This window comes from Oryctolagus cuniculus, chromosome 7, assembly GCF_964237555.1.
Source record: "Oryctolagus cuniculus chromosome 7, mOryCun1.1, whole genome shotgun sequence".
Classification (NCBI taxonomy): Eukaryota; Metazoa; Chordata; class Mammalia; order Lagomorpha; family Leporidae; genus Oryctolagus; species Oryctolagus cuniculus.
Genome location: NC_091438.1, coordinates 31,963,564 through 32,035,652, shown reverse-complemented (window position 1 = coordinate 32,035,652; position 72,089 = coordinate 31,963,564). Strand labels below are relative to the sequence as shown.

General features: G+C 40.4%; 1 protein-coding gene across 1 annotated transcript; it reads left to right on the top strand.

Annotated features, from left to right (window-relative positions):
• Window positions 1-16,544: 16,544 nt before the first annotated feature.
• On the top strand, window positions 16,545-32,485 carry LOC100352776 (flavin-containing monooxygenase 5-like). Its single transcript, XM_002715228.1, has 8 exons — window positions 16,545-16,679; window positions 18,136-18,324; window positions 18,794-18,956; window positions 20,456-20,598; window positions 22,044-22,243; window positions 25,719-26,068; window positions 29,837-29,909; window positions 32,122-32,485. Exons 1-8 carry the CDS (start codon window positions 16,545-16,547, stop codon window positions 32,483-32,485), a joined length of 1,617 nt encoding a protein of 538 aa, XP_002715274.1.
• The last annotated feature ends 39,604 nt before the right edge of the window (window positions 32,486-72,089 follow it).

Here is a 72,089-nt window from a genome sequence, read left to right as displayed (position 1 = left end):
ATGAGCCTGCTAAGTGAGACTTTCCCACACCCACCCTTCTGCTAAGTGTTTTTTACATTTTTTAATTGACACAGGGTAATCACACAGATTTATGGAAGCCACGTGATATTTCAAATCCTGCATACGTTGTGCAATGTCCACTCAGAGCAAGTAAAACTCTCTCTACATTTAATATTTCTTATGGCAAAAGCTTTCAAAACCCTTTTTTCTAGTTTTCATTTCTTTAAGGAGAAGTGTGCAGTACAGTATCTAATGTCACCCTACTGTGCAAGAGGATTCCGGAACTTCTTACTCCTATCTAAAGTAACTTAGTACCTACTAATCAAAGCTTGCTCCCAAACCCTGCCTTGTCTTCTCTGCCCAGCCTTTAGTACTCCATGATTTCATCCAGTACTCCATCCACAGCTGATCCCACTCAGGCTCAACCTTCAGCTGACTTCCAAATCTTCATCTTCCAGTGCCAATCTCTCTCCTGAGGTAGAATCTCAAGTGTGTACTTTCCTTCTAGGCAACTCCAAAGGCACCTTCACACACTGTAATTTTTCAAACTGAACTCGTTTAATTTCCATAGAACATGCTCTTCTCTCACATCCCTTATCTTAGTGGTGGCCCCAGTAAAATATCTAGAAGTCCTGTTGTCCTCCTCCACCTTCACTTACAGGCTGTACTTTTCAAATGCCTGTCCATTCTGAATATCCCTAACATCTGTCCTATTCTTTCCAAGTGCACTGTCATCATGGTGGATCATGTCAACTAGCAAGATGGCCTCCTTACTCATGCCTTTGCTAACTTTCAGGCTACCTTCCAATCTACCATCTGCAGCAATGCCATGGATAGATCTAAAAGGAAAACATAATCTATCTAATCTTCTCCTTCCCTTGTAACTCTGCAACCCTGAGGGACAACCCTTCTAGAATTGCCCTTTGCTTCCTCTTCCAGACTCCCCTCAGATCTTCCTTTGCAGGATCAGTCTATACTCCAGGCGTGCCAACTGCTTCCAAGTTCCTGAGTACCATGGTGCTCATTTTATCTCCTCTCTTTGTACAGACTGTTCTGATTGAAAAAAAATTCTCTCTCTTTCAACTGCCAAGCTGCTATCCATCCCTCAAAATTGGCCAAAATTCGATCTCCTTTATGAACTGTTTCCCAGCCCTTAATTCCCCTACTCCTAGCAGAATTATGCAATTGGCATTGGTACAAAATTAGGAAGAGGTAAATGGGCAAGAAAGATAGAAAACCAAGGTACGTACTGCAGTCTTTGAGTATGATAGTAGTGGGCTGAAAGCAATGATTCATTGCCCTATCAATGGATAGATCAACTAGACAAAAAAATCAACAAAGAAACAACAGAGCTAATCCACACTATGGATCAAATGGACCTAATTGTTAGCTACAAAACATCTCACCCCGCAGCTTAGTAATACACATTGTTTATATCCTTGCATGGAACTTTCTCTAGGATAGTCCATATACAAGGCTGAAAAGCAATTCTCAAATTTTGTTTTTAAAAATGGGAATCATGCCATATATCTTTTCTGAGGACAAAGGAATAAAGCTGGAAATTAACAACCTAAGGAACTCTAGAAACTATGAAAACACGTGAAGACTGTACAACATGCTCCTCAATGAACAGTGGGTAGTAGAAGAAATCAAAAGGGAAATAAAAAAATTCCTGGAAAGGAATGAAAGTGACGACACAGGCCGGCGCCGCAGCTCACTAGGCTAATCCTCCGCCTTGCAGCGCCGGCACACCGGGTTCTAGCCCCGGTCGGGGCGTCGGATTCTGTCCCGGTTGGCCCTCTTCCAGGCCAGCTCTCTGCTGTGGCCAGGGAGTGCAGTGGAGGATGGCCCAAGTGCTTGGGCCCTGCACCCCATGGGAGACCAGGAGAAGCACCTGGCTCCTGCCATCGGATCAGCGCGGTGAGCCGGCCACAGTGCGCCGGCCACAGTGCGCCAGCCCCAGCGGCCATTGGAGGGTGAACCGATGGCAAAGGAGGACCTTTCTCTCTGTCTCTCTCTCTCTCTGTCCACTCTGCCTGTCAAAAAAAAAAAAAAAAAGAAAGAAAGAAAGAAAGAAAAAAAAGAAAGTGACAACACAACATATCAAAACCTATAGGATTCAGCAAAAGCAGTTAGAGGTAAGTTCATAGTAATTAATGCCTATAATAAGAAATTGGAAAGGCATCAAATAATTGATCTAACAATGCATCTCAAGAACCTAGAAAAACCAAGAGATCAAACCAAAATTAATAAGAGGAAAGAAGTAATTAAAATTACAGAAGAAATAAACAATATTGAAACAAAGAAAACTGCACAGAAGATCAGTGAAATGAAGAGCTGGTGCTCTTCATTTTTGGTTAGTACCCCAAAAGAGGGAGACCCAAATTAACAAAATAAGAGATGAATAAGGAAAACACATTTCCCTGTCCCTGGAAATGTAAATAAATAATTGGTAAATATATGTTTTGAAGTATGTCCAACTGGGTAACACCTGCTCAGTTTTCAACTGAGTGGAGGCTGTAGTTGTGGTACATGGCAAGATAACAGGAAATACTGAAGAAAATGTAAGGACATGCAGTTCTGCTCTACATAGGCATACTCAGGTATCTTATGAATCTTGGAGACCAGTTGAGAATTATCTAATGTATTTCAACCAATTTCCCAGAGCATGGCACCATCACGGAATGATAGAATTATTGCCAAAATTTATTTAAAATCCTCTTCAAGATGCTTTCAGATTCCATTGTTAACATGGATTTTCATAATCAGACTGTGAGTGCCACACAGCTGTCTCCCATAGCCACATTTATCAAAACATATATTTACCAATTATTTACTCTTACATTTCTAGGGACACGGGACATGGGACATGTTTTATTAATTATTAAAATTAATAAAATAAGAGATGGGTAAGGAGATGTTACAATGGATACCACAGAAATTAACAGAATTATCACATTTTACTACAAAGAGCTATATGTCAGCAAATTGGAAAATTTAGAATAAGTGGATAGATTCCTGGACACATACAATCTACCAAAATTAAGTCATGAATACATATAAAATCTAAATAAGCCAATAACCAAGACAGAGATTGAATCAATAATAAAGATCCTTCTGAAAAAAAGAAAAGTCCAGGACTGATGGATTCACTGTTTAATTATACCAAACTTTTAAAGAAGAACTAATTCCAATTCTTCTCAGGCTATTCAAAGCAATTGAAAGGGAGGGAACCCTCCCAAACTCCTCCAGAAAAAGATACAACGAAAAAGAGAACTATAGACCAATATCATTGATGAACATAGATGTAAAAATCCTCAACAAAATACTAGCTAGATGAATCCAACAACACATCAGAAAGATTATTCACTCAGGCCAAGTGGGATTTATCCCTGGGTTGCAGGGATGGTTCAACATATGCAAATCAATAAAAGTATAACATCACAGTAATAAATTAAAGAATAAAGCCATCTTGTTATCTCATATTGTTATATACAGAGAAGGCATTTGATAAAATACAACACCCTTTCATAAAAAAACCTTAACCAAATTGGGTATAGAAGGAACACTCCTCAACATAATCAAGGCAATATATGATGTACCTACAGGTAGCACCAAATTGAAAGGGGGAAAGTTGGAAGCATTTCTACTAAGATTCAGAATCAGACAAGGATGCCCACTTTCACTATTAGACAAGAAAAAGAAATCAAAACTATATGCATTGGAAAGAAGTAAAATTATCTCTGTTTGCAAATGACATGATCCAATATATTGAAAAAACCAAGAATTCAGTAATAGACTATGGAACTCAAAAGTGAGTTTGGTAAAGTTTCAGGATATAAAATCAATACATAAAAATCAGTAACCTTTGAATACACAGACAATGCCATGACTGAGAAAGAACTTATCAGATCAGCCTATTCACAATAGCTACAAAAAACTTTAAATAAAATCTTGGAATTTGATCAAGAAGGTGAAAGCTCTACAGTGAAAATTTTAAAACAAGAAATAGAAGAATTTTTTTCAAATTTGTGGATTGGAAGACTTAATGTCATGAGCATGTCCATACTAGCAAAAGCAATTTACAGATTCAATAAGACCCAAATATCAACAACATTCCTCTCAGATCTTAAATGCTAAAATTAGTATAGCGACACAAGAGATCCCGAGTAACTAAAGCAATCTTAAACAACAGAAACAAAACCAGAGACATCACAATGATGGATTTCAAGACATACAACAAGGCAGCTATAATGAAAACAGCCTGGTACTGGCACAGAAATAGGATGTAGACCAGTGGAATAGAATAGAAACCCCAGAAATCAATCCATGCATCTACAACCAATTTTTGACAAAAGAGCTGAAATCAACCCCTTGTTCAACAAATGGTCCTGGGGAAAATTGGATCTCTGCCTGCAGAAGTATAAACCAAGACCCCTACCTTACACCTTATACAAAAATCAGTTCAAAATGGATCAAGGACCTAAATCTATGACCTGATACTATCAAATTACTAGAGGAGAACATTGGGAAAACTCTGCAAGCTATTGGCATAGGCAAAGACTTTTTATAAAAGACCCCAGAAGCATAGGCAATCAAGGCAAAAATAGACAAATGGGATTACATCAGCCTAAAAAGCTTCTGCACTGTAAAGAAAACACTCAGTGAAGAGGCAATGAACAGAATGAGAGAAAATATTTGCAAACTTTGTAACTGATAAATATTAATATCCAGAATCTATAAAAAGCTCAAGAAACTCAACAACAACAACAAACCCAGTTAAGACATGGGCAAAGGAGTTGAACAGACATTCTTCAAAAGAGAAAATTCCAATGGCCAATAGACACATGAAAAAATCCGCCAGAACGCTAGCCAACAGGGAACTGCAAATTGAAAACACAGTGAGGTTTCACTTCATCCCAGTTAGAACGTCTCTCATATAGAAAGCAAAAAACAATAAATTCTGATGAGAATGTGGAGTAAAGACACCCTAAAGCACTATTGGTAGAAATGTAAACTTGTACAGCCACTGTGGAAAACAGTATGGAGATTCCTCAGAAATCTGAAAATAGATCTACCATATGACCCAGCCATCCTGAGAATTTACCCAAATGAAATGAAATTAGCATATGAAAGAGTTTATCTGTACACTCTTGTTTGTTGCAGTTCAATTCACAATAGTTAAAATATGGAATCAACCCAGATGTCCATCAACTGATGAATGGATAAAGAAAATATGGTAAATATACCCTATGGAATACTACTCAAAGTAAAAAAGAATGAAATCCTATCTTTTGCAACAAAATGGATGCAACTGGAAACCATTATACTTAGTGAAATAAGCCAGTCCCAAAGATCATATGCTTTCTCGTGATCTGTGGTAAAGAGTAGAGTACAAAAAAAGCTACATATATGAGAAAAATTGACATTTTGATATTTAATTATTGTTTATAGCCATTACCTCTACTGTTGAGGAGCAGTGTGTTTTTCTTTTATTTTTTGAATTTTTTACTTAGTGTAGGGTTAAGCTTATGATTTTAAAAATAAACAGAAAGTATGTCATTGTAATAATTAAAGAATAAGAAAGGAAGGAGGAAGGAGGGTAGGAGCATGGATGGGAGGAAGGTAGAGTGGCAAGTATCACTATGATCCTACATCTGTATTTATGAAATACATGAAATTTGTTCACCTGATATAAATAAAAATAGAAAAAAGAATATCCAATGGCATAGAAAAAGTAAATAAAAAGTTCATTCTGCAGTAACAGCATCAGACTATTAAGAATATTAAATATAGCATCTGCCTTCATGATAGCATAGACACAGTTCCACCAAAGTATTTTCAGTAAATGACACAGATGGTCATTCTCCCAGCCTCTGTATCAGTGTCTTTTCCATCTGCTAAATGAATACTACTAAGCCAAAATTGAATATCTTTACATTTTGTTACAATAGCATCCGACATCCAGATACTACTGTCTGTATCAGTCAGCTAGATGAGATTATGCTTCTATAACAAAAAACTCCAAAATCTCAGAAGCTTCAAAAAACATTTGTATCTCATGTAACGCATCCATCTGCTTAGTGTAAACCTCACTCTGAAATCCAGAGGCACAAAGCAGCTACTAACTATAGCAGAGCCACTTGCTAAGCCAGGGGAAGAGAAGCTATCAGCTCTCTGGTCCAAGTGTGTCAACGGCCATGCCCAACCCCAAAGAGGGTACATGTGATTTGTTCTAAGTGTTAATCTGAGTGGGTTAAGAAAGACCTGGAAATTTGGCCAGATAGTACTTCTAGGTGTGTCTGCGAGGATTCTTCCAGAGGAAACTGATGTGTGAGTCAGTGGACTGAGTGGAGAAATCTGCCCTCCTTGTGGGCAGGCTGGAGTTCCAGCTACAACAGAAGAGGCAGAGGGAAGGCAATTTCCTGTTGGTCTCCTGGAACTGGGGCTCTCTTCTTCTCATGCCCTTGGGCATCAGAATTTTCTAGCCTTGGATTCCAGAAATTACCTCATTGCCCCCCACCACACCCCCACGGTTTTCTTCAAGCCTTCAGCCATGGACTGAATACTATGTCATTGTCTTCCCTGGTTCTGAGGCCTTCTGATATGCTCTGAGGCATTCTACTGGCATCTCAAGGTCTCCAGCTTGCAGGTAGCCTGTTGTGTGACTGCTGAGCCATAATCATATGAGCCAGCTCCTGTAGTGGGTCTCCTCTAATCCATCTCTCCATCCGACTGGTTCTGACTCTCAGGAGAATCCCAACACAGACTTTGATATCAGCAGCGGTTCGATGTGAACAGCATTTAAAGGATGTGTTTTTTTGTTTGTTTGTTTGTTTTTGTTTTTGTTTTTGTTTTTGTTTTGACAGGCAGAGTGGACAGTGAGAGAGAGAGACAGAGAGAAAGGTCTTCCTTTGCCGTTGGTTCACCCTCCAATTGCCGCCACGGCCGGCGCACCACGCTGATCTGAAGCCAGGAGCCACGTGATTCTCCTGGTCTCCCATGGGGTGCAGGGCCCAAGCACTTGGGCCATCCTCCACTGCACTCCCGGGCCACAGCAGAGAGCTGGCCTGGAAGAGGGGCAACCGGGACAGAATCTGGCGCCCCATCCGGGACTAGAACCCGGTGTGCCGGCGCCGCAAGGTGGAGGATTAGCCTAGCGAGCCGCGCGCCAGCCAAGGATGTTTTCTAAATTGGTTTTGGGTTTGGAGAATTATCTGTTGAAGCTGCAATAGTCCTAAACATCTAAACTCTAGATGTAAAATGCTAAGGACTCTGCTTCTATAGTGAGCATGTGTAGTGCATAATGGGAACTGTTTATAGACATATGCAAAATAGCTGCATTACATATTGCTAAGGGGTAAGTAATATGGTAACTCTATGTGACATATATTATATCTATATCTACATCTGTACCTATGTCTATATATATCTGTCTATATATATCGGAGTCCCCCTGGCTGTATCACCTCATAAAGAATGGCATTACAATGGTGAGAGCATGTGCCACAGAAGAGATTCTATTGAAGACAGGAAGCCAGAGCATGCAAGAAGGGGTTAGCCTTGCAGAGGGCAGTGCCTCCAACACATAAGGACTTCCCAGCCTCCTGCTTCTTAAAGTCAACTCCCTGAAGGCCAAGATTTGAATACATAGACCCTTGGATAATAAATCACACCCTACCTGTAGCAGATCCACTAAGCAGAAACCTGGGGAGTTGGGAAACAGTTTGATTGTCTGACTCATGGATCAGAAGATAGCCCACTATAAACAACCTGGAGAATCCTCATCTTTAACATAGAGGAATGGATTCAAGGGTTTAAGGGGATTGGAACAGACTTATCACTTGGAATCTACTCATCTGTGCTGATCCAGAAATATACCCTTCATCAATGCTTTGATAAATAGATTTATGAGAAGAGCCCCAGCATGCTTGAAGAGCTATGTAATTGCTTTTCTCGGTGGGCTAAATATTACAGTGGGAATTGCACTCAATTAGAAAACAAAATGCAGTTTGAGTAATTGGATCCCAGGGTGGCAGGGGCCAAGTGGCAGCGTGAAGCCATCAAAGGGAAGTTGGGCATAGTTACCGTAATGGACAGTAGCAGCAAAGGAACAATCAGAATAGTCTGACTCTTGTAGATCTACGGTGTGGGTTGGTTAATCATGGTGTCCCTGCAAAGGAAATAGATAAAAAGCCTACTGCATTCTTACTTGATCTGTATAAGCAGAAAACTTTCAGGTCAAGTTGACATAAGTCTAACTGGAATCATAAAAAGAGAGAATCATGGCCTCTCAATCAATTTCCAGAATTGAGCCAGTTTGTACCAGAACCCTTGGAATGCAGTGAGAATCAGGTCCCCTCCAGAACGGACCCCAGTACATTGCCAGATGTATACCATTACTGTTTCTCCCAGCCTTGCCTGAAGGAAGCGACGGCCTTCTAGCTGGGTGCATTGGAGAAAAGGAAATAAAAAAGAATGTTCAGAGACTTCTAGAATTTATCTCTGAACTGACACTGATTCAAGGAGACCTGGGACATCACTGTGCTTTCCAGTCATGTAGGGGCTTACGGTGGTCAGAGAGGTTTAGCTCAGGTCTGAATCACACGGGGCCCAGTGAGTCTGTGATCCTGTGGCCAATTGTCCAATTCCAGAATGCACACCTGGAATAGCATACTTAATAGCTGGCAGAATCACCACATCGGTTTCCTGGCCTTTGAAGTATGGGTTATTATACTGAGACAAACCAAAAGAGAGACATAAAAACTGCTTCTGCCTAGGCGAAGAATACATCAAAAAACAACACATTCCAGGAGGGGTTGATGAGATTAGTACCAGCAGCAAAGTCTTGAAAGATGTAGGGGTGGCACTCCCCACCACAGCCCTATTGAACTTAACTATTTGACCTGGAAGGAAAACACAAGTGGATTCTGGAGAATGACAGGGAGTTATCATAAGATTACGTAGGCTCACCATTGGTGGTTCCAACTACTGCTGCTGTACTAGCTGTGGTTTTCATTACTTGAGCAAATTAACATATCTCCTGGAGTCTGGTATTGATCTGGGAAACACCTTTCTCCCCCATATCGATCCATGATGCCCACTAGACACAGTTTATTTTCAGCTTGCAAAGCCAGCAAGACACCGTCACTGACACCCTCAGGAGTGTGTCAACTTTCCCCAAACTGTACTGCACAGCTTAGCTGATGAGACTCTTTTTTTTTTTTTAGGTAGTAAAGTTTATTATTTATTTTCTCTTTTTTATATTTTATTTAATGAACATAAATTTCCAAAGTACAGCCTATGGATTACAATAGCTTCCCCCCCCCCATTAACTTCCCTCCCACCCACAACACTCCCCTTTCGCACTCCCTCTCCCCTTCCATTCACATCAAGATTAATTTTCAATTATCTTTATATACAGAAGATCATTTTAGCATATATTAAGTAAAGATTTCCACAGTTTACACCCACACAGAAACACAAAGTGTAAAGTACTGTTTGAGTACTAGTTATAGCATTAATTAAACACCTAAGAGTAATTGCGTATTAATTACAGAGTTCAGCTGATGAGACTCTTAATCAGCTTCCCCTTCCACAAGAGTGATCCATTACATTGATGACTCTATGTTGATAGGACCTAATGAGTGTGAAGTAGCAGCTACTCTGAACTTATTGATAAGACATTTGAGTATCAGACTGGGAAGTAAATTTGGCTAAAATTCTGGGGCCTTCTACTCCAGTGAACTGTCTGAGGGTCCAATGAGGCAGGGCATGCTGAGATATCCTTTCTACAGTGAAAGGTAAGCTGTTGTATCTCACTCCTCCTACAACCAAGACAGAGGCACAAGGAATGGTGAGCCTACCTGAATTTTAGAGGCCACACACTTTTCCTTTGCATGTGGTACTCCAGTGCATCTATTGAGTGATCCCACAATCCGCTCGTTTCAGGAGGGGTTCAGAGTATAGAAGGCTCTGAAACAGGTTGAGGTGGCTCTATGAGTAGAGAAGAAGCCCTTAGGATTTTGGGGCAGGGCTCCACACTTTATTCTACTTTTGAGACAGTTTTTTGCCTACTGATGAGCTCTGTTGGAAACTAAATACTTGGGGGCCAACATTGCAGTATAGCAAGTTAAGCCACCACCTGTGATGCCAGCATCCCATATGCGTACTGATTCAAATCCTGGCTGCCCTACTTCCAATCCAGCTCCCTTCGAATGAGCCTGGGAAGATGGTCCAAGTATCCGGGTCCTTGCCACCCACATGAGAGACTGGAAGGAGTTCCTGGCTCCTGGCTTCCGCCAGTCCCAGCCCTGGATGTTGCAGCCACTTGAGGGGTGAGCCAGTGGATAGAAGATCTTTGTAACTCTATCTCTGTCTCTACCTCTGTCTCTGTCTATCTCTCTTTCTCTTCCTCCATTCCTCTCTCTGTGTAACTCTGCTTTTCCAAAAAAAAAATAAAAAATATTTTGAAAAAAAGAGACTGAACACTTGGGCATGAGCCACAGAGTTATCATGCAACCTGAGATTCCTGTCGTCAAGTTGGGTGTTATCTGACCCACAAAGCCACAAAGCTTGGTATGAACAGTAGCACTCTATCATCAAATAGGAACAGTATATATGTGATTGGACATGAGATTTCTCTGAAGGAACAAATAAGTTACATGAAGATGTTACCCTAATGCGCATGGTTCCTACTCCTGCTACACTGCCTTCTCTCTCCTAGCCTACACTGTAGCCTGACTGAGAGTTCTCTATGACCAATTGACAGAGGAAGAGAAGACTAGGGCCTAGTTTATAGACAACTCTGCACAATATGCAAGCACTACCCAAAAGTAGACAGCTGTAACACTACAACCCCTTTATGGGACATCCCTGAAGGGGAGTAGTGAAAGGAAATCTCAGTGGATAGAACTTTGGGTGGTACACCTAGCTGTGCACTTTGCTTAGAGGAAGAAATGGCAAGATTGTGATTATATACCAATTAGTTTAGCAGGTCCTTGGAAGGATTATGATTGCAAAATTGGTGACAAAGAAATTTGGGGAAGAGGCATGTGGATAGACCTCTATGAATGGTCAAAAAAATGTGAAGACATTTGTGTCCCAAGTGAACACTGTTCATGTGATGATTTCAGCAAAGGCAGACTTTTTTAAGCAAGTGGATAGGATGACCCATTCTGTGGTTATCAGTCAGCTTATTCCCCAGCCACCTATGTCATCATTCAATGGCTCATAAGTGATGATATTAGCAAGGAAGAAAACTATGGGCTCAGCAACATGGACTCCCACTTTCCAAAAGTGACCCTGCTATAACCACCACTGAGTGCCCAATCTTCTAGCAGCAGAGACCAACACCAAGCCCTCAGTGTGGCATCCATCCCTGTGATGATCATCCAGCTATTTGATGGTGGGTAGATCACTTTGGACTGACTCCATCATGGGCAGGGCAGTGTTTTGTCCTTATTCAAATAGACACTAATGCTGGGTGTGGATTTGCCTTCTCTGTATATGATGCTTCTGCCGAAACTCCATCTATGGACTTACAAAATGCTTTATCTAACATCATGATATTCCACGCAGTTTTGCTATTTATCAAGGACTTCATCTCATGTCAAAATAGTGTTGCTCATGGAGTTCATTGGCCCTACCACACACCCCATGACTCTGAATAGCTGGCCTGGTAAGATAGTGGATTAGACTTATGAAGCCAAAGCACCAGATAGGTGATAATACTTTCCAGAATATGAATACATTTGTGTGTATGTATACATATTTTAAGCGAGTGTTATTGCTTTCATTCCCTTCTTACTAATTTATCATGTATTATAAGATTTATTGACTTTACATCAGTACTTAACTATTGTTAATTTTACAACATAATATTTACATTGTGGGATATTAAGAGAAAATAAGCATCGCCCAAGACTTTACCTTCTCTTCGAATGGTTTTTCAATTGTACCGGGATACTTGTAATGTGTTAAGTTACAACTATCACCTTGTGATGGCCTTTATTTTCAGATGAAATATGGTTTAATGAGATAAGTGTATGTGCCAAGTTGACAAAGGACGAACTTGGTTAATTTTAGGTGTAAACTTGAGTGATTTCATGGATACCCAGATAGCTGTTGAAGCATTAGTTATTCTGAATGTTCAGTAGGCACCAAGCCTATCTCTTCTGCTGAGAGAGAAAAGGTGGCTTTGCATCAGTAGAATGATTGGCCTGCCTCAGGGCTCTCTGAGGATGCTTCCAGAGACAACTCACCTGTGTGTTAGTGGATTGACTGGGAAAGTGGACACCAATGGCCGGGGGTTCCAATAGAGCAAAAAGAAGAGGAAAGGTAAATTATGTTCTCTCTTTGAGCCAGGAGACTCTCCTCATGGAAACCAAAACTCCAGACTCTAGGCTTTCAACTTCAAGGCCTGTACTAATGAGTGTCCCCTCTGGTTCTTAGGCCTCACACCTTAGACTCGGGAATATTTATATCTGCAGCTTCTCTGGCCCTGCCACTTTTGGCTTGGACGGAGCCACAGGGTCCCCAGCCGGCAGATGGCCTCCCATGGAACTTCTCACTCTCAGTATCCATATGAGCCAACTCCCCTAATAGTTACACCTATTGGGTCTCTCTGCAGAGCCCTAGTCCATGAGGTAAGGAACCCATCACTTGAAGAGCAGTGCTTTGAAGCTGCAGGTCCCAAGATTTGTGAAGGGAATTTCTCCTGTGCTTTAGAACGCCTGGGGAAATTGGAGACAGTTTTCCTTCAGGAGTTATTTATGACAATTATGAGGAAAGAGTCTATCTACAGTTATCACAAACATTAAGAAAAAAGGGTGGGTCCTCCCAGGGACTAGATGCAAATGTCTTACCTTCTGATAAAAAAAAAAAGGGACTAAGGAAGTATAAAAGAGTGTTGTGGGTGGGAAGATGTTGGCAACACCAAGGCTCCTGCAGAGGTTGAGACAATCCCTTGGGAAGACCACCAAGAGAGGCTAGCCAGGAGGTAAGACAGCATCTCCTTCTCCCCAGTGGCTTGATACATAAGTAACCCAGACTGAGGATCAAGGGTGGAAAAATCCATAGCACAGCTGCCCACTGCTCAAATCCAGAAAGGGGATAATCCCCTCCTCTAAGACGGTGAGCTGGATAAGCCTTCCTCTGTGACTTCAGAAGACTTAGATGAGCTACCAGGGCCTATTGATTTTGTCTGTTTTCTTCCATCTGCCCCTCTGTTAACACCTATGGCATTGATTTCGACCATTTTTACAACAGCAAAAAATACAGCAGAATTTCTAGCATCTCTTGATTTTAAATGGTTTTTCTTACATTGAGACATGATTACAATAAATGTCATTTTGTATTTAGGAAATATAGCAATTATAATTGTAGTATAAATATTGCCATGTGTCATAGCTATTTCTGTATTTATCTTAGCTTCTCTGGTAGAACGAGATCTTATTCCTCATGATATACTGCTTTGTGTCCCGTAACTACTTTACCTGGTGATTGTTTAATATATATGGATTGGTTGAAATGAAATGAGGGTAAACAAGAACCAGTAAAATAAAACGGGAGAACTATATCAAATCAGGTAGGGAGCCCTCTAAAAAATAGGCCAGGGGCTGACACAGCACAACAGGCTAAGCCACTACCTGCTACACCAGCATCCGATACTGGAGTGCCAGTTGGAGTCCTGGATGCTACACTTGCAGTCCACCTCCCTGCTAATGCACCCGGGAAAGCAGTGGAGGATGGCCCAAGTCCTTGGGCCTTGCACCCGCCTGGGAGACCAGGAGAAGCACCTGGCTCCTGCCATCGGATCAGCGCAGTGTGCTGGCCACAGCACGCAGGCCGCGGAGGCCATTGGGGGGTTGAACCAACGGCAAAAGGAAGACCTTTCTCTCTGTCTCTCTCTCTCTCACTGTCCACTCTGCCTGTCAAAAAAAAAAAAAAAAAAAAAAAAAAAAAGGATAGAAGTAGCAACTCTTACAGTCATAAGAAGCTTTTGAAGAATAATAAAATGTCTGTCTTCATAATGGTGGATATGTGGAAAATATAAAATGCTCAAGAGTAAACTATATAGGCTGGCTCTGCGGCTCAATAGGCTAATCCTTCGCCTTACGGCGCCGGCACACTGGATTCTAGTCCCGGTCGGGGCGCCAGATTCTGTCCCGGTTGCCACTCTTCCAGGCCAGCTCTCTGCTGTGGCCCGGGAGTGCAGTGGAGGATGGCCCAAGTGCTTGGGCCCTGCACCCCATGGGAGACCAGGAGAAGCACCTGGCTCCTGCCTTCGGATCAGCGCGGTGCGCCAGCCGCAGCGCGCCGGCCGCAGCGGCCATTGGAGGGTGAACCAACGGCAAAGGAAGACCTTTCTGTCTCTCTCTCTCACTGTCCACTCTGCCTGTCAAAAAAAAAAAAAAAAAAAGAGTAAACTATATAATGGAAAATTCTACAGTTTTAAAATGTATTAATTCAGTTCACAAATATTTCTTGAGAACTTCCATGAATATTGACATATGTTTTCAAAATTATTAGATGAAAAAGTAAGTAACATATTATAAATAAATAATACATATGGAGAAACAGAGAAAAAGAGAGATGAAGTCCAAAACTCTGACTACATATACTGTGTAATTTCTGGGTTAATGAATAAGAAATGTTTATATTTTCTTTTAATTTCTTATTTTATGATTTTTTAAATAGTGAGCATGCATTAATTGTAGGTTAGAAATAAATAATAATGAAAAAGACTCCTAGGCCCATGGTAACAATTCATAAACTAAAATAACTGTGAGTACATGATGTTCTAGATACTAAGTGGATATGAAATTTAAGATAGCGTGAGTTTGTGTCACAAGATTAAAGATATATAGCAGAAAATGGTCATTAAAACATAGCATTGATGTTATTAGACAAAATACAAGGTCTCCCCATTTTGACTGGATTGGGAAATGTGAGTTAACCTTACAATTAGGATATTCTTCCCCCTCAAGCCTAGATGTTTGAAGTTGCCTGAGAGAATGAATTCTTTAGAAACTTCACCAAAAAAGATGCATTTAGATGGCAGATGGCAATGACAAAGTCCATCTGATTCAATTTTGTAGAATTTTTTTTACTTACAGATCACAGCTTCTATTTTGACTTTGGATTAAGAACCTATTAAGAACATCCCTAGGCACATTATGGCAACTCTAAGCATTTTTTAGTTATTAGTAAACAGATTCTATGAGTTGCTTTTATTATATAACTATTTTAAAATCAAATTTAGTAGAGTTTGTGGAAAATCTGGGATATTTCTGCAATGGGAGTTTTTAATCAGGACCAGGTGTTTAGCCTAACAGCTAGGCTGCCTGCGTCCCCAGAGTCCCTGAGTTTCACACCCAGCTCCAGCACCAAGTTTTTTTTTGTTTTTGTTTTTTTTGTTTTGTTTTGTTTTTTGACAGGCAGAGTGGACAGTGAGAGAGAGAGAGACAGAGAGAAAGGTCTTCCTTTTCCGTTGGTTCACCCCCCAAATGGCCGCTGCGGGGGCAGCGCACCACGCTGATCCGAAGCCAGGAGCCAGGTGCTTCTCCTGATCTCCCATGGGGTGCAGGGCCCAAGCACTTGGGCCATCCTCCACTGCCTTCCCGGGCCACAGCAGAGAGCTGGACTGGAAGGGGGGCAACCGGGACAGAACCTGGCGCCCCGACCGGGACTAGAACCCAGTGTGCCAGCGCCGCAGGCGGAGGATGAGCCTATGGAGCCACGGCGCTGGCCTGGGCCAAGCTTTCTGCTAAGAGACTCTGGAAGGCAGTGGTAATGGCTGAAGTAACTGGATTCCTGCCAGCCCAGTGGAAGACGGAGGCTGAGTTCCTTTGTAGATCTACGAAGTGAATCAACACAAGAGCGCGCTCTCTCTCTCTCTCTCTCTTCATCAATCTGCCCCATAATAATTTTTAAAAGTTTTCAATCAGCTGAAAATTCATGCAAATTTTATTTTGACTGAATTTAGCAAATCTTCCATGTTTCTAATAAAAAGACCAAAGATCTGGTTCATGTGAATATGATTGTCCCTTGGTATTCATGAGGGGTTGATTCTAGGATCCCTGAAGATATGAGACCCATAGATGATCAAGTCCCTTATAGAACATGGAATAGTATTTGCATATAACTTTTGCACATTTTCCTGTATACTTTAAATCACCGCTAGATTGTTTACAATACCTAACACAATGTAAGTGCTATGTAAATAGTTGTTAAATTGTATCAGTTAGGGAACAATGATAAAAAGAAATATCTTTGTCTATGTTCAGTACAGAAGTGGATGAATTTATATATATTCCATCCATGCTTGGCTGAAGTCATGGATGCAGAAGATGCAGATACAGAGGGCTGATGTCCCAAGTTAAGCTAATATAAACTGTGCTAGAAACAAGCAAACTTTATCAAAAGTTTTAGCATTGTGACAATAATGCTAAAATGGGGGGATGGAACACTGATGTGGCAATAAATTTTCATTTTCTTTGTCAAAAAAAAAACAGCAAGAACTCTTCTTTTTTCAAGACATCATGAAAGTAAAAAAAATTGCAGTGATTGGTGCTGGGGTCAGTGGATTAGGTGCCATTAAGAGCTGCCTGGAAGAAGGGCTAGAACCTGTGTGTTTTGAAAAAACCAATGACATTGGAGGACTATGGAGATACAAGGTAATTTTATAAGCATTCTCATAAAGTTGACACATCTGAATGTGGTAGACATGCTTTCTTTCTAACTGAGCAATGACATACAAGTTATTTCTGCTTTAAGTGTTCTTTCTAAAGTAGTAATATCTTACATCCACATGAACTTGAAATTTTTCAAAGTACTTGTGCATTTCCATGACATTCCCACTTTGAATACCTGGGTATCAGTATGCAAACTGCACAATAAAAAGGTTGAAACTCAGAACGTTTGTACAGCTATTTCTGCCTCTAGTGGACCTGGCAACAGGACCTAAGAGCCCCTATACCTTGGTTCTTGCAGTCCCCTTTATAGTGTAAGATGCCCCTTTGTGCTGCTTTGTGTTTATCAGATATTGAAACAACTGTCCCTGACAAGAAAGGTGTGTTTGGCCATTGCTTATATCTTATATCACTGAAAGATGAACATTTCCAGAAACAGAAGGAAGTAGGTGTAGCCTTAAAAATGTGACTTAGTGAAATACGATGCATCATTTTTATGTATTAAAAAGCAACCACTTTGCTCTTAAAATTCATCACGTTTACCTACCTTTATTGGTTTTTAACTCTCAATATACTAAAATATACCATATTTGCATGATTTTTTCTCCCAAATCCTGTAATCTGTTCTTCCAGATCCTTCTCTTAATACAAATTACTTTCAGCTTGATCTCTATTTTATCCTTTGGGAAGTTCTTTTCCCAATCTCTTTTTTGTTTTACTTTTGTTTCTTCTGGCTTTGTTGGTTATGTTGTGTTTTTACTATCCAAAATCTTCTTTTCTGATATGCTAGGTTACTGTATCATTTGGGGTCTGCTTCTGACCTACTAACAGGTCCTTTCAAAATAAAGTGAATCTGGGGGAAGGCATTTGGGCTAACAGTTAAGACGCCTGCACGCCACATTGGAGTACCTGCATTTCCTGTACACGTACACGTCCCACTTTAGAATGCCTGGGTTGGATACCCAGCTCTGCTTCTGAATAGTTTCTTATTAATGTCAACCATGGGAGTATCAGTATTGGCTCAAGGAATTAGGTTCCTGCCACCCATGTGGGAGACCTGAATAGAGTTCCTGACTCCTGACTTCAGTTTGGTCCAAGAAATGTTGTAGCCATTTAGGGGATGAACTAACAGATAGGACTCTCTCTCTCTCTCTCTCTCTCTCTCTCCCTGTTCCCCCCCCTTCTCTCAGGTAAGTCTCTCCCTCTCTCTTTCTCTCTCTCTCTCTCTCTCTCTCTCTCCCTCTCAAATGAATAAATTTTTTTTAAAAAAAAGGGAAATGAGTCCAATTCCTCCAACCACTTGGGCAATAGCATACACAGTTGGTAATCAATACATTTTTTCAAAGAAAGATAAATCCAACACCACATGTCTGATCACACCCAATACATTCTTCACTGTGTTTCTGAATCCTGGAAGCCATTGGTTTGTTTGTTCCTACAGCACATAACAGAAAACGGAAATCCTGGGATATACAAGTCCTTGACCTGCAACACTTCCAAAGAGATGACAGCCTTCAGTGACTACCCTTTCCCTGACCACTATCCCAATTATCTGCACAATTCCAAACTGATGGAGTATCTCAGAATGTATGCCAGCCACTTTCATCTTATGGAACACATCCAGTTCCTGGTAAGAAATTAAAACCCTGCTTCTTACCTGAAGGGTAGTCAAGACACAGCCTGTGCAAGCCAGAGCAAGCTACAGAACATTTGCAAGTTGGATTTTTTTTTATCAAAATCCTGAATGAAATAGCATGTCTCCCATAATTCTCAAGATTAATGAAGGATTGTTTATTACTTTCCCCCCAGAGGAAAAATATCATCTTATGGTTGGAACATGAAATTTAGCTTTCAATTAATTTTATTAACACTTGAATATAGATTGTAGGGGAAACATTGGTGTATTTTATTTCCCCCAAATACCCTGATCTCTGGGAAGGGACAGTTTTATGGAGTTTATGTTCATGAAACTCCTAAAAGATCTAGGGGTTATGAATACAGAAGGTATCACCTGTTTTACTTGTCAAAACACAAAATTCTAATGGAGACTGAGAAGAATGCTATAAAGCTAAGGCTAACTTTGGTTTTTTTTTCCCCAGTCAAAGGTGTGCAGTGTGAAGAGGCACCCTGATTTTTCATCCTCTGGCAAGTGGGATGTTGTGGTAGAAACCAATGGGGAGCAGAAAACCTATGCCTTTGATGGGATCATGATTTGCAGTGGCCATTACACTGAACAATATTTGCCCTTAAGTGATTTTCCAGGTATTTAACTGATTAGTGGGTAAGAAAAATCTTTGCATTGTAATCATCGTAAGTCTGCACTGCACACATGAAGGTGCAAAAGAGGATGTGGTAACTTTCTGGAACAGAAATAGATAATAGAAGTAACACTTGAGCTGAACACTAAGAGTTTCTTAAGTAAACCAAGGTCTGAGGGAGAGGAAGCAGTATAGATGTGAAAAGCAGTAGGGTGTGAAATAGTCAGGAGAGCTCAGAGAATGGCACACACTTGAAGTGGCTGGAGCAGGTGACTGCTCAGGGGAGGTAGATAAGAATCAATGAAAGAACTCTAAAGAGCATAATATGTGCATATTGTGTTTGCAGTGAGAAAGGAGGGCAGGCACGTGATTCTATTTTTATTTTATAAAGATAAATCTTTATATTTAATCTTTTTATGTATAATCTATATATGCAGTGGTGTGAAAGATTAATTGATAAAAGGAGAGAAAGCAAAGCCATATGATTGATAAGAGGGGGGCATTAATAATCCATGAAAGGGGGGGGAAGCCATTTTAATCCATAAGCTGTACTTTGGAAATTTATATTCATTAAATAAAAGTTTAAAAAAAAGAAATAAAGCTTGAACAAGCCAAAAAAAATCCATGAGAGAGATGATGAGGAGGCTTTAATAAAGCGAAGTAAGCAGGACTCAATGGAGGACAAACATTCAGGAGATATTTTGGAGACCATTGAAAGACTCAATGAATGATAGAACATGCCAAAAATAATTTTAGGCTGTGTGCCAACATTCCATATTTTTGAATGTAATTAAATTTCTCTTCAAGATACTTTGAAACTTGTAATACTCTGTACTTAGCACTGTTCTATAAAGTAGCCACTAGCCTGATATTACTATTTAACCCTTGGAATGTGGCTAACATGAATTGACATGTACTTTCATTATGAAATACAAATCAAATTTTGAAGACATGATAAAAATATATAAAATATTTAATTAATACCCTAGTGTATTGGTTATATATGTTAACATCTTAAATTATGTTGGGTTAAATAAAATACATCATTAAAATCAATATCTTTTTAAACTTCTTTCATGTTCCTACTATAAAATTTAAAAGAACGTATGTGCCTTGAATGATATTTCTTTTGGACAGCATTGCTTTGTTTTTTTCTAAGTATCTCCATTGACAGAGTCACAAAAATAAAAGAACAGGTCCTCATATATTAGTAGATTATAAGAAAAGGACAATAACCTCCTAAAATTCCAAGAGTCATCATACTGAGCAAATTATAATTGCTTTTAAAAAGGAAACATCAGTATGTTCTTACTTTGGCCTCAGCCATATTGTCATTGCCACTGAATATTTTTTTCCTTGGATAAACTCATTACTGGCAGCAACTGACCAACAAAAAAGAAAGGGGACTTAAGTAACATACACTTAAAGTTTAGAAATGAATCTTGCAAAACAGCCTGCTTCATGTCTATTTGTGATTTGAGGGATTGTACTCTTCTCTCCTAGGGATCAAGAATTTCAGAGGTGACTATCTCCACACTTGGGCATACAAGAATCCAGACAGTTTTTCTGGGAAAAGAGTTGTTGTGGTTGGCATTGGGAATTCTGGAGCAGATGTGGCTGGTGAGATCAGTAATGTTGCTGAACAGGTATGGCATTGTAAGCAGATTCTGTTCTTTGGTGTAACTTTGAAACCTGCAGAGTATGGAGAAGTACAGCACTGCACTGCTTTAGCAGTGGTATCTCAACCTTGACTGCTGGCTTTCCAGCATGGTTATGGATATTTTTTTCTTTGGACCATGTATGGGTTTAAGAGTACAGAAAACCAGAAAAATAATAGTCTTCCACATTGCATGCATTGGAGTCATGGAATAAGAGAGTCAAACTTGAGTCAGACAACCTGGCACTAAAAAGAGCAGCTACACTAGTGAGTTGGGAGTTTTCAAACAAATTAATTTTACAGGAAACACCAAAATTTTCTTTTAAAAATACAGTTTAAACAGAGAAAAAATACACTACTGATACATGGATATGTTGCTAAAAATAGAGCAGAAATGATGTGGGCTCCAACTGAGTGTGAGAAAATGAAGAACAGGAAAAGAGGAGTTATTTCTCCCTGTAGGGAAAGTTGTTGACCCCTAAGCAGTGAAGAGGGATCGCTTTCCATAATTCAAAATTTGTTTTCAGCTTTGATTGCAGATTTCCAAGAAGAATATCCAAGATTCCTAATACTTAAAAGTCTTCTGTTGTAGGACTCAGAGGTAGGGAACATATGGCCCACAGGTCAAAATCATTTGGTCTGGCCTAGGCAAGACTCAAAATTCAATAAATCTACAGCGGGGTAATTTTTAAGTCAATAATTTTGTATGGCCCATGAGGAATGGTATAAATATCCAGATAGTCTTTGGAAGGCAAAAGCTCCCCTCCCCCCACCACCCCAGCTAGGTGATGTTGAATCAGCCGTTCTGAGTGCTGTCCTGCCCAGGCCAGGCATTGTGTAGGAGGTGTCAGGCTCCGTGATCTGAGCCCTTACAGCCTGGTGATTTCAAGTAGTCTCCATTAAAGGACTCAAAATAGAAACTTCCTCAGACTATTGCCTCCACTTTTCATACTTCTTACGTTGAGTTTTTCATTTGTAAAGGTGCAAAAAAGTCCTAGGTGAATCTTTACATTGTATTTTTGCTGTTATCCCAGACTTTGTATCCAGATAGTTCTCCGTCAGTCTGCATTACAGAATGGTAAAGTTTAGAGAAAACATGGATATTAACTGGTAATTCCTAATACAATAACTTACTCATTTCACCTTTTTCTTTCACTTTTTGAGATATAAGAGATCCCAGATATCTAACCCTGCTATGGTAAATATTCAAATCAAAAGAGGAACAGGAGGAACAATAATTGAATTAAAAGAACTTTAAATAACTGGACCCAAGAAATGTGTCCATGGTTTGAGAGGAGGCAGGTCAGGCAACACGGCTCCCATGATGAGTGAAGTTCATCCCATCCCCTTGATTTAAAATAGACGCACCTGAGGCTCTGAGAGCAGCGCAGTAAGGAACGAAGTTGTTACTTGGCAACAACTTCTGTCTTACAGGTCTTCCTCAGCACAAGGCGAGGTGCATGGATATGGAACCGGGTTTGGGATAATGGAAATCCCATGGATACCATACTGTTCACCCGTTACAATAGGCTAATTGAAAAATTCTTGCCCACATTCATGATCAACAAATGGGCAGAGGATAAATTAAATGCAAGATTTAACCATGCCAATTATGGGCTCCAGCCTAAACACAGGTAAGGTCTAGGATTTTTTTAAAAAAACAAATATTGTATTTTAAATATTATTTATTTATTTGAATGAGAGAGAGAGATAGAGATCCTCCATCCACTGATTAACACCCCAAATGGCCGCAAAGTCCAAAGCTGGGCCAGGCCAAGGGCAGGAACCAAGAACTCCATCCTGGCCTCCAGGTCAATGGCAGGGGTCCAAGCACTTGAATCATTATTCATTGCATCACAAATGCATTAGCAGGGAGCCAGGTGGGAGTAGAGTTACTGGGACTTAACTCAGTCCTCCAGTGTGGGATATGGGTATTGTAGTTGGCAGTTTAGCCCCACTGCACCACAACTTCTGTCTTCCCTCTCCTTTTGAAAGATTTATTTATTTGAATGGCAGAGTGATAGAAATAAAGCAAATATTTTAGAATTACTAGCCTAGTTGGCAGAAGCTATTATCTTTATGTAACTCTAATTCTTGATACAGTTTAATTTGATTGGTAATATCCAAGTTATCTCTTCCCTACTAGTAGTTATTTGTCAGTCTATTCAAGTTTTTTTTTTTTTTTTAAGATGCAATGGACAGGGAGGGGAGAACTATAGACTTAAATACCTGTTTTATTTGTGATTCTGATCACATAACAGTGCAGTCTCCATTTCCTTTTTCATTGTCATCTGTCAACTCTATCCTGCCTGCTCAATCCTAAGTGCAAAATTGATTTTGTTGTCACCTTCAAACCTCCATCAATGGGACAATTTCAGTGTCTGTAGGCATGGCTTCCCACTACTTAGGAAGTGTAGTGTTTTGCCTTCCAAGTGCATTGGCCTCTTGCCCTACCACACTTGAGCCATCCGCACCACCCCAGAACCAGAGTGCATCTGGATGTCATTCCAAGACCTCTGAAATAGCAAACTCTTAACCTTACACTCTCACACCATTACACTCTGATGTCATCCAGTCCAGTTCACCTCTCATCTCCATTTGCCTGTTATTCTGCCCCCTTTCTTGATCCCATTCCCCCACCTGTCACTTAAAAGTTGATGTTACCATAAATCCATTCCTGGTCCTCACCTTCGCTCATTCTACACCTCTTCCCACACTAATGAAGAAATCTAGGCAAAAGATAATAAAGGCTTGAACCAAAGGAAGGGTAGTGAAAATTCATTTTAAAAAGTATCTGGGCCGGCGCCGCGGCTCACTAGGCTAATCCTCCGCCTAGCGGCGCCGGCACACCGGGTTCTAGTCCCGGTCGGGGCGCCGGATTCTGTCCCGGTTGCCCCTCTTCCAGGCCAGCCCTCTGCTGTGGCCAGGGAGTGCAGTGGAGGATGGCCCAGGTGCTCGGGCCCTGCACCCCATGGGAGACCAGGAAAAGCACCTGGCTCCTGGCTCCTGCCATTGGATCAGCGCGGTGCGCCGGCCGCAGCGCGCCAACCGCGGCGGCCATTGGAGGGTGAACCAACGGCAAAGGAAGACCTTTCTCTCTGTCTCTCTCTCTCACTGTCCACTCTGCCTGTCAAAAAAAAAAAAAAAAAAAAAAAAAAAAAAAAAAAAAAGTATCTGGAAGAAAAGTCTGTAGTTTCATGGCTAACATATAGTCTATGACTCCAGATTCTTTCCTAGGAACAAATTATTAAAAACATGGAAGATAAAGTATTAACAGTAAAGTAGATCTGAGACTAGTGCATCCTGATGCTATTTGCTACTTCAAATCATAAATTACAGTTACCAAGATCTCTATGTCACTGAGCACAAATTTTTCCAATGAAAATTTTCTCTTAAAACCATACACACGGCCGGCGCCGCGGCTCACTAGGCTAATCCTCCGCCTAGCGGCGCCGGCACACCGGGTTCTAGTCCCGGTCGGGGCGCCGGATTCTGTCCCGGTTGCCCCTCTTCCAGGCCAGCCCTCTGCTGTGGCCAGGGAGTGCAGTGGAGGATGGCCCAGGTGCTTGGGCCCTGCACCCCATGGGAGACCAGGAAAAGCACCTGGCTCCTGGCTCCTGCCATCGGATCAGCGCGGTGCGCCGGCCGCAGCGCGCCGGCCGCGGCGGCCATTGGAGGGTGAACCAACGGCAAAGGAAGACCTTTCTCTCTGTCTCTCTCTCTCTCACTGTCCACTCTGCCTGTCAAAAAATAAAAAAAATAAAAAAAAATAAAAAAAAAAACCATACACACTCTTCATATTGCTGCTTCACAATTTTTGTTTTCTATATTTAAAACTATTCTGAAATAAATTGTTAAAGAGAAAAGTCATACAGCTGCATGGGGCCCTTGGGATACCCACATCCCATATGAGTGTCAGTTGGCATTTCGACCACTCTCCTTACAATCCAGCTCCCTGCTAATGTGCCAGGGAAGCAGTGGACTATGGCTGAAGTATTTGAGTCCATGTTGCTCACATGAAAGACCTGAATGGAGTTCCTACCTCCTGGCTTCAGCCAGGCCCAGTCCTAGTTATCTATTGTGGCCATTTGGGGAGTGAACCAGCATATGGAAGATCTCTCTCTCTCTCTCCTCCTGTGTGTGTGTGAGTTTGTGTGTGTGTATGTATATATATATATATATATATTGAAAGGAGGCTGGCACGGCGGCTCACTTGGCTAATCCTCTGCCTGTGGTGCCGGCACCCTAGGTTCTAGTCCTGGTTGGGGTGCCAGATTCTGTCCCAGTTGCTCCTCTTCCAGTCCAGCTCTCTGCTGTGGCCCGGGAAGGCAGAGGAGGATGGCCCAAGTGCTTGGGCCCTGCACCTGCATGGGAGACTAGGAGGAAGCACCTGGCTCCTGGCTTCGGATCGGTGCAGCGCACTGGCTGCAGCGCTCCAGCCATAGTGGCCATTTGCGGGGTAAACCAATGGAAGGAAGATCATTCTCTCTGTCTCTCTTTCTCTCTCTCACTGTCTAACTCTGCCTGTCAAAAGAAAAAAAAAAGGGATATATATGTGTGTGTGTATATACATATATATACACACATATATGTACACATATATACACATATATGTATATATACATACATATGTATACATACATATATATGCACATATGTATATATCCCTTTCAAATAAATAAATCTTTAAAAAATCATGCAGTAGCACCTGGTAGCCCCTTGAAAAATACTAATGACTGAACAGTGTTAATATTTACATGATTTCAAGTATAAATAGACATGTTAAAAATCAAAACACTTTATCCTTGGTAAAAACATAGCCAGCTAGACATGTATTGAGTGGTTAGCACAATTCAATCTTGTTGTTATGTCATTATTATAGTTTCATGGTTTAGGAAAAGGGGGCTGAACTATTACAAGACATGCCTGAGGTCTCCTGGCAGGGCCAATATTAAAGCTTTGTTTAACTCTGAAAATCAAGTTCTGAGCCAGTAAAAAGCAGTAAATTTATTGAAACATTCTGGTGGTTTCCTGAGAGCTTGCCCACCACAACTTCTTTACAAAGAAGATTGACACTCACTTATTGATATTGCACTCCTTGTGTTGCAGGTTTCTCAGCCATCAGTCTACTTTGAGTGACAATCTGCCCAACCACATCATTGCTGGAAGAGTGCTGGTGAAACCAAACGTGAAAGAGTTCACTGAGACCTCCGCCATCTTTGAGGATGGTACAGAAGAGAAAGTTGATGTTGTTATCTTTGCCACAGGCTACACATTTTCTTTCCCTTTCTTGGAGAGTGATCCAGAAATTCTGGACAGCCAGAATTCTAGGTTCAAATTTGTCTTCCCTCCTCAGCTAGAGAAGCCAACACTAGCTTTCATTGGCATCCTGCAGCCCATAGGAGCTACCATTCCCACATCAGAACTCCAGAGTCGATGGGTTGTACGTGTGTTCAAGGGTAAGTACCAGTCTTCTACAAGAACAAAGTGGGCTCTTGATTCTGAGTGAAGATTTTAAGTGCACTCAGAGGTTTTCCCTTCTGTGTATCTCCTCGCTTTATTCCATCAATGTGTCTTAAACTTCACCACCAGAAATTCATTACCAATGGATTCTCTAAAATTTTTATTTTTAATTTCTAAGAGGATCCTATTTAAATAAAGTCATACAAAGAATAAGAAAAGACATGCAAAATTACAATCAGGTTACATTTGAATATTCAGTACCCTGTACTTTCTTCCAGCAGAAAGCAAATTTATGGTAAGGCTTTATGGAAATGAAACTTGTAAGGTAGGAAAACAAACAGGGAGAAAATACCTATAAGCATATTTCAGAAGGGTGGTGAAGTTATTTCGCTTCTTCAGCCAACTCCAAGTATAAGACTCGTATTCTTGACTCATTCCCCAAGTCTTTACCCAAGTTGATGGTATTGAGCAAATCAAAATGGGTAACAGAAAGAAAGTAGAATTGTATGTGGGTTCAGAGTGTCAGGACAAATTGACTAAATGACACGGAGCCCTTTCCCTCACCATCCTAAATCATTTGAATCAAGTTCTCTCTGCTTAGATTTCCAAGAATCAGAATTCTATTTTCTTAGGAAAACTACTAGAGCGTCCTTTCCCGATGGGTCAGAATGGGACACAAAGTGCTGATCTCCTCTCTGTTCTGAGACATGGAATTCTAAATTAGGCAAGTCAGGAATTTATGAGGAGACTTCTGTTCACTGCGACCTGAACATCTATCCAGGTGGCTTGTGTTGTATCTGTATCGCACATCATACATGGTTTGAAGCCATGGCATTAGTCCCCCGTGAAGTCTTTTCTAATAACTCTTACTCTCACTCAAAATCTGCAGCACTGCTCTAGTTCAGGTATGTTGGCTTCCTTGTATATACTCTGCTTCTCTTTTTCTCCTGACAAGTATATATTTTCTTACTGAATATATGGGCACCAATAAATAGCACCAGTGGGTCATGAAAAGATGACAAATAGATGATACAACAGTGACCAGATCAGAGAGTAGTTAGATAATCACTTATTCGATTTTTACAAGTTAAACACACATTCCCTCACTCAACCATCAATCAGAATTTTTTTAAAAAGACATGACCAAAACTCAGAAGCTCCCCTCACACTCTTTCCCCATCTTGCTGTCCCCAGCACCACCATCCTAGCTACTCTCCTAATTTATAAAAGCAGCAAATAGTTTCACTTCTTTATCTGCATACAAATTGAATCATAGAATATGTACTTGGTTATGTTCAGCTTCTTTCATTGAACATATCTGTGAAATTCATCCATACATTACAGTCATTAATTTTCACTGCTATATGGTATTCCACATGCTTACCACTTGACAAAGGATATGAGTAAGTCCTTGCATGGCCATAACTTAGCCATTCTGTGTTGATAGACATTAACAGCTATTAAAAACAATTATGTCATGAATAAGGTAACCCATGCCTTCTGTTGAACATATACACACATTTCTGTTGGGTACATACCTAGGAGAATAATTGATACTTCCCCAGGTGTGTGTAAAATAGCAATTTAATGTGCACATGGCTTCTCTATCTGCAAGCCTCTCCCTTTCATGTTTTGCATACCTGTCCTCCAGATCAGATTTCGTAAGGCATTTGATAGCATTCATGAGCAGTACCCTATGGCTTGGAGATCTTCAGCTAAATTGAGGCTCCAGCTATCAACTCTGCCTTACTTGGAAATAAAGGGGAGATGTATGTAGGTGTTTACTGCTGTACCTTTCATGGGATACTTCTTTCACCTGGCAAACAGCCCAACCTATGACCGGGGAGACTCTCACATGAGAAATTTGTTTGGGCAGAGGCCCCTGGGATTCTTGTTAGACCAGTGTCCAGTTTATGTCACTCCTAAGCTTTGCTCTGGAGCTGGGAGCCTGAACTTGTGTTCTCCTGGAATCCCGGGGACTCCTCACTCCAGTTCCTGCGATGGCACACCCTCTCGACAGGAAATAAACAGCCCAAAAGTCCATTACAGTTCCTGGGCAGGGAGGGTGCCGTGAGTTGGGAGGGCAGTTCTCTGTCCCCAAGTCACACAAGACAGGAAAGAAGAATCATACAGAGAGAGCATGTCGACCAGAGGTATGTATACGGGATACACATATAGTAAGTCTATGTAGGAATGTGGATTTCTTTAAATTCACAGGTAAAGATCTGAATGACCCATTTAAAGGATGCAGTGGGAATGACCAGGAATCCAGTCTGTAAGTCAGAAGACATATTTCTAAGTCCTCACTCTGGCCCCTAGCTGGAGTCATTTGGACATGATGTCTACTTCTAGTAGCCAAGCAGCAGCCTTTGTTGTGCTGTTCCCTCTACACTGATGAAACCAGGAGGGGCGTAGTTTAGAAATCAATCTGCTATGTTCCCTTGACTTTACTGTGTCTTTGCCACCCTAAGCTTCCTTTATCATGTCCTCTGTCCTGCGAACAGGCACACAGGCACACATACACACCTTCTTTTTTCCTATCACTTGCTTTTCTTCTTACCAAATATAGTTACTTCACTCTTGGGATGTTTTCCATCACTGCATAGTTCGTGAATGCATAGTGACAAATGAATTTTGCCATTGCTCTGAGGTCTGAAAAAATAATTTTTGAGACATGAGCTGAGTGCCAAGATCTGTTCAGATAATATGAAACACATCTGAGGCAGTTGCTGTGGCATCTGAGGACCTCTGGGAAAGCAAAAAAGATGTCAAGGGGAATTCTTAATATCCAAGAGTTTTGATTGATGATTTAAAAGCAGAAACAACTCAAAACCTACTTCTCTTCTTTATTATTTTTAAATATTTATTTATTTGAAGGAGTTACAAAGAGAGAGAAAGGGAGAGACAAAGAGAGAGCGAGAGATCTTCCATCCCCTGCTTCACTTCTAACATAGTTGCAATGGCAGGAGGTGGCCAGTCCAAAGACAGGAGCCAGGGAGCTTCTCCTGGATCTCCCACATGGGTGCAGGGGCCCAAGCAATTGGGCCATCTTTTACTGTTTTCCCAAGCAATTAGCAGGGAGCTGGATAGGCAGTGGAGCAGCCAGGACTGGAACCAATATACATATGGGATGCCAGTGCTATAGGCAGCAGCTTTACCCACTACACCACAGCACTGGCTCCTCTACTTCTCTTTTTTTTTTTTTTTTTTTTAAGATTTATTTATTTGCTTGAAAGTCAGAGTTACACAGAAACAGAAGGAGAGGCGGAGAGAGAGAGAAGTCTTTCATGCAATGGTTCACCCCCCCAATTGGCCGCAGTGGCCAGAGCTGTGCCGATCCGAAGCCAGGAGCCTGCAGCTTCTTCTGGGTCTCCCTCTCGGGTACAGGGACCAAAGGACTTGGGCCGTCTTCTACTGCTTCCCCAGGCCAGAGCAGAGAGCAGGATTGGAAATGGGGCAGCCGGGACTTGAACCGGCATCCATGTGGGATGCTGGCACTGCAGGCAGCAGCTTTACCCACTACACCACCACGCCAATCCCTCTACTTCTCTTAAGTGAAGGCTAGCCACCTGCTCTAAAAGGCTGCTCCTAGCAACCCAAGAATGATAGAAAAGAAAATGTCTTCCTTGGGAATTTTTAATAAAGGGATTTGTTTATGAGTTTGATAAAAACATGATTATTATAATTATTTCAAAATTATTTTTTTCATTTACTTGTCTCCCTCAGCATCCCTGACAGCCCTCAAATTTCCCTCTTTTCCTCAGGACTGCAAACACTACCCCCAGTGAGTGACATGATAGCTGACATCACCAGGAAGAGAAAGAAAATGGAAAAAGAGTAAGAAATTAATTATTGATTAAAGTGAACAAAATCCGCTTAGACAGAGCTATTTGGTTTCTCTACTTACATAGTTTACACCCACCTAAATAAATCTCCCAAGATAACTGTAGCTTAATGGTAGCACAGTGAAAAAATGTACATGAGACACATGTGAAAAATGCCTGGCTGTGGAACATAATTTCATCACTTGTTGAATAGCCACAGAATTATAAATTTATGCAACAAGGAGTCTCCAAAAGGGAGGACCAACAAGAAACATGGCGAGAGTTCTTTCATCCATTGGAAGAACTTAGCTCACAAAAGCTAAATCTGAACAAAAGAAGGTAACTTTTCAAATGTATAATCAAGTAACAGGTAGCTTAAGAAGATGCACTTTTATTTCAACTTATTTAACACCTACTCTGTGCACTTTATAATAAACTTACATTCTAAGAAAACCATTAGGGTAACTTTGGAAGAAATGATAGAGTAACATTATCACAATTTCATAGATAAATGGATAATATAGATGATAAAATAAGTAGGATATGTAAATATCACTTATGTTTTCCATGATCTTATATCTCTACTTAAGTTTATTCCTAACCCTAAACATTTCTTAGTTTTCAGGAATAAAGATTGCTTGATCATTGTGTTTTATTATTTTTTAATTTTAAAAATTTGACAGAGACAAATAGACAGCTTCCATCTACAGGTTCTCTCACCAAATGCCCACCATGGCTAGAGGTGAGCTGGGGCCAAAGCCAGAAACTAGGTTTGCAATCCACATGGGTGGCAGGAACTCAATTGCTGCCTCCCAGGGTGTATATTGGCAAGAAGCTGGAGTAAGAACGTGGAGCTGGGAACTAAACACAGGCAATCCCGTGTGGGATGCAAACATCTTGACCACTTGGCTGACTGCCTGCCCTTGATTATGATTAAACATTTAAATTCTATTGTATAGAAATTCATTTATAATGTTTTCAATTATATTCATAGATAAGATTATTTTCTCTCTATTTTCTCTCTTTGCTATCTATATTGGGTTATTAAATTTATATCAACCTTACAAAATAAATGAGAAAGATTTAGTGCTTCTGTGTAGTCAGAAACAAATAGGGTGGAGATTTCATGTTACTTGAAAATGTGAAATAAATCATTAATATACATATTGGATCTAGCACTTATTTTGGAAATTATTCTTAGATCACATTTTCCATTATTTACAGCACTGTTGATCTACTTCCATTGTTCTTCTGTCAAGTGTAAAAATATATTTGATTAGAAAATCATCATCATTGAATTTTGCATATTTTATCATGTAGTTATGCACATGCTAATTTTCAATTATTTTAAGCTCTCCCATACCTTTGTATAAAATCCCTTTCCTTTTTTTGTGTGTGTTTAGTTTTAGGTTCTCTCTTTTTTCTTATCTAAAGCTTCAAGTCTTTGTCAATTGTTTATTGTTATTGTTCAAGCAACCTCCTTTAAGATTTATTTATCAATTCCCCTTTTTCTCACATTCATGATTCCATCTCTAACCTTAATGAATGCCTTTTTACTGCTTTCCTTATCATGTTTTGTATTCTTTTTTAACTTCTTGATTTGGCTACTTGGTTCATTTACATTTTGTTATATTTTCTGTGAATAATACTAATTTATTTCTTCCCAGAGTTTTGATAGCTTTTAAATGATCTATAATTCCAGTTTTATTTCCTCCTTCACTCAAGTGATTTAGCAGAATTTCAGAGTATGTGGAACAAGTCATATAGAAATAAGCCAAAACGAATTGTTGACCCTCTAGGAGTATTCAAAATTTGTGTCCAGAGTTAAGAGATATTTCACATAGCATGGAAGCATAAAGTGAGTAATGGAGTTAACTCTCTTGTACTCAACTTACATGCCTCATCTACCGAGGTTTATATAATGGAATGAGATTCTGTGTCTGAAAGGTTGATCAATACCTAAGACGTTAGCCACTTACTCATTCAACATTTTCTCTCTGTATGTGACTCTACTGGGTGCTTTGGGAAATTTAGAGACATTAAGGATTCATATCCTGTGCTCAGAGATTCTTCTAAACACAGTAAGGCAAATGTATGAAATTAAGGTGGTCTGAGAAATAGAAGATAATGAAGTTAATAAACAGCGAAGTAAAGTCAAGTGGGAACTCAGAGAATAGTAACTGAAATCGGGTACAGGGTTTCTAATAGTCTCCTTCTTATTCCAGATTTGTGAAAAGCCCAAGACATGTACATCGAGTGCAGTATATCCACTACATGGATGAAATTGCTTCTGAATTAGGCGTCAAACCCAACCTGTTCTCTCTCTTCCTCTGGGATATGAGGCTGGCAAAGGAGATTTTCTTTGGGCCCTGCACCCCATATCAATACCGTCTACAGGGGCCAGGGAAATGGGATGGGGCCCGGCAAGCCATTCTCACTCAAAGAGAACGGATCCTCAAACCCCTGAAAACACGTGTAGTTGAACATCCTGTGCCTTTTTCCTCTAGCCTGCCTTGGGCCAAAAGTATCTGTGTTGTCTTTTTTCTCTTGGTTCCCGTTTTTGTCATCATACTAGTGATGTACAATTAAGGTCACAGTGATCTAGTTGTTTAAGGAATTAGAGAAGCACAACTCGTTTTTATTTCAATTGGATCAAAGTGAAGACAATTATACAGGAAAAGACATTTATTAGACTGACTAGCTCATAGATAGTTAAATGAAAACAAAATTACTCTAATAAAGATTCTTCCAAGTGATTTGTATGGAGAGATTTGAAATGCATATTTTGTTTTCACTTTATTCCAGAAGTAATTTGAAGTGTCTTACAAGTTTATACAAAATGTGACCAGTGGAGAGTAATTAAAAATGGGATGCAATTAAAAATCAAGGGTTGAGGCAAAATCGAATCAATAATAAAGCTCAGAAATGTGTCGTATTTATCGCAGAGAGAAAATGCATCTTTTCAATGCAAAATGTGACAGTCAACTCCTTGGCTAAGTGATCAAATGTTATTATCAATAGAAAGTCAATCTGAAGTTTTGCAGCACTTAATATTATGTAGTAAGAAGCCTAACATCACCTTTTACTACTGTTGCCAAAAATATTTCACTTGAATGTAATCATGAGAAAAAATCTTGCACTCTAAAGAAAAACCAAAGTCATAAAAAATTAAACTTATAAGGGCCAGAAAATGCTTCTATATTGATGAAGACCAAAGAGGCATAAAGACCAAATGTGACATTTGAGCATTGATTGACAGCTTTAATACAAACAGGGAACTTTTTATCATATGCTTACTTGATGTTTTTATTATATGGTATAATAAAATTATCATGGTTATACAGTAAAACACTATTATCTTTAGAAAACATATGCAAAAGTATAAGAGTATGGTGATATCTACAATTTACTTGCAAATGGTATAGAAAAAATGTGTTTATGTATGTGTGTGTGTGTAAAATAGACATAAAATAGGATGGACAAAAATTAACAACTTGTGATCTTAGGTGAAAGGTAAAACATATATATATATGTGTGTGTGTGTGTGTGTATATATATATATATATATGTTCATTGTACTAATACTTCAGTTCCTTTGTAAATTTGGGAATTACAAAATAAAAGTCCTTAAAAAACATATATAGCTATATCATTTCTATCTACAATGACATATATGTGCCATAGGTGGGTCACAAATTTGAGTTTATATTTTTTAAGAATTTGTTTTATTTGAAAGAATTAGAGAGAGAGAGAGAGAGAGAGAGATCTTCCATTCATTGGTTCAGTAAAAAAAAAATGGTAAAAGATAGGGCTCCTTGTTAGGACAGTAACAGGGAATTTTCTTGTACAACAGAAATGTTCAATAGTGTGGCTTGCTCAAATAATTTGACAATCATACGAGTATGTATGGTATCATACCTTGTTTGAGGGAAAAATAATGTAGACATTCTCAATAAGCCTTGATATAGTATTAGTTGGAAACAGAAATGAGCTTACTATTACTTTGAAAGTTATCTGCCTTAGTTTCATATGAACATTTTTATACTAAAGAATATGGAATCAAGATGGCAAATGGGCTACATATACAAAAATACAGGTTTTCAAAAATGTATTTGAAAGTCAGAAAGTCAGAGTGACACACCCACCTACAAACTTATACACACAGAGAGAGAGAGAGAGAGAGAGAGAGAGAGATTCCATTCACTGGTTCACTCCCCAGATGGCTATATGGCCAGGACGAGACAAAGCCAGGAATCAGGAACTTCACCTGAGTCTCCCACATGGGTGCAGGGGCCCAAAGCATCCTCCGCTGCTTTCCTAGGTGCATTAGCAGGGAGCTGGGTTGGAAATGGAGTAACTGGGACTCGAATTGATGCCCATATGGGATGCTGGTGTTACAGGTGGCAGCTTTACCCAGTACATCATGACACTGGCTCCCAAAATGTGGTTTTTAAAAAGTGAATATTTATTAATGTAACCACTTTCTTGAGTGTTTATTGGATGGGTCATACTATTTTAAACCTCTTCAGGCATTCAGATACAGGATGCAGATGTCTTAATCAGTAGGCTATATGCCCACCACAATTGCTCTGTTTTCATTTATCTCATACGGCTTCTGGTTTGTTTTCTAAGTTTTCTTTTTAGGTTTACTTAACAAAAAATTAAACTCAGGGATGGATGTTTGGCATAGTAGTTGAGATACTGATCAAGATACCCACATCCATATCAGAGCATCTGAGTTCTACTCCTGGCTCTGGCTCCTGATTCCAGCTTTGTGTTTATGTAGACCCTGGGGGACAGTGGTGAAGTCCATGTAATGAGTCCCTGTCACCCCACGTAGGAGACCTGGGTTGAGTACTTGGCTCCCAGATTTGGACCTCAGGCTATTGTAGGCATTTGGCAGAGTGAACCAGAAGATGGTCGGGCATGGTTTCTATCTATCTGTCTCTCTGTTTATCTCTCTCACACTTTGCCTCTCAAAAATTTTTTCAAAACAGACAAACTCAAGGGCCTGTGCTATGGTGCAGTGGGTTAAGCCACCACCTGCAGTGCTGGCATCCCAAATGGGAGCTGATTCAAGTCCTGGCTGCTCCACTTCAGATCCAGCTCCCTGCTAATGTGCCTGGGAAATCAGAAGATGGCCCAATCCCTTGGCCCCTGCACCCACTTAGGAGACCAGAAGAAGCTCTTGGCTCCTGGCTTCCATCTGGCTCAGCGCTCGCCATTGTGGCCATGTAGGGAGTGAACCAATAAATGGTGTCAGATTCTCTTATCAGAACATAAGCCTAAGAACAGGTTGATTTGCCCAGCTTCCAGTCAATTTCCCAGTGTCTAGTCATTATTCACATATTTCAGAAGCTTTACCTGACGATGTGTTTTCCTACTTCCAACATCTGATTCATTGATAAGCTGAATCTCAGAGCACATGTAAAGCTGCAGGCCCAATACAGGTCCCTGTTTTGCTCCTCTTGCAAGGCTTTGCTTTTGGAAATTCCATCTCCAAGGACATCATCCTCATTCCAAACTCCCCCCTGGCTTCCTAGCACTCCACCACCCTTAGTCTGAGCCCACTTTTCCGAGAATCGTAGTTAATGACTCAGGTAGGAAAAGGAGAGTGATGCCTCAGAGAGCATCTCCGACCCGTGATCCAGAGCTCCCAGGTCTCTGAGTCAGAGCAGCAAATGGAGCAGGGATGCCTAAAGCCAAGCAATTGCCGTTCTAAATAAAGTCCTGGGCCAGCGCGGTGGCGTGGTGGGTAAAGCCCCCACCCACGGTGATGTCAGAATTCTATATGGGCACCGGTTTGATTGCTGGCTGTTTTACTTCTGATCCAGCTCCCTACTAATGGCCTGGGAAGAGCAACGGAAGATGGTCCAAGTGCTTGAGCTTCTGCACCCAAGTGGGAGACCCAGAAACTCCTGACTCCCAGCTCCTGGCTTCAGCTGGCTCAGGGCTGGCCATTGCAGCCATCTGGGGAGTGAACCAACAGATGGAAGATCTCCCTCTCTTTCTGTGTCTCCTTCTCTGTGTTACTCTGATTTTCAAATAAATAAATAAACAAATATTTTAAAATAAATAAATAGTCTTATTGTGCTATTAGCTCTGTCATTAGGATAACTTCATCTTTCATAATTTATTTGCAAATGCCTTTTTGATGTATTTTCATCCATAAAAGTAGTATTTTAATATTTAAATATTACATCAAAAATACAAGTACTATATGAAATTCCTTAAATGGGTTTCAAGTGTGCTGTCTGAGACTTCATTGAATAAAGTCACCCTTAACTGTTCCTCCACATTCAATTTCCAAAACTGTGGGCTGTAAGAGGTGTCTAGACACAAAGCATTGCAGAAATCCTGATGCTGTAGACAGACTGACCCAGCTCCAAATGGAGATGCACGGGCAACAGAAGCCCCCCGAACTCACATAATTCCCCTAAAAGTTTATCCAAGTTAAGACAGGAAAAAAAATCCCACAAAAAGGGACTTTTAAACTTTTTAAAACTTCCCATACTTGTTACTTTTTAAAATAGTCAGGCATGCAGTTTTCTGAATCCAAGTGCTTCCGAATAGTTGTAGCTCTGTAGGTATGCTCACCAAAAATGTTAATTTTGGTCACAAATTGTTTCATGAAAGTTAAAAAACACAAGTTTGTCAAACTGACTCTAGAAATAAAAGTTTTACTAGAAATAAAAGTTTTACTAGAAATGACAATGTGAGTCAAGCCTTCAGTGCCCTTTCCCAGCCCAGAGGTGTTTATTTGAGCAGCAGGAGCAGTGGGGCCGGGGACCAGCTAAGGAGCAGTCTGCCGCCATTGGTCCTCTTGATGCCTTAGACACCACAGGGTAAAGAAATGACCCAAGGTGTTTGTAGAGCCAGAGTTGGATACGGACTCCAGGGCTCTTTCAGGATGGAGAAACCAACAGACTTGATTAGGAAGCCCCAAATGAATATGTACAATAAGATGGGTGTTTTGGAGAATACCTTGGTCCACTTTGGAGAGAGCTTCTAGAGACAAGTGAATCCTTTTATAGGGCTTAAACATCTTCACTGTCTCTTCTTTCTCAGACAGATGCGCTCAATGAAAGCTCAACCTCCCAGCTAAATCAATAAATCACTCCCATGGGCAGGCTCATGCTTGAGGGCTGTAAATAAGTAAGAAGTGTTTTAAGTTGTGTATTTCTTATGTGGATTTCTCTCAATCTTTGAAGGAATCCGTTTCAAAATAATGACACTTAGAAATATGGAGCAATTTGAGACAGGGACGAATTACTCCACACAATGCTGTTTAGATGCCAGAAGCATAACAATTCCTTTCCCTTTGAAGAGAAACAGATCTGTGCAGCAGGCAGGCCTGAGCACCACACCGACTAGCAATTAAAACTCAGGAACTCCCAGAGTAGACCCTGTGGTTCCAGTTGCACATCTGCACTGGCACTGTTTCCAAAAGCTTAAAGGAAATCCTAATCATTCAGGAAATGTGCCCATGTGGCTCCAGTACTGCAGACGTGGGGCATCAGCTGCCCACACAGTCCACTAAGTCTCAAGGTCATGCCAAGGGCAATGATTACCCTGAACTTACTAGTTGCGGCAGCCTGGTGTTATTACTGTTATCTGTAAATAGTGCTGAGGAGATTCCAAAATGGCCGAATAGAAGTACCTGGCACTCATCTCCCCTACACAGGAACCAAACCAACAAAGGAGCGGCTGCATCTTGAGGTGAGTCGTAAGGGGAAAGCACTGGAACTCAGCAAAGGAGAGACAGGGACCTTTGAGACACAGAGGCCCGGGGTGGCAACACAGAGAGAGAAAGAGCACTGGAACCAAGCCCTGGGCTCCCTATCAGGAGGGAATCCCTACTGCAGGGGAAAGGGTGAATGGGAGAGTCCCAGTAGACCCCATTGCTGCGGACACTGAAAATCCTAGCTGGAGTTCCACGGCCGTTCCAGTTTATGCCAGTTAGGGAGCTTCCTGCAATCTGCACATTAGCTTTGTTTAGAAAAACAAATTCATGGGGCTGGCACTGTGGCGCAGCAGGTTAATGTCCTGGCCTATATGGGCACCAGTATGAGAAGCCCCTGCCACCAGCGTTGCCACTGCTGTGGGTCCTGAGGACACACGTGCCATGCTCCTGATACTATTGCTGCTGTTGCTAAGGGACACCACAAACCATGGAGCCCCAGTGATGCATGAGGAAACACACCACATTTCAAATCCCCAGCACCACCACTCCATGGCTGAAATGGCTACACTGTGGATGTTTGGTTCCCACTGGTGTGTGCACCACACTCACCTGGGTCACTAGCATACCCTCACGCTTGCAGGGCACCTGGGGATGGACAGGCTCTCTGATGCTGCTGCCACATGCATTGTTCCTAAAGCCTCAGTTACAACTGGAGAAGCCATAGGGAAGTTACACTACCATACCAAATCGGAAACAAAGCCCCTATAGCCTACCAAGCTGACACTCAAAGACACAACTTTAGAAGAAAGTCTTTACTTCAAAAGTCACCTTTTGGTTGACACAACTGATATGCAATATATGCAAATATCAACATGGAGACACAAGAATTATGAATAAGCAAGGTAACATGAGGCTTCCAAAGAAACACAAAAACTCTCTAGCAACAAACTCCAAAGATAAGGACACAGACAAAGTGTGAAAATGATAATTCTAAACAACAAACTCAATGAGATACATGAGAATACAAACAATTCAATGAAATTAAAAGTTCATGGCATGAATGAGAAATTCAGCAAAGAGATAGAGATTATGAAAAAGGACCAAGCTAAAATGCAAACAAAACTGAAGAACTCAATAAGTCAAATCCAAACTTGAAGACAATCTTTTGAAATATCCTAATAAGACAAAAAGAAAAAAATAAAGGAAGTCTCCAAGACTTGCAGGATAATACTATTGAAAAATGAAAGCATTTTTTGAATTTTGATCATCCCAGAAGGCAAAGAGAAGTGGAAAGATAGAAAGTCTATTCAATGAAATAATAACTGAAAAATTTTGCAGTCTAGGGAAAGATGTGGACATCCAGGTTCAGGAGAACCAAACAACTCCAAATAGTTTTGACCAAAAAAATTCCTTTCCATGACATCTTGTAGCAAAACTGTTAAAAATACAAAACAGAATTTATGGGCCGGCGCCGCGGCTCACTAGGCTAATCCTCCGCCTGTGGCGCCGGCATACCAGGTTCTAGTCCCAGTCGGGGCGCCAGATTCTGTCCCGGTCACCCCTCTTCCAGGCCAGCTCTCTGCTATGGCCCGGGAAGGCAGTGGAGGATGGCCCAAGTCCTTGGGCCCTGCACCCACATGGGAGACCAGGAGAAGCACCTGGCTCCTGCCTTCGGATCAGCGCCATGCACAGGCCGCAGCGCGCTGGCCGCGGCAGCTATTGGAGGGTGAACCAATGGCAAAGGAAGACCTTTCTCTCTGTCTGTCTCTCTCACTGTCCACTCTGCCTGTCAAAAAAAAAAAAAAAATACAAAACAGAATTTGAAAAACAAGGGAATGGCACCAATTGACATTTAAAGAACTCCTTTACACTAATAGCAGATGTTTCAATATAAATCTTACATGGAGGGAGGTAATGGGATGTCATATTCAAAACTCTGAAAGAAAAAGAAAACTGCCAACCAAGAATATTATATACAGCAAAGCTACCCTTCAGAAATGAAAGAGAAATGAAGACTTTCCAAGAGAAGCAAAAACTGAGGGAATTCATTACCATTAGATATTAAATATTTCTATCAGAAATATTTGAAAGAATCCTACATCTAGAAGCAAAAGTACAATAACTACCATCATGAAAATACACAAAAGAATAAAAATCACTGGCAATTCAGATATACAAGTGAAAAAGAGAAAACCACCAACCTACAAAAATAAACAATAAGAGAAACAAAAAGGACCAAAGAATATTCAAAACAATCAAAAAAAAAAAGAAAAAGAAAATAGTAGGAATAAAATTTCTTACTTGTCAACAATAACTTTGACTGCAAATAGATTAAATTCCCCCATCAAAAGAAACAGAGCAGCTGAATGAATTTTTAGAAAAAGACTTAACTACATGCTGCCTACAACAAACTCATTTTACCTGTAAGGACACCGATAGACTAAAAGTGAAAGGTTGGAAAAAGACATTCCATGCAGATGGAAATCAGTGGCAAACCAGAACACTTACATTAGATAAGAGATTTTTAAGTCAAAAAGGGCAAAAGCAGACACTGTGTAATTTCAGACAAATCAATTCAACAAAAGGAAATAACAACATAAATATATGCACCCAATGCTGGAGAACAAAATTACATGAAGCAAACATTGTTAGATCTAAAGAGGGGGATAGACTCCAGTACACTAATGTCAGGGATATCAACATTGACTTAGATCTATGGATACATCATGGGGATTAAAAATCAACAAAGAAACATCAGAACTAAACTACACTATTGACCAAATGGACCTAACACATATAACATTTCATCCAGAGTCGAAAAGAGAGACATTATAACTGATACCAAAGAAATACGCAGAATTTTTATGGACTATTATAACTATATGCCAACAAACTGAAAAACCGAGAAGAAACAGATTAATATCTGAACACACAGAAACTACCAAAATAAAAACAGAAGAACATAAAAACCTGATCAGGCCATGGATGAGCTATGAATTGAATTAGTAATATATAAAGTCTCAACAAAGTAAATCCCAGGACCAGGCAGCTTTGTGGCTGAATTCTATAAAACAATTAAAGAATAACTCATATCAAGTCTCAAAAAATTCCAAAAAATAAAAAAAAGAGGAGACTGTCAAACTCATTCTATAAAGTCAGCATTTCCCTGATACCAAAACCAGACAAAAACACAATAAAAAATAAAACTACATAACAATATTCCTGATTAACATAAATGCAAAAAAACTCAGCAAAATACCAATCAAAAACTGATTCCAATAGACATCAAAAATATTACACACCATAGATTTATCCCATGGATTTGATGAAATTCATTTGATGAAATTTGATGCATTTGATGAAATTCAACATCATTTCATGATTTAAAAAACTCTCAACAAAATTAGGTAGAGAAAAAATATGACTCAATACAATAGAGGCAATATCGTGCTAACTCAAGAAAAGCTGAAAGCGCTGACTGTCGCTCCCCCTCTTCATGGAGGAACGACACTAAACCCTGCCTAGGCTTCATATCCAAGTCACGGCACCATTATGTCGCTCCCCCTCTTCGCGGAGGAGCGACACTGAACCCTGCGCTGTTCTTTTGTCTGCTCGGCCCTTCCCGGGTTTGCTGCTGGTTCTTCCCGGGTTGGCTACCGACCCTTCCACCTCCGTGGAAGGGCAGTTCCCCCTGCCACTTTCCCCACTTCCGCGGGGGAGCGGCACACCGCCGGCCGGCTCTCTCGGGGGCTGCACAGGTGTTCCTTCAGATAGATGTTCCTGGTGCATGTTGTCTCTCTCCTCCTTTATAGTCCTCTTCCACCAATCCCAACTCTGCTACCCCCACGCCGAGTACGCTGCTCTCCTCCAATCAGGAGCAGGATCAGCTCCTGCAGGTCATCACTCAAGTTGGCTAGAGGCAGCTGCGTAGAAGTTGTTACTCCCTTCTCAGCGCCATATTGTGGGAGAGCAGATGCATAGAATAAGTCTTAATTCCAGTAACAGTCTAGTCCAAGTTGCTCCCCACAGTTGACATGTCCACTTTCACCACTCGTATTTGACATAGCACTGGTAGTCTTAGCCAACGCAATTAGGCAGCAGAGAGAAGTGAAAGGAACCCAAATTATAAGAAAGTCAGAATACCCATGTCTGCAGATAACACAATCTTACAAATAGATAAACCTGAAGAATCCACCAAAAAAACCATTGGAACTAATAAATAAATTCAGTGAAATTTGTGGGCTACAAAATTAATATACAAAAAGCAATAACAGTTTTATACTCCAATAAAATGACTTGAAAAATCAAAAAAGCAGGCTTATTCAAATCTTATTCACAATAAATAAGTAAATAAAACGGCTAGAAATAAACTTAACCAAGTACGTAGAAGATCTCTACAATGAAAATGCCAAATACTAGTGAAAGAAATCATAGAGGTGAGGTGGGCAGTTGGCACAGCAGTTAAGATGTTGCTTGGGTGACCTACATCTTGTATAGGAGTTCCTGCGTGTGAATCCTGGCTCTGTTCCCAATTCCAGCTTCCTGCTAATGTGCACTCTGAAAGGCAGCATATGATGGGTCAAGAAGCTGGGCTCCTGACACCCATGTGGGAGATCTGGACTGAGCTCCCAGGAATTAACTTGGGGAATGAATCAGTAGATGGGAAACCTCATTCCTCAAAATAAAATAAAATAATAAAATAAAATAGAATAAAATAAAACATTACAGAGGACACCAAAAGTGAAGACATTTCACACTCCTGGATTATAAGAATTGGTGTTGTTAAAATGCGCACACTATTCAAAGTGATCTGCAAATTCAGTGCAATTTCCATCAGAATACCAATGACATTCTTCACAGAACTAGAAAAAAGCAATCCTACAATTCACATAGAACCACAAAAAATCCAGACTAGTCAAATAAAATCCTAAGCAAAAGGAAAAAATATCGGGACACATTATATTATGTGACTTCAAAACATACTACAGAGGCTGATGTTGTGGCACGATGGGTTAAGCTGCTGCTTGGCACACCTGCATCCCATATCAGAGTGTCTGGATCGTCCCACATCTGCTTCTGATCCAGCTTCCTGCTAATGTGCCTGGGACTCAGAAGATGATGGCCAAGTACTTGGGTTCCCTCCACTGAGATGGGATTTCCAGATGGAGTTCCTGTCTCCTGGCTTTAGCTGGTCCAATCCCGGCTGTTGCAGGCATTTGGAAAGTGAACCCTCAGATGAATATATTTCTCTCTGTGTGCCCATCTGTCTTTCAAATTAATAAATATTTAAAAACTTATGATAGTGTTTTTTAAAAACAAATACCACATAGCTATAGTAATCAAAAATCACCATACTGGCATAAAAACAAACACATAGACCAGTAGAGGCAAGTAGAGAATTCAGAAATTAACCTACAGACTTACAGTTAACTGACTTTTTATGAAGGTGCCAAGAACATACAAAGGAGAAAGGACAGTATCTTATATAAATGATACTGAGGGCAAGTGTTTGACACAGAGGTGAAGTTGCCACAAGGGACATCCCATATCAGAGTACCTGGTTCAAGTCTTGGCTACTCCACTTCTGATATGGCTTTCTGTTAAAGCTAACCTGTGAGATAGCAGGTGATAGTTCAAATGGTTGGGTACTTGCCCACCTAGTCTACATTTTTAGTTTGGAAGAAAATGCTTCTTAAATAGTTTTACAGCTTCATATTCATCTTTTATATATGTTTTTGGAGTTAAACAAGACATTTCCTTTCAATAATTACTTATAATATGACAATATTTGTTTTTTTCTATTCACAACATTTATATTGCATTTGTAAAGGAATATGAGCACAAAAAGTACCATTTTATAAGGTAAAAAGAGAAGGCTTACAAGATTTTGTGATCTGATCAAGTTTTTGGTTTTTTTCCCAAAGAGGTGTTAAGCATTAATTAATTAATTAATTAATCTAATTTTTTTTAAACTTTTATTTAATGAATATAAATTTCCAAAGTACGACTTATAGATTACAATGGCTTCCCCCCCCATACCGTCCCTCCCACCCACAACCCTCCCCTTTCCCACTCCCTCTCCACTTCCATTCACATCAAGATTCATTTTCGATTATCTTAATATACAGAAGATCAGCTTAGTATACATTAAGTATGGATTTCAACAGTTTGCTCCCACACAGAAACATAAAGTGAAAAATAATAGATGATTTTTTTTAAATGATGATGAAATCAGAGCAGACCTATTGTCATGTTTAATCCCAGTGAGAGTCAAGTTGGGAATTGATAATTTCTTTCTTTTTTTTTTTTTTTTTACAGAGCATCAGTTTAGTATGCATTAAGTAAGGATTTCAACAGTTTGCACCCCCATAGAAACACAAAGTGAAATATATTGTTTGAGTACTCGTTATAGCATTAAATCTCAATACACAGCACATTAAGGACAGAGATCCTACATGAGGAGTAAGTGCACAGTGACTCCTGTTGTTGACTTTACCAATTGACACTCCTGTCTATGGCATCAGTAATCTCCCTCTGCTCCAGTCATGAGTTTCCAAGGCTATGGAAGCCCTCTGAGTTCTCCGACTCTTATCTTGTTTAGACAAGGTCATAGTCAAAGTGGAGGTTCTCTCCTCCCTTCAGAGAAAGGTACCTCCTTCTTTGAAGACCTGTTCTTTCCACTGGGATCTCACTCGCAGAGATCTTTTGCCAGAGTGTCTTGGCTTTCCATGCCTGAAATACTCTCATGGGCTTTTCAGCCAGATCCGAATGCCTTTAGGGCTGATTCTGAGGCCAGAGTGCTACTTAGGACATCTGCCATTCTATGAGTCTGCTGAGTATCTCACTTCCCATGTTGGATCACTCTCCCCTTTATTTACTCCATCGGTTAGCGTTAGAAGGTACTAGACTTGTCTATGTGCTCCCTTTGACTCCCAGTCCCTCCACCATGACCAACTGTGAACTGAAATTGATCACCTGGAACAGTGAGATGGCATTGGTACATGCCACCTCGATGGGATTGAATTGGAATCCCCTGGTATGCTTCCAACTCCACCACGTGGGGCAAGTCAGCCTGAGCATGTCCCAAATTATACATCTCTTCCCTCTCCCATTCCCACTCCCATGTTCAACAGGGATCACATTTCAGTTAATTTTCAACACTTAAGAATAACTGTGCATCAATTACAGAACTAAATCAGTCATATTAAGTAGAACAGATAAAAAAAACTACTAAGAGGGATAATGTATTAAGTTGTTCATTAACAGTCAGGGCTATGCTGATCAAGCCACCGTTTCCCATAGTGTCCACCTCTCTCCAACAGGTTTCCCTCTTGGTGAGAAGAAAGAGAAGGGGAAAATGTTAGTGAAAATTGTCAGTGACAAAATATACTAAAAGAAATGCAAACAATTTTTGAAGATTTCAGCTATTTAAAGAACAAAATAGTTACCTAAATGCATATTGTATATGAAGATTCACAATTACTTTCCAATTACTGTTCCTGTTTTGTTTTGTTTCATTTTGTTTTGTTTTGTTTTGTTTTGTTTTGTTTTTGCTAAGCTTCCCATTGACCTGGTCTACCATGTAGAAACATAGTCTTTCATGGCAAAGCCTGTTGCAGTAGTAATGTCTTTTTGAGTAGTGAAGTCCTAAAATGAAATTTTCTCTGATTTTAGAGTAGTGTGTAGGGTTAGGGTGCAGGGAAATGCTATATTACTAAATCTGTTCAGTTTTGTGTCTTACTGGTGTAAACCGTATTGAAGATGGGTGGGATCAAATCCATTCAGACTGACAGTCTTGATGAAGTCATGTAGGAAAGCTTAGGAGGCCAACACTACCTCAAAAGTGCCATTAAGACTGTATAAGGAGCAGAGATGGCACGGATTCATCCCAGGTCTCGCTGGATTCAACTCATATAGACAGCTCTGACAGATTGCAGCTGTAAGCAGAAACATGTGTAGAGTTAGTATCTGGTCTTCCTTAGAACTACCTTGGATTCAAAATTATCTAAAGCATGTGACAACAGAATTCATGATGTGAGCTTCTCAAATACATATTGGATGGATTTTTTTTTTTACCATTTGTACTGACAGAATGAAAACCCAATTCATTTCATATGTCAAATTATTATTTTGTGAGTTGCAGAATAAGCCACTGAAATTTCCATTATGACTTTTCCCCCAATAAGCCAAGTATTTCAATCTAAAAAAAAGCTATCTTGCAGCAAAGGAAACAATCAAATAAAATAGACAACCTAAAGAATGGGAAATATATTTGTAAACTATTTATCTTGCTAGGGGTTAATCTCCAAAATATATAGGGAACTCAAACAACTCAAAAATAAATAAAATGGGTAAATGATACCAATAGACATTTCTCAAAAAATAAATAAAATAGTCAACATGTGTAAGAAAAATGAGTCAACATCACTAATTGTCAGGGAAATGCAAAATAAAACCAAATGAGATATCATGCCACCCTAATTAGAACAGCTGTTATTAAACAGAAGAAAGTAACAAATGCTGGTGAGGATGTGTCAAAAGGAGAACTCATCCACTGTTGGTGTGATGTAAATTAGTACAGTCACTATGGAAAACAGTATGGAGTTTCCTCAAAAAACTGAACATAGAACTAGCATATGACTCAGCCATCCCACTACTGGTACATAACCAAAGGAATTGAAATAAGTACGCCACAGGGACATCTACATGTTTATTGAAGCGCTATTCACAGTAACCAAGATACAGAATTCAATCAAAGTGCCCATTGATATATAAATGGATAAAGAAAACATGTTATTGGGGCTGGCACTGTGGCATAGCGGGTAAAGCCACCGCCTTCAGTGCTGGCATTCCATATAGGCACCAGTTCGAGTCCTGGCTGCTCCACTTCTAATGCAGCTCTCTGCTATGGCCTGGGAACGCAGTAGAAGATGGCCCAAGTCCTTGGGCCCCTGCACCCACATGGGAGACCATGAAGAAGCTCCTGGCTCCTGGCTTTGGATCGGCGCAGCTCTGGCCATTGCAGCCATCTGGGGAGTGAACCAGCGGATGGAAGACCTCTTTCTCTGCCTCTGCCTCTCTGTAACTCTGCCCTTCAAATAAATAAATAATTTTTTTTAAAAATGAAAACATGCTATGTATGCACTTTGGAATACTATCCAATCATAAAAAGGAATGACATTTACAGTAACATGGCTAGAATGGAGGACAGTGTATTAAGTGAAATATGCCAGGCAAAGAACAAGTACCACAGTCACCACATTGAAGTAGAGAGTAAAATACAGGTCACCAGAGGCTGGTAAACCATTTCTCTATTTTTCTTAGCCCAAAGGCTAAGTGCCAAGTCTTCTTTAACTACGTCAATAGCCCTGTTCCATGAAGTTCTCTGCTGCCCTTGTTCCATGGATCTCCTTGGAATGGGTCTTCTCTTTGCCTACATGGCTCTGAAGTTGCCTCTTCCCTGAACTCTGCCCCAGCCACCTCTGCTTTCCAGAGACATTGTTTATGTCCTCTGTAGCCTCTTGATTGGAACCAGACTGAAAGAAATGCCTTTACAATCCCTCTGTAACACCCACAGATGGAGCAGTCAATCCACCGCTCATTCTGTAACCGTGTATACACATGCTTCAAATCTATGAAGTAATAATCTCACTTTTTTTTTTATTGACAGGCAGAGTGGACAGTGAGAGAGAGAGACAGAGAGAAAGGTCTTCCTTTTGCCGTTGGTTCACCCTCCAATGGCCACCGAGGCCAGTGCGCTACCGCCGGCGCACCGTGCTGATCCGAAGGCAGGAGCCAGGTGCTTCTCCTGGTCTCCCATGTGGGTGCAGGGCCCAAGCACTTGGGTCATCCACCACTGCCTTCCCGGGCCACAGCAGAGAGCTGGCCTGGAAGAGGGGCAACTGGGACAGAATCCGGCGCCCCGACTGGGACTAGTACCCCGTGTGCCGGCGCTGCAGGCGGAGGATTAGCCTAGTGAGCCGCGGCGCCGGCTATAATCTCACCTTGAAATCATCTTAGTCACCTTCATATCAGTTTGAGAACTAAAAACAAAACACAAAGACAGAGTATGTGGTCTCAAAAATATGTTCTTTTTAAGCTTCTGACTTTTTAAGTATTTATTTATTCATTTATATGAGAGGCAGACAAACAGAGCGAGCAAGCTCCCAAGCACTGGTTAACTCCCCCCAAATGCCCACAACAGCCAGAACTGGGCTGGGTCTGGAGCCAGGAGCTGGGAACACATCCAGATCTCCCATGTGGATGGTAGGAACCTGATTTCTTGAGCCATCACCATTGTTCACTGAGGTCTGCATTGGCAGGAAGCTGGAGTCAGGAACTGGATCCAAGAATAGAACCCAGATGTATGGGCATCTTCACCACTAGGCTATACTCCTATCCCGCTTGTGACTTTTTGAGCTTAGCAATTTCTATACCACAAACTAAAGAAGCTCAAAAAGTGAGGAGAGGGACAGTGCAATGTTTTATACAGATAGTGGTTTCACAATATTTTACTAAATTTTCCAGTTTGAATTGCTGTGAGTGATTGGTTCTGCCCAAGTAGCAGTGACTGCTTAAATGGCAACCAGGTGAACAATCCCTCTCTCCACATAGAACAGGTGCCGGTCATTTTTGCACTACCGCACATACCATCTTTAGAACCTCAGAACAGCATCTCAGTGTCTTCTCGTTGTCTGTTTTCTGCCATCCAGGGACAATGTCTTCCCTGTTGGCATCCATACCACCTGCCAAAGTAAGCATCACAGAGTAGGGGCTCTATAAACATTTATTCAATGAATGAAAAAGTAGCAATAAGAATTCCAACCACAAATGGCTTTTATAAGAAGCAGGATCACAATGATGAAGAAGATGCAAGTAGGGTGAATTCTAGTGAGTAAAGTCACATTGGGAACATATTTTTTGAAATGTTGTCACAGCCATGTATGATTTGTGAATATTGAGTATGCTCTGACAGCTAGGGAGGGCTACGCAATTGCTTCAACACAATGGAGTGACCCAGATGTTTTTATGATGTGACAAGAAGGATTTTTTTCACTGCTGACAACTGTTTACATTTTTCCACTGTGAGGTTAACCTAATCTTGTACCCTGTCATTTTCTCTCGCCTGCAGAAGTAATCCTCTGTCTATAAATGTATACAACTATAATCCCATGTGCTGGGCAAAGACAGCTTGACAGTTTTGACTGTGTAACACCCCATTTAATAGCTCAAAGGGGAGCTGACAAAGAAGTAATTAAGAAAAAACAGATTTCATAAGCAAATAGAAATTCTTCCCAAAGCATAGTTTGCTAACTACAAAGGCAGGGACTGAAATCTCTAAATAAATATTAGGAATAATTTTCTTATAGGCCCTTCCAAAAGTAAGCTTTAAAATGAGCTTAAATCCACTAGAAGTAATAAATGCCAATTAAATCTCAGTGGCCTTATTTCTAGATTTTTGTAATTCTAAAAAAATTGGTATTAAAAGATGACCAGAAACTGTCAAAGTGTGCTTAGCTTTAAAGCATTGAATTGTTCCAATGTGTGTGATTGTGAGCCTACAATAGTTCAGACACTGTCCTTGACCCTGGGGTTACAATGGGGAATGACACAACCTCTGCTCTCAAGAAGTCTGTGGTCTAGGGGAAATGAGATTTTGGTTCTATTTTTTTAAATAATTATTCAAAATGAAGGAACCCTAGATTGTCATGTACTCCTCTAAGTTTACCCCCGATCCCTTACCAGGTCCCATCTAAACCATTCCAGATATCTATACATGTTCATTTCTCCTTGCAAGAATTTTGAAAAACATAGTCAATCTTTATTTCCTCACTATAAAATTCAATTAAAACCGTAAGTAAAGCAACATCTAATAGATGGCCAGTGTAAACATGGTCAAAATCTTTATTAGTCTGGCATCAAATGATCGAAAGTAACCAAATCCCAAATTTCCTCTAAAATTTTCTCATAAAGATCACAAAATATGTGGAACCTAGCACACATCATCATGGAGAGGGATGATTTTAAATACAATTCATTTTTATTATAAATACTTCTATTTATTTATTTGAGAGAGAGGGTTACAGACAGTAAGAGGGAGAGACAGAGAGAAAGGTCTTCCATCCATTGGTTCACTCCCCAAATGGCTGCAACGGCCGGAGCTGAGCCAATCCGAAGCCAGGAGCCAGGAGCTTCTTCCAGGTCTCCCAGAGGGTGCAGGGGCCCAAGCATCTGGGCTGTCTTTTACTGCTATCCCAAGCAATATCAGAGATCTGGATGGGAAGTGGAGCAGCCAGGACTTGAACCAGCGCCTATATGGGATGCCGACGCCACAGGCGGAGGATTAACCTACTTCACCACAACTCTGGACCCACAATTCATGTTCTTAAGCAGCATTTTTCATGTCTGTAGCCATATTAATGCTGAAGACCACATAAAATGTCTCTTTTATTTACAAACCCCAAGGTCCCACTCCTAATGAAAGTCTCCAGGTAATTTCAATAGGTTATTTGTGACTTTTAGTTCATTACTGCTTTGTCCTTACTCTCAAAGCAAAAATACTCTTCCCAAAAATATACAATATGAAAAGAGAGCCTCTTTTATTGGTATAAATCTGGTCACGCTAGTGTCGCATTTTAACATAAAGTTGAAAGTTATGGTTCAACTGTTGCTGTCCATATAGCAGGAGACCAGGCGTTCTGCCGCTTTGATGATGCCAGACAAAGCAAAATGGTGCTGTCCAAACAGAATTTCTACTCCACTCTTCCTCTGGATCATCCTTCTTCCCAAACCCTGTCTTTCCCTAAGAGGGAGAACTGACAGTGCAACAGCATAAAGCTTACAAAATGAGAGAAGACCTTAAACGTGTAGCTTCATTCCCTCTAAAAAAAACTTGAGAAAAAATATAAAGAAAACTTCGGAAACATGTCAATGCAGCTAACAGTAAAAATGTATGACTTCTCCCCCAAATATATATCATATAAAGCAAAAGGAGGAGAATTATAGGAGCCCAAGGGAAGAAACCACTAGAAGCACTAATTATATAATTAGATAAATGAATGAAACTTCTACATTTAAAAAGTCTAATATTGAGTTAAAAATGCAAAATTCAATTTTGGGTTATTTGAAGAAATATACCTAAAGCAAAGTGACATGAAAGATTAAGATTAAAATTATTGCCCATGATACATCAAACAAATCTGAAAAATCAGTTTACTATATTAAAATAATATAAAGAAGAATTTTAAGGGGAAAATTTGTTTCTATTGATTAAGCAGTGTAATCCACGTAGATTAAGAATAGCTGTGAAACCTCACACTCAGAAAATTTTATTTTAGTATATTAAATAAACTAAGTTAAAAATGAAGGAAAATTTCACTAAACCTCACTACTAGTGGTTACCTTTCTCTAGTCATGGTCTATAATTGATAATACCCCTGAAGTGTCTAAAAAAATAAAATACAAAACAAATCTGGAGGAAAACATCAACAATCCAAGATATATAGGACTTTCAAGGAAAAAAGTCATAAAATAAGCTTCACATAAGACAATATGACAATTGAAATTTGCAAAGCGCAAGTTGAAGCAGTCCATCAGGAGGAAGCATCAGGAAGCAAGGTAAGTTGCAGGATAACTGCCTATCCTTCCATATTCAGTTGGTAGACGGCGAGTGTTCCCAGTGTTCAAGGCACTTCCTAGGCACTAAGGATATATAATGAAAAAGTTCATTTGAGGGAGTCTATAAATAAATCAACATGAAAATACATATGATGTCAAGCAATAATATGTGCTTAAGAAAGAAATAAACCGAACAAAATGAGAGGCAATTTCAGGTGAGGTGATTAGGGAAGACGTCTTCTGATGAGTTAACTCAAGGTAGAGCCTGGACAAGGGTTCATGTGCAGGTGACTCATCTGAGAGATGCATCCAGGTGGACAGGCGTGATAGACAAGGAAGGAGAAGGAAGGCAAGGTACCTGTGTGTTATTGATGCCAGCGTGTCAGGGGTTTGGTTTCTCCACTTTGTGTAGCTGTCTGCGCAACACACAGAAGACAAGAGAATTCATCCACTAGCTCTCATGTGTTATTAGCTGAGAGTTGTCCATGGAGGTGTTAACTGCCAAGTACTTCCATGCACACATGTTTGGGCTGAGTCCTCTACAGTGGTGTCCCTGACATGAACTGAAAGACTTGGTGTGAGTTTAAGGCAGACACTGTCAGGCTGGGGACAGATAAAGCCCACATGATACTGTGCATCACAGGGTGTGTGTTCTCGATGGAGCCAAGGAGTACTGGCTACTGATTTTAGGTGTGACACTCAAAATGCAGGTGGTAGATGCCTCTGGCTACAGTCAGTGCAGGGGAAGGGATGTTAGAGCCAGCTAGTGCGTTTGTATCCCCAACTTTTCTCTGTGCCAACATGAGCTAGTTGATTCACAACTTAAAGTGAGCTCAAAGTGCCAGTGCACTTCAACCACCCTGGCATACGCACTGTACAGAACACCAGCTCACTCTATTGTCTGTCCCCTGACCCCACTGCGAGATCATTTTCCAATGTGCAGGGAGCTCCAAGTCTTCTGAGTCAGACTGGGTGAGTACAAGGGAACCCTGCTGCAAACTGTGACCTTCTTCACTCTGTGCTTATGTCTAAAACTCCCAAAGTCACAGGGTGCAGAGTGTCTGCTATCCTCCCAGCACGTTGCCCTGTCCCTGGCTCCAGTGGCCTCTGGCAACAGCAGGACTGCCACTCTCCCTTGATTCAGAACAGAGTTCATTAGCAACTCCACCACAGCAAACTGAGTCTGGCACTTTGGTAGGGGGAGGGGAGGGAGACAATATGGCCTCCATTAGGCTCCATTAGAATAGGAACTTAGGCTAGGTCTGCCTACAGGAGAAAATGATGTTCTCCACAGGGGTTAAAATTGCCTCTTAATTTTCACTTGTTGGAAGAACTTGAAGGACAAAAAGGAGTCAGCAATTTTGGTACCATTAGCTGGGGTCTCCCAGATGATGAGGATATGACACAAGATTCACAGGCATGATTACTGGGCCATCAAGAACAAATTATGAGAACAGCCTATACAGCTTGAAAGTAGAATGTGTTCCTAAATACCCAGCAGCTCCTCCATCAGTTAGAAAAATTCATATGAATGAGCTAGATAGTTCCAGTGGAATGGTGGATGCCCAGAGTTTACCAGTATTAGCAAAATGGCAAAGTTCATGTAGCATTTAAAGTTTAGCTTCAGGAGCTAAGATGTCCAATGAAATCCAAAGAAAATACAAAGCTCCCACAGCCACCAAAAGGACAAACATATAGCAATTACTTTTAATGGATCTCAAACTTTCCTTAAATCAACAACCTTCAACTCATATTAATGTCTTCATTAAATAGCACAATTCAGTAAAGAATTCCAACTGGATACATGACCTGGACATCTATAAGAATATATTTAATGTATGTGCACTCGTTATGTTTTCAGATACCAGGAGGAAAAATGCACAACCTTTCTCTCTCTTGTTGAGGCACTGTAATCTAAACATAAACCTGGAATGCTCCAAATAAGATTTGGGTTTACAAGATGCAAGCATAATGAGACATGTTCCATGGCAGTGGAAACGTGTGTTTCTGAAAAAGTAAAAATCCCAGGAAGGACAAACAGAAATGGTATGCTTTACCCATCTTGCTTCAGGAAAGAGGTGCAGTTGAATTGTTTAAAATAGCAAGTACAATGAATGTTGTCACCAATTGTGTTAAATTTGAAGTGGTTTGGGTAGTGACTACAGTATAAAAATATGTTCAGGATTGCTCTTTTTATCTTTTGTCTTGTTTTTTTTTCCCTTTTTTATTTATTTGCAAGCATTTCATAAATACAACTTTAGGAACATAGTAATTCTTCCCACCGTACCCACCCTCCCACCCACACTCCCACCCCTCATCCTCTTCCCTATCCTGTTCCCAGTCTTGTTTTTCACTAAGATCTATTTTCATTTAACTTCATATTTAGAAGGTTAACTCTGTTCTAGGTAAAGAGTTCAATACTTTATATGAGGAAGAAAACGAAAAAGAAAAAAAAAAAAGAAAGGAAAAAAGGCAAAGAAAAAACTAAAAACAAAAAACAAGAACAAAAACTGTTCCTCAACAGTCCAGACAAGGGCTGTTCAAAGCCATTGCATATTGAAGGTAATTTTCTTTTTTTTTTTTAAGAAACTTAATTATCTTTAAAGAGGAATCCAAGAATGATACATCTTTTGCGAGCACTTAACTATAATTTATGAGACATAAGAATATCCCCCACTTAATACACTAAAACAAAGTAATTATTTGAGAACAAGATTTAATATTAAGTCTCATAATACAACTCTTTGAGGACTGAAGTCCTACATGGGAAGTTAGTGTACAGTGACTCTTGTTGTTTATTTAACAATTAACACTCTTATGTATGATGTAAGTGATCACCGAGGCTTTTGACATGAGCTGCCTAGGCTATGGAAGCCTTTTGGATTCACAAACTCCTTCAGTATTTGGACAAGGCCATAGGCAAAGTGGAAGCTCTCTCCTCCCTTCAGAATAAAGTACACAGGATTGTTTTGATACCTGTATTTATACTAAAGAAATGAAAACAGCATAACATGCTAACTCCATTTTTATAAACCATTTCAAGGTGATTATAACTATAAATTTAAATTCAGTTTTGTATTTTTGAAATTTCCATTATAACTTTTAATGAGTTTAAGGTTTACAGATTGAAAATTCACTTTCATGTGTGAAATACATAAATAAGTTAATTTTGTAGTGGAAAGAACATAGGTTCCTGATTCATCTTTGACCTTGAGTGAGTGAAACTTACACATTGGTTTTCTGCTGTGGAGTGTGAACTTTGATTAACAACACAGATAATATAAAAACAAGGTCAGCCACAACTAAATAATGGCTAAGTTATCATGCAAATATCATACAACTTTACTTATCTGATTAGCATATCAATGTGTCACACTGCTTTCATCAAAGATGATTTATAGCAGTCCCAAAATTTTTAAGAGGATACATTTCTTTTTCAGGAATATGAATATGAGTTATCAAAGGTTTAGTAGGCCATTTTCCTAGGTTTCTCTTATGCATTTCCTGGGTTTCTCAGTTACTCAATAGGACTTGACATGATACCAAGCATGGGGAAATTAAAATGAAAGCTTAAAAGTGTGGCCAGAGGCCGGCGCTGTGGCATAGGGAGTAAAGCCGCCGCCTGCAATGCTAGCATCCCATATGGGTGCCGGTTCAAGTCCCGGCTGCTCCACTTCCGCTCCAGCTCTCTGCTATGGCCTGGGAAAGCAGTAGAAAGAGGGCCGAAGTCCTTAGGCCCCTGCATCCACGTGGGAGACCCAGAAGAAGCTCCTGGCTTCTGGCTCCTGGCTTCAGATCTGCACAGCTCCGGCTGTTGCGGCCAATTGGTGAGTGAACCAGCAGATGGAAGGCCTCTCTCTCTGCCTTCTCTTCTCCCTCTGTGTAACTCTGACTTTCAAATAAATTTTTTAAAAAAGTTGCCAAAAACATAAAACAATAATAATATTATGTATTAAAAGGATATGAAAGTATATTTGCATATTAAGAAAATATCTCTAAAAGGATAACCAGGAAATGGAACTGTTTGAAGTTTTCAAAAAGGAATATTAAATATTTTTGTGATGGAGGTGGAAGGGAAATCTTAACTGTTCTCTATGATTTTAAAATTTTAAAATTTAAAATTGTGCAGCTGCATTTCTTATTCAAAAACCAATAAAAGAAAGATATTGACATTGAAGATCAAACATAGCCCCTCTGGCCTGTCTAAAAACATCTCTGTTTCACTGAAGCTAAGATGTAGCCTGTCCACGTTCAGCAGGCTTCCAATTATGTCTATAGCACAGATAAGAGAATTGCTTAAAGGATCCACGGGAGCATTTGTTTCTGATGTCAAAGGGCACTATCAAATATTAATTCAGAATCAACCAGTAATGCTATATTCATTGAACGAATTCTGTGCCTGTAGATGACTTTTCTACTCTAAAGCTCTGTAAAGATATTAGAAAATAAGTAACATCTAGGATCACAGTATTGAACTTCTTTTGATTTAGAAGCACTCAAAATTTTAATCAAAATACAAAACAAGGAGAAACACATTTGGTAGAAATCAGACAAAATGCAAATATCTGTGGCTGAAAATGTTTATTTGTTAAAGAACGTAGTATAATGTAGACTACCTTGGGTTTTAGCCAAAGGAATTCAGATAGTGGATGAGCAAGAGGGCTTGGTCATAAGCAATGCCTGTTGTTATTATATTTTAATGTAATGTGCATTTATTATGGTCTGAATTTGTGCATAGAATGGCTATGATGAAGGTGAGATAAAAGTGATCCTTTTAGGAGTCATGGCCTTCAGAGCCTGCACTTGCATTTTTAAAAAAGCAAAAATCTTCTCTGGCCTCTAATTATTTAGGAAATGTCCTTGTGCAGCCCCATGAGATCCTTTGACAAGGCTATGTTTCAAGCCCAGGTCGATTGTGTACTCAAACTTAACAAAACCATAATAATCCCTTCTTAAAGCATGGCATGCACAATTTCTCCCCAATTCCAGTTCCCTCCTGTCTGTTTCCAAGTTGTGGATATATAGACAACACAGGAAAGACTAGTCAGTGATACCATGACACCCAGCACTCTCTAAAAGTTCTGTTGTCGCTGTTATTTTTAAGAATCGTGTCTTCACGGGGCCAGGGCTGTGGCGTAGTGGAGAAAGCCACTGCCTGCAGTGCCAGCATCCCATACAGCTGCGGTTCGAGTCCCAGCTGCTCCACTTCCGATCCAGCTCTCTGCTATGGCCTGGAAAAGCAGTAGAAGATGACCCAAGTCCTTGGGCCCCTGCACCCATGTGGGAGACCCAGAAGAAGTTCCTGGCTCCTGGTTTTGGATCAGCTCAGCTCCGGCTGTGGCCATTTGGGGAGTGAACCAGTATATTGAAGACCTGTCTCTCTCTCCCTCTCTCTCCCTCTCTCTCTCTCTCTCTTTGCCTCTGCCCTCTCTGTAGCTCTGCCATTCAAATAAATAAATATCTTTTTAAAAAAAGAATCATGTTTTCATATTATAAATCTAGTTTTTTTCTATTTTCAAAGTCACTGTTTTCTTGATTAGTATCCTATTTTTTTCCTTTATTTAAAAAACAGAGAGAGAGAAAGAGAGAGAGAGATCATCAATCTGCTAGTTCACTCCCCAAATGCCCTCAGCAGCTGGGGTTGTGCCAGGCTGAAGCCAGGAGTCAGGAAGTCAATCCAGGTCTCTCATGTGGATGGGAGGGGTGTAACTACTCGAGCATCACCCACTGCCTACAAGGACGCGTATGAGCAGGAAGCTGGAATCACAAGTGGAGCTAAGACTCAAACTCAGACACTCTAATATGGATTGTGGGCTCCCAAGCAAGGTCTGAACTGCTATGCCAGTTGCCTACCAAGTACACTGTTTATTTTTAAATTTATCACTTTTGTTATCAATAAATTATTACTATTAATTGTAGTGAAATTGAGAGCAAAAAAGCATAAGAACAGCTACAGGAAAGATCAAACGGGTATGCAACTACTCTTATGCATTAATATATTAAAATCTTTAATTAAAGATGGGGAAATTAGGTTGGGTCTCAATGCAACATGACTGATGTACTCATAAGAAAAGGCATTTTAAACACACAGACAATGGGAAGAGAAAGGAGGTGACCTGCTAATCAAAGAGAGAGGCTTGTGTCAGATTCTGCTCCAAGGCCCGCAGAAGCAACAAGCCCTAATGACACTTGATTTCAGACTTCTAGCTTCCCAAACTGTGAGAATATAAAGTTTTGTTTCTTTTTTAAAAAATATTTATCTATTTTATTTGAAAGGCAGAGTTCCTGAGAGGCAGAGGCAGAGGCAGGGAGAAAGAGAGGTCTTCCATCCGCTGGTTCACTCCCCAGATGGCTGAACGGCTAGAGCTGCGCTGATCTGAACCCAGGAGCCAGGAGCTTCTTCCTGGTCTCCCAGTTGGGTGCAGGGGCCCAGGACTTGGGCCATCTTCTACTGCTTTCCCAGGCCATAGCAGAGAGCTGGATCAGAAGTGGAACAGCTGGGACTCGAACTGGCGCCCATATGGGATGCTGGCACTGCAGGCGGCGGCTTTACCTATTATGCCACAGTGCTGGCCCCAAAGTTTTGTTTCTTATGCCAAGAAAGAAAAGACTTCCCATGTGCCCATACCCCAAACATGAATTTAATATGAATTTAGAAAACAAGCTTAAGTAACATATATTAGAAAGAGCTCTGGGCATGGTGTCTTTTACCTGCTTCAATATGTATCGAGAATGACTTTGTTAAATTAGTTATTCTTTCTAAACCTCCCATTTAAAAAGAAAATCTGCATAGTAGCTTGAATGTTTCCTTTATTCGCATAGCAGGTATAACTTTTTTATTAACCCTCACATCTCATAAGTAAAAATCCCACTGTCAGAATTTATACATAAGACATGACCAACTTTTGTTAGCCTTATAAAACCTTACCCTACTAGTACATCTAATGTCGATTAGAGGGTATGACATAAAACAGACAATAGTAATGTTAATGATGAGGATGAAGACCCACATCTACTGTAACAGCCAGAATTGAAAGGCTTCTTATATGTTGGACCTCAAAGGGCACTGCAATAGAGAATAAGACATAGTTGCAACCCATGGCAATCACGACCTCTGTTTTCTCAAGAACAAGTAATTCACATATTTCTTTGAAATTCTGCCATAAGAACTTGTGATGAAGGCTATGCCCTAAGCATATGGGTTAATGTAGAGAAAATCACATCAAAAATATCACACTTGAGATTCATATCCCAGGGTTACAGTACTGGTGGTGTGACCTTGCCTGGAAAATTTGAATGGAAATGGAAGAGGAGTTCCTGGAAGAATCTCAGTGTGACGTTAGGGATGAGGCCTTGACCTTCAATGGTGTGCGGGGTTTTATATTCTTTTCAGTTAAAAATGATCACTGTACTTCTAGGTAAGAGAATTCACCATACTAATAGTACTAGGTGGAGATGCTGGACAGACGTCTTTTTCTTTTTTTCTGAGGAACTGCTAGAAGAGATCTTAGCCACGACAGGAACCTGATTTATTAAAATTTCCAACATTATCTTTGCCATCAGCTGGTATCCCTAGAGTATGTGAAACCTGAGCAAAGGCAATGAATGTACTGCTGTGCCCACGTTTTTCTTTTCCAGTAAATAAATATGGTACTTTCCTGACTAACTATAAATGTCAAAATTGTCACAAGATAAACTAAAAAACGTGACTAAACCAGGGACCAAAAAAAATCAAATATCCAAGAATTGCTCTGAAAAATCTCAGGCGCCAGGTGGTCACGCAATTCTGAAGTTCTCTTAACCCTTGTAGATGCTAATTCCAACACTCACCATGACTAAATGAATCTAGAATGTACAAAGGGGCAGCCCCTGCAAAAACAAGACAATCTGACCTCCTCAGGCAACTTAAAGGAGATAAGAGTATGAATAGTTCTAGAATCTATCTTAATGCATGCTCCAAACTCAAGATTTAGTTTTCATATATGGTGATGGAGAGCTGATTGATTGTTGTGTGCATGTTAATAGTGAGCAGAGTATTGAGATGTTGTCATGTCAGTTTTATGTCTCTCTTACACACCACAAGTGAAATATTGAGAAACGTAGTTCCTAAGGAAGCAGTTCACTGGCAGTAGTTGTTGGGCACCTGTGTGCACAGGACTCTACCAGCATGGGAAAAGACCGCCATGAACTAACACTTGGGTCTTCACCTACGACTTTGAGCAGTAGTCCATTTGTTTCATGTGTGATTCCAACTCTCTGAGATGCTAACAAAAATTATAAAAACATTAATTCTTACCTCATTGCCAGGTAAAATGTTGACAATAAAATGCTCATCCCCAAAATATTTGTTGCCTAGTTATACAAGGCTGACTCAACATTTGAATATCAATTAATGTCATCAACATATCGACAGTCTAAAGAAAAATCACATGATGATATCAGTATATACAAAAAAATTGAATAAAACCTAATACCTATTCATGATAAAATTCTCAATGAGCTAAAAATAGAGAGGAACTTCTTCAATGTAAAGAATATCTATCAAGAAATTCCAACTAGCATCATACTTAAACGATATAAACTAGAAGCTTTCTCACCAAACAAAGAACAAGACAAGGACATCTCTTCTCACCATTCCTTCTCAGCTTTGTAATAGAAGGCATAATTAATGCAGTAAGATGATAAAAGGAACTAATAGCTATATTGATTGGGAAGGAAGAAATAAAAGTGCTTTTGTTCACAGATGACATGATTGTCAATGCATAAAACTTGAAAGAATGAACAAAAACTCTTAGAACTGATAATTGATTATAGAAAGGTAGCAGAATGTAAGGTTAATTATAACAATCGATGGATTTGCTATATACCAGCACTGAACAAACAGAATTTAAAATTTAGCCGGCGCCGTGGCTCAATAGGCTAATCCTCCACCTAGTGGCTCCTGCACACCGGGTTCTAGTCCCGGTCAGGGTACCAAATTCTGTCCCGGTTGCCCCTCTTCCAGGCCAGCTCTCTGCTGTGGCCAGGGAGTGCAGTGGAGGATGGCCCAAGTGCTTGGGCCCTGCACCCCATGGGAGACCAGGAGAAGCACCTGGCTCCTGCCTTCGGATCAGAGCGGTGCGCCCGCCGCAGCACGCCAGCCGTGGTGGCCATTGGAGGGTGAACCAATGGCAAAGGAAGACCTTTCTCTCTGTCTCTCTCACTATCCACTCTGCCTGTCAAAAAAAAAAAAAAAAAGAATTTAAAATAGGGTACTATTATATTAGTATATCCAAAATAAAATATTTAGATATAAGATCTATCTGAGGAAAACTACAGACTGGTGAAAAAAATTAAAGAACTGAATAAGAAGTAAGATATTCCATTTTTATGAATGGGAAAGCTCAATGTTGCCAAGGTATAATTTCTTCTTCATTTTTTTAAAGATTTATTTATTTACTTGAGAGGCAGTTACAGACAGAGAGAGAGAGTGACAGAGACAGAGGTCTTTTCTCCACTGGTTCACTTCCCAGTGGCTGGAGCTGGGCTGATCTGAAGCCAGAAGCTTCTCCAGGTCCCCTATGCAGGTGCAGGGGCCCGAGCACTTGGACCATCTTCTACTGCTTTCCCAGGCCATAGCAGAGAGCTGGATCAGAAGTGGAGCAGCTGGGACTCAAATCAGCACCTATATGGGATGCCAGCACTGCAGGCAGCAGCTTTACCTACTACACCACAGTACCAGTCCCCATAAGTTTTTTAACTTGATTTATATACTCAATGTAATCCCAATGAAAATCCCCGAAAGTTGTTTTGTAGATATGGGCAAGCTGATTCTGTTTATATGAAGAAACCAAAGACCCAGGACAGCCAACAGAATATTGAAAGAGAAAAAGTTGCAGGACTGAGACCCTCTAACTTTAAGAATACTACAAGCTATGGTTAACAAGACAGAGTGACAGTGGTGAAAAAAACAGACAAATAGGTCAATGTAACAGAATAGAGGATCCAGAAATAAATCCACATGAATGTAGTCAATTGATCTTTGACAAAGGACATAAGGCAATACAATGGAGCAAAGATAATCTTTCAACAAAGGATGTTGGAAAAACTGAACATCTGTGTGAAAAATATATATAGACACACACCTTACATCTTTCAAAAAACTTAACTCAAAATTGAACAAAGACCTAAATGTAAGATCCAGAACTATAAAACCCCTAGACAGAGGAGAAAATTTAGATGACCTTGGATTTGACAATGATTGTATAGCTATGACACCAAAGCACAATACATGAAAGAAAAGACTTATAAGCTGGACTTCATTGAAACTAAAAATGTTTGCTCTGAGAAAAATGCTGTCAAGAGAAGAAGGCAAATCACAGTATAGCAAAAATATTTGCAAGACATAACTGATAAGGACTATTATCCAAAATCGACAAGGAACTAAAACTCCACAATAAGAAAGCAACCCAATTTTTAAAATGGGGCAAAGACCTTAACAGACACCACACTAAAGAAAAAATGGGGGCCAACACTGTGGCGTAGTGGGTAAAGCCACCACCTGCAGTGCCAGCATCCCATATAGGCACCACTTAGAGTCCCAGCTGTTCCACTTCTGATCCAGCTCTCTGCTATGGCCTGGAAAAGCAATAGAAGATGGCCCAAGTCCTTGGGCCTCTGCACCCACGTGAGAGACCCGGAAGTAGCTCCTGGCTCCTGGCTTTGGATTGTTGTAGCTCCAGCCGTTGCAGCCATTTGAGGAGTGAACCAGCGGATGGAAGACCTCTCTCTTTCTGCCTCTCCTTCTCTTTCTTTGTAACTCTGATTTTCAAATAAATAAATAAATCTTTTTTTTAATGGAGATGACAAATAAGCATATGAAAAGGTATTCTACATCCTATGTCATTTGGGAAATGCAAATTAAAACAACAATGAGATTCTACAACAGCACACCTATTATAATAGCACACCTATTAGAAAAGCCAAAATCTGGAACACTAATAGCACCAAATGGAGCAACACAGGAACTCGCTCATTCATTGTTGGTGTGTACGCAAAACGGTATGCTACTTTGAAAGACAGTTTGACAGCATCTTACAAAACTAAACACTTTTAACCACACAATCCAACATTTGTACTCCTTGGTATTTACCCCAAGGAGCTAAAAGCATGCCCACACACAAGCCTGCCACAGGGTATTTAAAGCAGCTTAATTCATAGTCACCAAAATTGGAAAGCAACCAAGATGTTCTTCAGTAGGTGAACAATTAAATGGACTGTGATACAACCAAACAATGGATTATTATCCAACACTAAAAAGAAATGAGCCACTAAAATATTAAAAACTTAAATGCAAATTATCCAACAAAAGGAGACAATTTCTTTTTTCTTTTTTTTTTTTTAATTTGAAAATTAGACAGAGAGGGAGAGACAGAAAGAGATCTTCCACCTGTTGGTTCAATCCCCAAGTGACTGCAAAAGTCAGGGCTGGGCCAGGCTGAAGCCAGGAGCCAGGAGCTCCATCCAGGTCTCCCTCTTGGGTGCAGGGACCCAGGCACTTGGGGCATCCTCTGTTGCCTTCCCTGATGCAATAGCAGGGAGCTGGATGGGAAGCAGAACAGCCACAACCTGTGCTCTGATAATGGGATCTATTGAAAGGGACAATCTTGAAAGGTTATATATGATTAGGTTTCCAACTGTAAGACCTTCTAGAAAAGGCAGAACTGTGAAGGCAGTAAAAAAAAAAAAAAAATCAATGGTTTTTACTGGGGACATGGAGGAGTGAACAGGTGCAGCACAAATGACTTTTAGGGTATTTCTACTCTAACACTAAATACATGTAGTCATAAAGTTGTCTAAACCCATGAAATGTACCCCTAAGTGAACCCTAATGTAAACTATGGATTTGGAGTGATAATGTTGTGTCAGTAGAGGTTCATCAGTTGTAAGAAATGTACCACCCCAGTGGAGAATATTGATAAAGGGGGAGACTATTCGTGTGTGAGGGTAAAATGCAAATGGGAAACTTCTGTACCTTCTGCCCAGTTTTGCTGTGACTCTAAAACTGCTCTTAAAGTAGTCTATTGCGGAGCAGGCACTTGGTGCAGCAGTTAAGACAGTGCCAGCTTCCTGTTAATATATACTTTGGAAGGCAGCAGTCATGGCTCAGGACTTGAGTCCTTGCCACCCATGTGGGAGACCCGGTTTGACGTCTGGGCCCCTGGCTTCAGCCTGGCCCAACCCTGACTATTGCAGGCCTTTAGGAAACAGATCAGTGGATGGAAGACCTCTCTCTCTCTCTCTCTGCCTTTCAGATAAATAAATAAATACTTTTAAATAATCTATTTAAACATGCATATTGCATATTATTCTTTATTATATGTTATTTGAATATATAATATATACTCATGTATATCTTGTATGTGTATATATATTTTATATATAACATATATTTAGTGAATGAATGAATGAAACTAGGATAATGTAGCTATCCAAGAACTACAAGACTGATGTGTTTACTAATCAGTTTGTCTTTACCTTATTGCATCTTCATGATTGATGCTCTCATCAGCAAAGCTTCAGAGTCTTGATAAAAGTAGATTGGTCCCTGAAACCAACTCACAAAACTCTCTATGGGACTGAGCATCTCATTTACACAAAAGCCTATAGAACTTTAATTCCATAGATTCAAGTGCCCTCACATAGACCAATTAAAATTTTTCTTCAGTTAGTGGTGTTGCCTGCTGAGTACTAATAATTGTTTCTGCATCCCCAGATACCAATGATCATTTAAAACCTATGAATTCTTTATAGGAATCTGTGGCATAAGTCCTCCAAGAAAACTTTCCTTTGGCTCTGAGGTTTATTCCTTAGGTCATAGTCCCCTTGATCAAACACATTACAGTGATAATACAGTGACCAGAGGACTGGGGTCATCTTCTCTCCTTGGTTTCTAAGGAGGGTACAGCTGTGAAAGCTGCTTATTCGTTTTCCACTTTGGCGACACTGCTGAGGTTCCTCTTAAGGAAACAAATGGCATTGCCATCCTGTAAAGATGCCTTCATCCTCCCTGCTCTTAGCTTTACTGAGAACCGTCAGTCAACCGCCCTTGCTTCTCAAGGGGTGCAGACCAGCCCCATTCTCGGAGGCTGGGGCAGGTGGCCAGGGGGAGTGATCGGTGAGAGACGATTCTGCAGTCAGCCCTTGAGCCCCTGAGCTACTGCTCGCAGAGAAGGCTCCAGTAACTTCCAGGAATAGTGATAGCACAGAGAAGGGTGCCAAGCAGGTGACCTTGAGAAAGACTTTTCCTAAATGAGAAGGTAGTGGTGAACTGGGGCCAGAGAGACGAAATCAGGATAGCAAGCAGGGATGGCCACAATTGCCAAGTAAATTTTCACTGTCAAATTCAATGTTCCTTTGAAAATTCCCAGTGAGATTGGATGCTTAATTTATAGCAGATTATTTTCCTTAATGTGCACCTGTACTCCTTCTTCATACATGAAATAAGCAATAATGACTACATTTTTAAATGTTGACAAGAGGCTAACTCTATACCAGAGTCCAGTTAAGAAAGTTATCCCTGGAGGGAAGAAAGGCAAAGGGTCTTTGTACACCACCCAAAGGTCAATCTCTTGGAGGAGACAGCCCAGGTAACCACACAGTCACTTGCCCTCTCTCTGGATGGTAGAGTTTCTATGGCGCATTTCTCTGTGACACAGAGGACTTCAGAGTCAAATTCTACTACTTCTCCTCTTACTTAATTAAGGTTAGTTGTGTTGTGTTTTATATATTCAAAACAAAGGTTTTTTTTAAAGCCGTATTTATTTATTTGAAAGTCAGATATACATAGAGAGAAGGAATGACAGAGATCTTCCATCCGCTGGTACACTCCCCAGATGGCCACAACAGCCAAGGGTGGGCCAAACAGGAACTTCATTTAGGTCTCCCACATGGGTTCAGGGGCCCAAACACTTGGGTGATCTTCCGCTACTTTTTATGGGCTGTTAGCAGGAAACTGGACCAGATGTGGAGCAGCTGGGACACAAGTTGGCACCCATATGGGATGCTGGTATTTCAAGTGGTGGCTTTACCTGATGCTCCATAATGCCAGCCCATCAAAACCAAGGTTGTTATAAATGTGTTAGGAGTAATATGATCAGTTACAACTTGAAGACAATCTCTTTTTATTCAATACCCACCTACGAAAGAGAAATGGTACTCATTAGAACAAGAAAGGCAAATGTGAGAAAAGATTCAAGATTTAGATAGCACCCTTCTTGCAAAAAATCTAGTGAAAGGGATTCTGTACCTCTAAATGAATCTGGAAGATAGGCTGAGACATGGCATATCAGTGACACAGCTGAGAAAATAAGAAAGTAAAATCAGTCTCAGAAGAACAAGAAAATGGAATTTACTGAATAAATCTATGATGTCCTTCAACCTACAGGTTCCAAGCACAGAATAGAAATGCATTAAAAGAAATCATCAAATTAGAGCTCTGTTACAATGGGATGCTGGGTTTATGTTACATTGTAAAGCTGAAAAATGACATGTCAAAGAACTTTTATGCTTTTGGATTTTTGCCTGTTTATTTCTTTTTTTTTTTTTTTTTTTTTTTTTGGCAGGCAGGGTTAGACAGTGAGAGAGAGACAGAGGAAAAGGTCATCCTTCCGTTGGTTCACCCCCAAAATGGCCGCTACAGCCGACGCACTGTACCGATCCGAAGCCAGGAGCCAGGTGCTTCCTCCTGGTCTCCCATGCGGGTACAGAGCCCAAGCACTTGGGCCATCCTCCACTGCACTCCCGGGCCACAGCAGACAGCTGGACTGGAAGAGGAGCAACCCGGACAGAATCCAGCGCCCCAACCAGGACTAGAACCCGGGATGCTGGCACCGCAGGTGGAGGATTAGCCTAGTGAGCTGTGGCACAGGCCTGCCTGTTTATTTCTACATTTCTAACTTTATCAAGGTGTTACACACTACAGTTCTTTCACATTCAAATAGTGTCATTCTGCTGCTAGTAGCATAAGGCTTCACTAACGAAAGAATTTTCTAATACATGATATTGTTACAAACAGTTTTAGCTGCAGAACCAGTGCAGATTAGAGGGAGCCCAGAGTGAGATATTCTGGTACTTGTACTTCTCAATAGTTACAATGAAAGCTTTCTAGTTTTGTAAATATTTCCAAGCAGAATAATCAAGGAGAGAACTCTGTCATCACTATCTCAACCCTTACATATTTATCTGCTTGTTTGTCTATAGCTTGTGGAAGTCCAGAGCTGGATGTGGCCTGAGCAGTCCTTTAATTCACCGTTTGTGTTGCAGATGAGAACATAGGCCCAGAGGCTAAGTGGCTTGCATTAAGTGTGCAGCCAAGAGGAGGCAGCATCAGCTTTCCTGGCTCCCTGGCCAATGTTCCATCCACCACAAGATGAGTTCTTTCCTTACCCGTTTCCGCCTGACTGAAGTATAACACAGAGAGGCTTTTGTTCTCCCACTACAGAGTGGGGAAAGAGAAGAATCAGTGAGTTGATAAAGCCCTGAGGATATATGTTCTTCTATAGTTAAATAAGGAGCCGGGAGAGAAATTGAGAGATAGCGAGAGAGAAGTAAAGTGGTAATGAATTTACTGTGCAGTAATTTTCATCTATTAATATATCAGAAGTCTCTGTAGCCCACACAGTGCAACATGATCTTGGTCTTACTCACTGAGGGAGGATCTAAAGAAATCAGTCATTAAGGAATCAAATGATCCCAATATAAAACTGTAAGCTGCTTTGTTGTAAAGCAATGCTGTGTCTTATCTATATGAAAAGTGGGACTGAACAACATAGAGATAGTCCATGGCCCTACAAACAGCCCTTAAGGGGTTCACAAGTCACCGGTTTGTACATAGAACATTGTGTGTAAATGTGTACCCAGGTTTCCAATGAGAATGTCCATAACTTTTATGAGCATTTCAAAGTCAACAAGAAGCAAATAGAAAAACATTCAACAACTATTGCTTTTTAAGTTTCTTAAAAGATTTATTTACTTATTTTGAAAGTAATAGTTGGGGCCCGCGCTGTGGCATAGCAGGTAAAGCCTCCGGCTGCAGTGCTGGCATCCCACATGGGGGCCAGTTCATTTCCCAACTGCTCCACTTCCAATCCAGCTCCTTGCTGATGCACCTGGGAAAACAGCAGTAGATTATCTAAGTCCTTGGGCCCCCGCACCCACATGGGAGACTGGGAAGAAGCTACTGGATCCTGGCTTCAGATTAGCCCAGCTCCAGTCCTTGCGGCCATTTGGGGAGTGAACCAGAGGATGGAATATCTCTCTGTCTCTCCTTCTCTCTCTCTAACTCTACCTTTCAAATACATAAATAAATTTAAAAAAAAAAAAGAAAGAAAGAGTTATAGAGAGAGAGAGAGAGAAAGAGAGAGAGATCTATCCATTGGTTCACTCCCCAGATGGCTGAAGCTAGGAGCCAGAAGGCAAGAGCTACTGCTTTTTAGACGGAATATCTTATCAACTCTAAAATTTTATGATGCTATTGCTGTCAGGTTTGGAAACCCCAGGATTCTGGCCTTTCATACCCCTCAAAAGGAAAAACAAAGAGAAGACGGGGCCGACCTCAACAGAGACAGGTTGCTTTATTGAAGCAAAGAAAGCAAAGAGGGGGCGACAGCCTGTGCTTGTGAAGACTGCGCGCCAGGCGGCTGTAGGCTGGGCTCTCCAGGAGCCCCGGAGGCCTTTTGCTTACCTAGTTTTGTGAGCCATTTTGCAGGCAACTAGAAAGGCTCTCTGTCTTTCTAGACCATGAGTGGTTCTCTAGGGTGGGCGGTGAGGAGTGGAGGGAAGGGGCAGCTTGCCCTTTAATTGCATGCCAAAGTCTCCCACCTGTGGTCAAGACAAGACTCTAAACCCAGATTCTGTAATTGATAGAGGATAGTACACAACAATTTATTATCATAACTTGAAATTACGTATGAGCCTGATTTTTTCTCTTTTTTTTTTTAACCTAGAAGCCTTTTATTTAAAATATGCAAACTTCATGTATTTCATATATACAAGTCTAAAAACATAGTGATTCTTCCCTCTCCATCCTCCCTCCCCCCTGTACTCCCACCCTTCTTCCTCCTCCCTCTCCTATTGGGCCTGATTTTTTTATAGAATGCAATAGTTATTAGATCCTGCCTTTTAAATCTATTATTTAATGCTTACTATGTTTAATAAATATACACTTCCTTCTATCTAGTAAATATTTGTGTTTTCCTCTATGTATAAGACCCTGGACTTCAGGAATTCAACAAAAGCCTAATACAGACTTCTTAGGAGTTTATACACCATTAGGGAAGACAATAGTAATACAAAATCTATGTAAAACTTTATGTAATTTTCATTTAATAATATAAGGAATTTGTGTTTTATGTAATATAAATTACATATTTATATAATAATACAAGGAATATAAAACTAAATGCCAGATTAATATTTCTATAAACCATACTAGAATGCTAAATAAATATCTTACATAAAATTTCTAGCAGAAAAACCCTTCTTTTTTTTTATAGTACTTGAGCTGGATCAAGATATGAAGCTTTTAAAAAGTTCTTGCCAAAAAAAATGAAAATAAAAGATTAAATGGGAAGAACTCAATAATCTGAAATTAAAAAGTGAATTTGTACTAAATCTGTATTTGGAAAGGAAATTGTCATGTTGGAATACGCTGAAGGGGACTGGTATCCTCCAGAGGTCCTAAAGCTTACATGTGAACTTATCGCTTACATGTAACAGATGTGAATGGACATGTCTCACATGATAAACACAGAGGTTAAAGCATCTTATGCACAGAGCTAAAAAAATGTTCATGGATAAAGGGTACCAAAATACAGTATGATATAGGTTATAGGCTCTAATGTTCCACAGCAAGGGGGGGCGGGGCAGGGCGTGACTGTAGTTCACAACAATGTGCTATGTGCTGCATGAATCCCTCCAAACATGGAGGGAGGGTGGAGAGGTGGAGATGTTGATAGCCTGATTTGACCAGTTCACTCTGTATGCATGTGTTGGAACACTGCTTTACTTCCCAGGTTATTCAAACAAGTATTCCCAGGTTAATCAAACAATTTTTTTAAATAAATAAAATAATCCTGCATGATGCTGAAGAACATCATTGAAAAGGATCAGTAGGAGGAGCCGGCATTGTGGCACTGCAGGTTAACATCCTGGCCTGGAGCACCGGCATCCCATGTGGGTGCAGGTTCTAGTCTCGGCTGCTCCTCTTCCGATCCAGTTCTCTGCTATGGTCTGGGAAGGCAGCGAAAGATGGCCCAAGTCCTTGGGCCCCTGCACCCCCATGGGAGATCCAGAGGAGGCTGCTGGCTCCTAGCTTCGGATCGGTGCAGCTCCGGCTGTTGTGGCCATCTGGGAGTGAACCAGCAGTTGGAGGACCTCTCTCCCTGTCTCTACCCTTCTCTGTAACTGTGTCTTTCAATAAATGAATAAATAAAAATCTTAAAACAAAAAAAAAGAAAGAAAGAAAAGGATCAGTAGGAAGCATGGAACAAAGGCATTTGGTCCACAATGTCATCTGCAAAGTTCTAGCTCTTAGGAAAAAAAAAAAAAAAAAAAAAAAAAAAAAAAAAAAAACAGTGAGAGAGTAGTGACTGGCTTTCCCTAAGAATACTGTCTCATAGCAGCTTAGATTTGTATGAGATGACTTGGATGTTAAAACTCGATGGAGCTCCTCCATGGGGTAGTGATGAAAGAGCAGAAGTGTTGCATCAATATTGCAAATGTGAGACCAAGAACATGTTCCAAGGAGCTTGAGGTCAGAATAAAAGAACCAAATCAAACAGGTTTACAGGAGGGTGTGTTTAGTGGTTAAAACACCCACATTTCACAACATGGTGGGTGAGTTGGATACCTAGCTCTGGCTCCTAACTCCAGCTTCCTGCTAATAAAGATTGCTGTGGGTACAGCAGGGATGGCTCAAGTAATTAGGGTCCTATCACCCACATGGGAGACTTGGATAGCATTCCCAGCTCCTGGCTTCAGTCATGCCCAGCCCCAGCTATTGCCAGCATCTGGGGAGTGAACCAGTGGATGCCAGCTTGCTCTCTTTCTTTTCTCTCTCTCTCTCTCTCTCTCTTTTCTCTCTCTTTCTGCCTTTCTCCATCTCCATCTCTTTGCCTCTCCAATAAATAAATAAAAATAATGACAATAGATTGTACCAAAAGGAATGGAACATAAAGGTGTCAGGGAAAGGGTGGCATGAGCCTTTTAATCAGAGGTTAAAGTAAAACAGTTCGTTCACCATGGCCCAGAGTGAATAAAGTAAGTTTTGACAACACTAACAGCAATTCTTTTTTTTTTTTTTTTGCTTTCAAACTTTTATTTAATGAATATAAATTTCCAAAGTACAGCTTATGGATTACAATGGCTTCCCCCCCCTCATAACTTCCCTCCCACCCCGCAACCCTCCCCTTTCCCGCTCCCTCTCCCCTTCCATTCACATCAAGATTCATTTTCGTTTCTCTTTATATACAGAAGATCAGTTTAGCATACATTAAGTAAAGATTTCAACAGTTTGCTCCCACACAGAAACATAAAGTGAAAAATACTGTTTGAGTACTAGTTATAGCATTAAATCTCAATGTACAGCACACTAAGGACAAAGATCCTACATGAGGAGTAAGTGCACAGTGACTCCTGTTGTTGACTTAACAAATTGACACTCTTGTTTATGGCCTCAGTAATCACCCTAGGCTCTTGTCATGAGCTGCCAAGGCTATGGAAGCCCCCTGAGTTCACTGACTCTGATCATATTTAGACAAGGCCATGGTCAAAGTGGAAGTTCTCTCCTCCCTTCAGAGAAAGGTACCTCCTTCTTTGATGACCCATTCTTTCCACTGGGATCTCACTCGTGGAGATCTTTCATTTAGGTTTTTTTTTTTTTCCCCCAGAGTGTCTTGGCTTTCCATGCCTGAAATACTCTCATGGGCTTTTCAGCCGGATCCACATGCCTTAAGGGCTGATTCTGAGGCCAGAGTATAGTTTAGGACATCTGCCATTCTATGGGTCTGCTGTGTATCTCACTTCCCATGTTGGATCATTCTCTCCCTTTTTTATTCTATCAGCTAGTATTTGCAGACACTATTCTTGTTTCTGTGATCCCTTTGGTTCTTAGTCCTATCATTATGATCAATTGTGAACAGAAATTGATCACTGGGACTAGTTAGATGGCATTGGTACATGCCACTTTGATGGGATTGAATTGGAATCCCCCTGGTATGTTTCTAACTCTACCGTTTGAGGTAAGTCAGCTTGAGCATGTCCCGAATTGCACATCTCTTCCCTCTCTTATTCCCACTCTTACATTTAACAGTGATCACTTTTCAGTTAAGTTTCAGCACTTAAGAAGAATTGTGTATTGATTACAGTATTCAACCAGAAGTATTAAGTAGAACAAACAAAAAAATACTAAGAGGGATAACATATTAAGCTACTCATCAACAGTCAGGGTGAGGGCTGATCAAGTCACCATTTCTCATAGTGTTCATTTCACTTTAGCAGGTTTCCTTTTGGTGCTCAGTTAGTTGTCACCTATCAAGGAGAACAAGTGGTATTTGTCCCTTTGGGATTGGCTTATTTCACTCAACATAATGTTTTCCAAATTCCTAACAGGGATCACTTTTCAGTTAAAATTTAAACACCTAAGAATAATTGTGTGTTAATTACAGAGTTCAACCAATGGTACTATAACAAAAAAAAAAAAAACTAAAATGGATAAAGTATTACATTGTACATCAACCGTCAGGACAAGAGCTGATCAATTCTCTTTTTTTAAGAAAAATTTTATTTAATAAATATAAATTTCAAAAGTACAACTTTTGGATTATAGCAGTTTTCCCCCCCATAACCACCCTC

Excerpts from the sequence above, each read along its gene's own strand:
- LOC100352776 (XM_002715228.1), top strand. The coding sequence starts at position 16,545 with ATGAAAGTAAAAAAAATTGCAGTGATTGGTGCTGGGGTCAGTGGATTA. Across the intron at positions 18,325-18,793 it reads TGGAACACATCCAGTTCCTG|TCAAAGGTGTGCAGTGTGAA; the intron begins GTAAGAAATTAA and ends TTTTTTCCCCAG. Across the intron at positions 20,599-22,043 it reads TCAGTAATGTTGCTGAACAG|GTCTTCCTCAGCACAAGGCG; the intron begins GTATGGCATTGT and ends TCTGTCTTACAG.